This window comes from Camellia sinensis, chromosome 2 (genome assembly GCF_055761805.1).
Source record: "Camellia sinensis isolate YWXY chromosome 2, ASM5576180v1, whole genome shotgun sequence".
Classification (NCBI taxonomy): Eukaryota; Viridiplantae; Streptophyta; class Magnoliopsida; order Ericales; family Theaceae; genus Camellia; species Camellia sinensis.
In genome coordinates this window covers 92,710,584-92,782,672 of record NC_138962.1, presented here as the reverse complement: position 1 = coordinate 92,782,672, position 72,089 = coordinate 92,710,584, and the positions used below count along the sequence as shown (strand labels likewise).

The following is a 72,089-nucleotide window of genomic DNA, read 5'->3' as shown; positions in this document are numbered from 1 at the left end:
AATACCAGTTTGATACAACTATCAATTGCCTATGACAGCAGGATTGTACACACACATTATTCATATATATAAGTTTTATGTACCTTTTATAAGTAGGATAAGATAGAAAGAGTATATGATGCTTGTCTTTATGTTAGAAGCACACCCTGAAATGTGAGAAGTGCGCTTCTAAGATGGCACAAGAAGGTTATGAATATGGCACATGCTCAACAACCAACACATTGTTTGTTGGACAGAAGTTTATCTCCAAGTACTCATTCACAAACTTTAAGAGATGTTTATCAGCACATGAGCTAATAATTATAAGTACTTGTTACTAAATGTGCTTCAAATCGAATCACTAATTATAGTATCAACCAATGGACAAATATTAATTACCAAGAAAGGGCAGCCCAATGCACCAGACTCCCCTCATTGCCGGATCTAGGAACAGTCAGATGGGTGTGGCCTTACCCCCTTGCATGCGCAGAGACTATGTCCATAATTATCAAGGGAAAAAAAAAAAAAGGCATCCGCAAGTTTAACATTATAAAAAGTCATGCATTATGGTGTCACAAAGTTCTTACTAATAGTATCTTCCTAAGTGAAAAACCACCAACAGACACCACAAAACACATCAACAAATGGCCAAAGATATGTCGTATTTTCTTCATTTTAAATATTTTTGATATTCACCAATAAGAAGTTCACTGATTCCTTCCTTAGCATAAATAAACCAATCCCAAACAACATCCAGAAACAACACTATTAGGCTGTGTTTGGTTGGAAGATTTGATAAGGAAAATGGAAAGGGAAAGGGAAAGGGAAATAGAATGAAAAGGAGAAAGAATTGAAAGGATTCGAATTCCAAGCTATGTTTGGTTGAGTTGGGAATTGGAGAAAGAAGAGTGCCTAAGTAAACCCAAAAGACAAAAAATGACATTGCATTTCCTTCTCACTTTCTTTTTCTTTGTGTTTTCCATTATAACCAAACAACATCAAACCCTCCAACCAAACACAGCCTTTAAAAAACCAAAAAATAAAACAAAATAAACACAATCAAAGACCCGTCTGGTTGCTATTGGAGACATAATTGCTGGACAAAAAATGATCCACTCTCTAATTTGAGAATAATTAAGACAAAATTGCTATTGGTAACTTTGAGAAACCCAATCTTTGCTCAGAAAAGAAAGAAACCCTCTCACTCAACCAATAGGCCTGGCCTGTTTGGTTACTAGGAAATGTCTAGATAAAGCTGAATCACCACTTGAAAAAGAAAGAAAGGAAATTTTGCTAACAAATACAAATCCAACTAATTGACTTACTTGAATTAATTTTTTAAGTTTCCTAGAAACCAAAAAAAAAAAATCAATACTACCTTCTCTAGCAAATCAAAATACTTCCCAAAAATAATTTTCTAAGCAAGCAAACACAATTTCGAATACGTGGCAAAATTAACTCCACAAACAACCTACAATCTCAACTATCCAAATCAAAATCCGAACTCAACTACTATCAACTAAAACCACGCAATCAAACAATGATAACATCAAATTTAAAATTTTTATAAAAAAAAAAATCAATATTTAATTATTTCGATGAAATCGAGCAAAACCTGGTGTTTGTGGTGGTCGCTGGAAATAGAGCCGGCGACGGAAGCTCCGGCGGAGCGAACGTTGGAAGAGACAGTCTTCAAACAAGAGGAAAGAAACCTCACAGAATTGGGGATGAAGGTGTGCTTCGTCTTGTTGCTTTCTTGTGTTTTCTTCATAATCAAACACTTCTTCAAGTTTCACCGCTCACCGGGGACTTACCGGCAATGATAACTGTTCCGCCGCCGTCTCCTCCTCCCTCCGCCTCCGCCGCCGCCGACCGTTGCCGGAAACTGACGATCAGATAGAGCATTTAAAAATCGAGACCGCCGGAATCTGACACACACAGCAGGATCAAGAAGTCGCCGGCGAGAAAATGGTGTCTGTCGGTGTTTTTCGTGGTGTTGGGTTTGACCTTGGCTCAGACGGTTTCTCTCTCTCTCTCTCTACCTCTCTGTTGGGGAATTTTTTGCATGTTAATTTTGCGCTGTAAGCAACTTTTGTTGAATTTCAAAAACCCCCCTCCAATTTTTTTATAATTTCATTTTGCTCCACCAAATACTTTTTGGAATTGCATAATGAGCATAATAAAATGTTTTGATCTGTTTTGGAATTGGTTGTTTTACTTGATTTTCTTACTTTTTACGATAAAATATACAGAAAAATAGAGATAAAATTGAATTTTTTATCGTGATTTTTTGACTATTAAAACAAGTCGTAATAATACATATCATCTTTTTACCTGCACCTTCAACCTAACATTATGTTTGAATAATAAAAAAATAGGAATAGAAATTTGAATTTTGTTCTTAATTTGTTTCATTTCATTCAATAAAACTTCATTCTTACATCTCTATAAATATCTCACATTTTTTTAAAAATGTGATTGATTTAAGAATAATTAAATATACAAATCCACAATATATTAAAAAAATTATTTGCATAAAAAATTTACCCCCATCTAAACATCTAAATTATCTTGACATACAAATTTCAATATGAGTAACAGAAATTCCAATTATAACGGTATTTTTATTTATTTTATTTTATTTCTACCATGCAAACATAATTTAATGATCAAACACCAATAAAAAATGGACACTAACACTCTATTTGGATTGGAGGAGAGAAGAGATAAAAAGAAAAGAAATAATAAGCTTGTTTAGTTTTGGTTTTCAAAAAATATTTTTTAGAAAATTTTACTTTTTTATTTTTTATATTTTTTGTTTTCAATAATTTTTTTTTAATATTCTAAGTAATTTTTAAAATTTTTAGACACGCCTAACATAAATATACTTAAAAAGTTTAATATTTGTGAAAAAAATCTTTAAAAATTTTACTAAATATCAAAAATAAAAAAATTAGTACATTTTTTATATTTATTAATTTTTTAAAATATTTTTTTCACAAATATTTTACTATTTAGATACATCTAAGTAAGGTGTATTTAAAAAAATTAGAAAATTGCTTAAAATTTTAAAAATATCACTAAAAATAAAAAATAAAAACACGAAAAATAAAAAAACTCAATTTTTAGAAATTGAATTCAAAAAACTGAAACCAAACACACTGAATTATATTTTTATACTATCATGTTTGGATGGGTGAAAAGACAAAGTATATAATAGAGAAATATGAGTGAGGTTTCTTTTTATTTGCAGGTCAATTTTGGTATTATTGTTACTTTATAGCCAACCAATTTATTTGTCACTAAATCTCATCACTTTTGGTAAGAAATAAAATAGATTTAATGAAAAAAAGTTTTTTTTCTCACCAATTTTAATCATGAATTTATAAATAATAAAAAAATAAATTTGTTCCACACCTTATAATCTCAGTGATATTTTGACAAAACTCTTGAATGAGCAAGTTTGGATTCAATAGTAATAATGTACTAATGTCTTTATTTAATTCAATTTTTTTCCTTGAGTAGCAACGTTTTATTCGAAATTTCAATTAAAATTTTACTATTCAATTTAGGAATTAAAATCAAATAGGCATCATCATGAATGGATAAGTGTGAAAGAGGGGGGCTACTAATGTAAATTGAAATGTTTGGGGGGAGGTTGTTGATATTAATCATAAAGTACAGGAGAAGAATGGAAGATGAAGCAAAATAGTTTACGTCACGACATAGGAAGAGAATATCTTAAATCGGATGAGGAAGCAACGATTATTAATCATTAAAGGTACGGAAAAGTTTTTTTTTAGCAAAATCATAATTCCACTATCCATTTTGTCATTGTCCCAATAAAAAGAGTAAATGGCGTAAAATGATTTCACTTTATGAAAAGTGTGATCTTATTAGCACTCATAAATTATTAGGCAAATTATAAACACCCTTTTGAAGTTTAGTGGAAATATAAATTTTTTTTAAGGTTTGAAAAATTATATTTCGTTTTTTGAGGTTTATATTTTCATAATAAATTATTTCTTGAGATTTTTATTTTCATACAGATTCTCTTCTAATTTTTTCTAATTTATTATGAAAATTTGACCCTCATGAGGCAATTTGTAATTTCTCAAATCTCAGGGAGTGTTTGGTTGTATTTTCAAATTAACTTTCAACATGTGAATTCCCGCTTGACGTTTGGATAGGACACTGAAAATATGATTCCGCGTGTTAATTCAAATTACGGTTTGAAAATCCGTTTGGCATCTCGTAATTCATTTCTCCGCTTCCAACGTGTCTGTCTTCTTCCTCTTTTGCTCTGAAAAGCTTCTCATTCCTTCTCCATCGTCTCTGAAAATTTCCCATGACCCTCGTCTTTCTTTCTCTTTTGATCTGAAAAGCTTCCATGTCTTTCTCCATCGTATCTCAAAATTTCGCGTGAACCTCATATTTTTTCTATGTATCAAACATCATACATGGAAGCTTCGACTATCTGATAGGAAACTGAGTGGGAGGTATGAGATGGGATGGCCGGCCGGATGACCAGCCGGTTAACCTCCCGGTTGTCCCGGTCCGACTTCCTGCTCTTCAACTCTGAAGCTAAGGTTCAGAAGGTTCAAGTTGTTATTTTTTTATAGAAAGGTTGAGGTTCAGAAGGTTCAAGTTGTTTTTTGTTTTTTATTTTTACTTTTTATTTCTTATCTATTATTTTTTTATAATATTAATAATTTTTTAATAATATTACATCCGTATACTGAATTACTAAATTAATAACGTGTAATAAATGAGAAAAAAAATTGATAATGTTTTGTAAGGTTTAAGTTATGATTTGTATTTTAAAATATTACACTTAGTGTATTTATGTTAATTTTTATTAATATGTATTCTTAAAAGTTGTTGACTTTAACAAAATTTTTAAAAAATATATAAAACGTATTGTAGAAGATGTTTGTACAGGCATAAAAAATGAATTGATAGAAAATTTAATTGACACAAAATAATTGACATAGATTTATTTTAAAATGAAAAAAAAAATTGAAAAAAAAATTATTCAAAAAAAATTACTGAAAAAAAATTAATTGAAAAAAAAAAATCAATTTTTAATTTCAGTATTTTAAAAATAGTTTGGTTATTACTGTTGATAAAAAATACAGATATCGATATATGAGTTGTGTGTTTGATTATAAATTATTGATTGAATTAAGTTTTGAAAACTATTTCCAAAACACATCACTAAACAAATTTTCTTATTTCACATGGCACATCAAATTTTCAAAGCTTAATTCAAAATATATCTTCAAAACACATTTCAACACTCTATTTAAAAACCATAACCAAACAAATTTTCTACACTCAAATCATAATTCCACAACACACAAACTCAAAATACAACTCATACTCTCAAATCACATTTACAAAACTTTACCAAACGCTACCTGTATTTTCCCGAAACCTCGAGGGGGGTGTTTGTAATTTGCCCTAAATTATCTAGATCTTTATTTTTTTACCTTATTTGTAAATTTTAAAAAAAATTAATTTTTTTTTTCCTCTCAAATAATATTAAAATTATCCTTAAACATTTTACTTATTGAATGAGCACCCCCATACCTCCACACCCAAAAAAAAAAATCTCCCTTCTAAAAAATCTTAACAAAACCTACTAAGAAGAAGAATCTCATCCTTTTCAAAAACCAGGAAGAAGAAGAAGAAGAAGAAGAAGAATACTGTCTATATTCATATAAGTTACAACATGATATAACCTTTTGACTAACTACTACAGAGAGAGAGAGAGAGAGAGATCTTTATTTTTTGTTTTCAATCTCATTTGGACTATCTGATATGCTGACTTGTTAATCAACTGCTCTTGTTTAACATGGTATAGCCTTTTAATGTGCTCTCGTGTCTACCATAACATATCCATTTCTTCTCTCGATCTCTATCTTGGGACTGTGGCAGTGTGAGTGGATGTGTGTGTGGTGAGAATTGAAAGAGAGCTATAAACAAAATAGAGTTGTAGTGTACCCAAAAATGGCGAGTTTCTTTCATGTTCGAACTTATATTCCCGAACAAATAAGTTATGTTCGGAAATATGTTCCCGAACAAATAAATAATGTTCGGGCCTATATTCTTGAATTTAAAAAAATAAAATTTCTGATATGTTAACAAAACCTACTAAGAAGAAGAATCTCATCCTTTTCAAAACCCAAGAAGAAAAAGAAGAAGAAGAAAAAGAAAAATACTGTCTATATTCATATAAGTTACAACATGGTATAACCTTTTGACTAACTACTACAGAGAGAGAGAGAGAGATCCTTATTTTTTTGTTTTCAATCTCGTTTAGACTATCTGATATGCTGACTTGTTGATCAACTGCTCTTGTTTAACATGGTATAGCCTTTTAATGTGCTCCCGTGTCTACCATAACATATCCCTTTCTTCTCTCTATCTCTATCTTGGGACTGTAGCAGTGTGAGTGGATGTGTGTGTGGTGAGAATTGAAAGAGAGATATAAACAAATAGAGTTGTAGTGTACCCAAAAATGGCGAGTTTCTTTCATGTTCGAACTTATATTCCCGAACAAATAAGTTATGTTCGAAAATATGTTCCCGAACAAATAAATAATGTTCGGGCCTATATTCTTGAACTTGAAAAAATAAAATTTCTAGGAGTGTTAAGAATTTTAACTGTTAACTCGCCATCATCCTAAAATAAATAACAATACAAATTAAATTTCAAAATGTGATCAGCAAAACAGGTTCGAACCTATGAATAATGTCAGTTACTTATTTCCGAACAAATAAACAATGTTCGGGCCTGTTTTTCCAAATTTCGGTCATATGTTCAGGAATTCAGTTCTGAAAAAATAACGAGCATATTTTATTATTTTTGTCTTTTTTTTCAAGAAACTTACCTTTATAATGCCATTCTCCTCTAGGCTAAAAACAATATTAAAGTTATGAATCTCCTCTAAGTTGTTATTGTTATACTCCTCTCGTCTTATAAAATTGTGGTTGTAAGAAAAATTTTCACTCATTGTCATTACCGGAGAAGTGTAGGTAATTAAATGGTTGCCACTGTTATAGCCGGAATATTGCCTTCAAAGGCTTTTCAAGGTTTTGAAGGTGGGTAAGTTTTGAAGGTCGAATTTGGGGAAGACGGATGGGCAATATAGATGTGGGTGCTCTCATAAACCCTAATTCATGATGTAGTGGGTGTGTAGGTTTAATTAATTGTGAGATGGAGTATCCCAAAATTAATGATGTTCTTTGTAGTAATTTTATTTGAGACTATTATTGTAATTAAAAAAAAACTAAAAATTGGGGGTCTAAAATAATTTATAAGGTACTAATAGCAGCACCCTTATAAAAATTATATTCGAATAACTTATGTTTCATCTAATTTTATCAAAATTCTTATAATCTATTAAGTCCTTATATAAAATGAAAAAAATTGTCACTAATTACATAAATTGATATAATCAAAGAAAATAATGAATATTGAAATAGATTAGAAAATTCAAAAATTGTAAATGGAATAGAATTTAAATTTTTTTGATAATGTAATTGCCAATCTAATTTGCAACTTGATTGTAGGAGAAATTATGCTATCTGATTTAATTTATCTTTTACAATATCATTATCTTATTATATATATATATATATATATATATATATATAATCAAAATCTATATTTTTAGAAAAAATCATCATATCTAGAGAATAATGTGAATCTCTTTAGTGTAAATTTTTTAAGTTTAAAAATTGTAAATATGAATATTCATATTTTCAATAAATAAAATATCATGACTTTTTTCAATGTATAAAGAGTGTTAGTGCTACTATTGGCACTCCATGAATTATTTTGAACCCCTTAATTTTTGGTTTTTTTTTATTACAATAATTACCTCAAATTTTAGTGGAGTACTCTCATAAATCCTACTTCATGATGTAGTGAACTTTAGGATTTATAAGAGTACTTATCTCTATCACCACACATTCATCTTTCCTAAATCTCACCTTCAAAACTTGTCTACTCTCAAAACTTTGAAAACCCTTTGGCGGCAATATTCCAACGATAACAGTAGCAACCTTTTGATTACTCACATTTCTCCGGCAACGATAATGAGTGGAAATTTTTTTGGCAAACACAATTTAATGAGACGAGAAGAGTACAACAATAAAAGTTTAGAGAAAGTTCATAACTTTTATGGTGTTTTTAGCTCAGATGAGATTAGCCTTATAAGGGTAAGTTTCTTTAAAAAAATGGCAAAAATAATAAAATATATTTATCAGTTTTTCGAGACTGAACTCTGGAACATATAATCGAAATTTGGGAACACAGACTCGAACATTGTTTATTTGTTCGGGAACCGATAACCGAACATTTATTATTTGTTTGGGAACCAGTAACTGAACATTAATCACCAAAGAAAATGATGAGGCAACGCACACAGAGAGAGAGAGAGAAAGCAGAGAGAGCAAAGACAGCAATCACACTTGGCTCTTCTTCTTCTTCGTGGGTTTTATTAGGATTTTTGGAAGGGAGATTTTTTTGGAGTGTGGGGGTGTGCATTCAATTGAATAGGTGAAATGTTTTCACAAGAATAATTTTGGTATTATTTGGAGAGAAAAAATTTTAAGAATTTCAAAATTTATAAGTGAGGGTCCAAAAAAATAGAAGGTCCAAAATAATAAATGAAATGCTAATAGCACCACTCTGTATAAAAGTTGATGTGAATATTCCCATTTCTAAAAATATTTAGACTTTTTAAAAATTTATATTATTTTAATTCATTGTGAATATTCACACTTTTAAAAAAAGCACACTATTTTATATTTATAAAATAGTGTAAACATTAATATTTAAATAATATAAAATTTTTACTTTCACTTTACATAATTTTGTATTCAATGGTCTTGTTTAATAGGTATTGTCGAGTAGTTTTTAAAAATATAAATTTTTCCAAAAATCGATATATATTTTGAAAGTAATACAATTTTAAAATTTTGAAACATAAAAGAAAATAACTGCCATATCAACATGTTGACCAAAATAACGGTAAAAATAATGAAAAAATATCTAACTTCAAAATAAAGGATCTCTTAAAATATGGAAAATGTTTGAGGGCCATAATTTTTGTGGTCATAATAGTTTAAAATTGTCAAAACGAGTCGTTTTGGCAGTTTTGAGCCACAAAAATTGTGGTCCTCTAGCATTGTTGTTAGAATATAATTTCAAATATATAGCGATGACGATTTAGGGTAAATTATCGATAAATTCTAATAGTTAGACTTAATTTTCATTAAGCTTTGATAAAATTGTCGCTAAAAATAATTTTTTTGTAACAATTTTTTATATATATCGCTAAAAATTGATAATTTTTATAAATTATCGCTAAAACTTACAATTAGTTACTTTTTTATAACAAATTTTTTCCATAAGGCCTATTAAATTATAAATCTATTTATTAAAACCTACACGTAAGTACCCCTAGGATTTATTGGATCACGAGCATTTTCATAGAATCTATAATTAAACAATTCTCAAAAATAGAGTTTCCTTCCACCAATTTTTCCTATTGTTTTGATTTTAAAAAAAAAAATTATTTAACTTCTTAGAAAATATTTTCTATTAGTTTAAAAACAACTAAAGTATATTTGTTAGTTTAAAGAAATTAACTTTTTTATGATAAAACTATCCTTAGTCTAGTTTTATTAGGGGTGTAACTTGGGCGGACTCAACCCGAGCAATCCGAACCCAGCCCGAATTTTTTTAGGACTTGGACAAAATATTTTCAAATTTGGTACGGGTTTAAGCAAAATTTCAGAAGCCCGAATTAAATTTGGACGGGCTTGGGCAAAGACATCAAACAACCCGAGCAACCCGAAGCCCGAATTATAAATATATAGTTATATAAAAATATTAAATATATATATACATACAAATTATTAGCTATTACATGATATTAAAGTAATTTAGATTATTAAATCATGTTGAATATATATTATATATATAAATAACATAAAATCTTACTTTTTTATTTTTATTTTTATTTTCACTCATAAATTGTAAAGACTACTATAGCGGTATCTCTCTTACATTATATAAATTATTTGTTTTAATGGTATTAATGATTTTCTATATATATAAAAAAAATGTAAATAGAATTAAATTTTAATAATTTAATAATGTAGCTGTAAAAAAAAAAAAAAAAATCGGGCAATTCGGGTTTAACTCGGGTCGGACTTGATCCGGCAACCTTGGGTTACAATTCGGGTTTGGACGGGTCTGGGCAGATCTCAACACAATTTGAACTGGACTTTGACAACCTCCCAACCCGATCGAACCCGCCCAAGTTACATCCCTAAGTTTTATTATGCTATCACTTCCAATCAACACTACAATTGTCACTCCCCGCTACCACCTTTGGTGGTCAGTGACAACATTCCAGTGATTACCATCAATCTATTTTTTGGTGACTCTTCGCCAAAAAAATTTTTTACTCACTTAACGCAATAAAATTTCTTTGAGTGAAGTTTCATTTGCATATTGTTAATGTGTAATTTCGTCGTGACTTTAAAATTTCACAGCCACGATGAAATTTCATTGTGCATCAGCAAAATTGAACTACTTTAAATATAAAAGAAAAAAAAAAAAAGTAATAGAAGAAGAACAAGAAGAGAGAGACAGAATAAAATTAAATTGTGCAACAAACTTCACTATTATTATTCTTTAAACTAATAAACTAAGTGGAGTCGCTAATGGTGAGGTGATAAAGGTACAAACGACGGTTACAAAGGACGAACAAACTATAGTTGTGAACGACAATATGGACGGTGATTATGGGGTGTTTTGAAAAGTTGGTAAAAAGTTAACTTTTGACTTTTTACTAAGGTTAAGTTTGAAAACTTGGCAAAAAGTTAAAAAGTCAAAAAGTTACTTAAAAAGTTAAAAAGTTAATACTATTCATCAAAAGTCAACAATTACGGCTGCACAACTCCCAATTCGAATTTTTCTCTATAAATCAATTTTTACAATTTTTTATTACACATTTTTTCATAAAAAGTCAAAAAGTTAACCCAAACATCCATATTTTCAGCCTCAATTTTTTAGTCCAAAAAGACAAAAAGTATACTTATTTAGGACACCACAAACAACCCCTAAGTTTTTTGACTTTTTTGGAAGTGAATTGGGAAATTGATAAAAAACTGATTTTTTTTTATTTTTGATTTAATATTTTTTAAAAGTGTCACATCACTCTAAAATGACCAAAATATCCTTACATTTTTAATTAAATTTATAATTTTGCCCTTTTGCATATCAACTCTTTTTTAAATTAATTAATTACAATGTTTCATAAGGTAATTTGATAAATGACGGAGTTGCGCTTTTGGGTCTTCCCAAATGGTGTCTTCAGCGTTTTTACATAGCGCAACGTTTTTTCCCTAGCCTAAAAACACAATTTTTTGTCAAAGTTCCCAAAATGACACTATGAATAGCAGTGGTGGCAGATCTAGAAGAGACAATGATGAGAAGATGCAGTTTAGGCACCAATGAATGTATGCAATTAAAGCATCAGTGGTAGAGAGAGAGACATATAGAAAGAGAGGCCTAAAGAGAAAAATATAGAATTGTTGTAGTGTTTTTAGGGTTTCAGGGTAGTTTTCGTCATTTAAAATTTAAAATTGTAGAAACTTTAATTAGCATGCAAACTTTAAACGTGCTCGAACTCTTATAGAAATATGTAGAGGGATCTATCCTTAATTTTTTTTTTTTTGTTATTATTTCATCCCTAAATTATCAATTTCATCTATTTAATTCCTAAAATTTATGATTTCAATTTATATGATTCAATTATAGATAGTATGTCCAAATCAATGATTGTTAAAACTTAATCTAATGTGTAGAAGGGTAATTTTATAATCTAAGTCATACAAAATCATAAGTTTCATCCTTTTTTTAATCACAACACTATTGGGCGCTACCTAACCATTTCTCAAACTACCAAATAACTTCTAGTTAACATGATACTATTTCAAATGTCAAATCTATTTGAAATAAATTTACATATTTTTCATTTTAAAAAAAAGTAAAATAAAATCGTTTGGTAAAATAAAATTTGAAAATGAAATAATTTGATTTCAATTATAGCTAAAGTTTAGGCAACTTCGGCCATAAGTCCTATTAAAAACTTTTAGGTAATATGTCCAAACTTTGTTCTTTTGGGGCTAAAAGGACAATAATAATGGGAAACACTATATCCATATATACACCTTATAACTGAAGAAGAAAATTGCATAATTTCATATTTTTTGAGTCATAAAAAAAATTATCATAACTAAACTTAACATGAGGTATAACAAAAAAGCACATGAGTTACAACTAAAATAATGTTATAACTAAAGAATAAAATTGGTTATAACTAGTGAAGAAAATAGAATAACTAGGGGTAAATATGGTACATCCTTTTGAAGGGTGTGTACGTAAGAATTTTCCTAATAATTTGAAAAATCATATTATCTTATCTTGTCTATTTATCTACGTCACATATATGTCCACTTATTTGTTCACATATCATCTATTTATTCACCTATTTGTTCACATGTTACCAATTTGTCCACTTAAGCCATGTTTGTTTGGGCGGACTGGATTAGCATTCCCATGACTAATAGTCCTAGGACTACGAATCCGTTGGATTATGTATCCTATCTTAACTAATAATCAAGTTTAAAATAATTAGTCCGTACTTCAATTGTTTAACCAAATATCGGATTAATAATTTTATTGGACTATTAGTCCAATCCCAAGCTCATGTCCAACCAAACAAACATGGCCTTAATTTACCAATTTATCCATATTACTACCATTACTAATCGTTCCTGGCAGCACCACCTTCCACCTCGCTAGCCACCTCTAACCAACTTTTTTGGGCAATTTTTCCAATGCTAATGAATTTTTGAAGATTGGCCAACTGAGATGCAGTAGAGGTATAAATTTGGCTCGACCCAGCCCATGTCGAGCCGCGTAGGCTTCTGCCAAAATTTGGGTTGGGCCGGCCCACAAGCCAAGAAATTAGGCCCAGGCCCCTTAGGCAGGCCAGGCCTCGGGCCAACCAACCTAGGCCTAGCTCGAGCTTGGGCCGAACCTAGGCTAGTCTGAATATTTTTTTTTAATTTTTTTTCTATTTTTGCCATCAAAATTTTATTCTTTTCTACTAAAAATGACGCTGAGCCTTGGGTCGGGCCTTGAGTGGGCTTGAGTGGGGCTAGGCGGGTCAGGCTTCAAAATGATGGCCCAAGCTCAGGCCTAGGGTCTCGAGCTGGGTTCGGGCTCGAGCCTAACTAAGCCTAACCCGGCCGGGCCCACCCTAGGCCGCGGATGGGCTTTGGACACCTCAAGGGCCATAAGCCATTTTTACACCCCTACCTAGACGTAAAAAAAAAAAAAATTTCAAAACAATAATTTGTCTTTTTCACTGAACAATTTTGTTAATTATATTCTTATCACCAAAACAAAACAATCATTGAATTTAATGTCATACCCACCCAAAATTTTTTTTTGAATTTTTGACCAAATTTTCTTAAATTTATCAGATCAAGCAAATTCAAAGCCTCTCCCAAACATGGCCCATTTTTTGGCTACGTCTCAATCTATTTCACATGCCTATTGTCTAAGTGAGAGAGATGCCTCCCAAAGAAAAGGATGTGGTGCACGGGAGCTTCCATTTTGTACGGGAGAGAAATAAACCTTCTCGTATAATCTTGTTGATCAAGTCTGCGCTCCTCCGTACGTCGTCGCTTTACTCCCTGAAAACACAAACGTGAGCTAGCTGGCGGGTGTGTGCCGGATACCTCTCCGATGCCTAAGTCAGCAAAAATAGACAAATAGACAAAGCTTTGTGTATTCGAGAATCAAAGCTGTGTTACCTCTCCGTAGGTGATGTTGTGAGCTTTTATAGGTTCCGCGTGACACAATCCTAGTAGGACTCTTACTTCTCCATATAGAGTCCTTCTAGGAATCACATTCCTGAAAGATAATGCTTATCCTTTAACACCCCCCTCATTGCTTAAACCAAGTGAGATGGTTTTACCACGGTTGGATGTCAATACGACCGAGCTAACATGACCATGCTAAAGCTGCAGACTAGACCGAGCTCCAGCTAGCTTGGTTCTTCCTTTCACTGCGTGTACCTCGGTTTGACATACTCCAACTGTGGTGTTTACTTACTACCGTGCTAACCATAGTAAACCCCCAACCAAGCTAACAATAGCTAGGTCCACCGCAAGAAGCCCAAGTACCTTGGTTCTGAATACCATGACCGAGATAACTACCTTTACTCCGTCTGGCGATTTTAATCACACTTGGACCATGGTAACACTTGCCAATCCCTTTTCATACTTGGACCGAACTAACTATGGTGCGCTAAGACTGCGCTAACCAAAGCGAGGTCCACCATGAGAAGCCATCATACCTTGGCTCCAAATACTACGACCAAGCTAACTATGGCGCGCTACGACCGCGGTGATCGTTATTACACTTGAACCGAGCTAACTATCTCCACTCCGATCGTGGTGACCGTCATTACACTTGGACCGAGCTAACACTTGCGATCCACTTGCTAAGCTCGTTTTACCACGGCTGACACCTTTACCTCGGCTGACCCTTTACCTCGGCTGATATCTTTACCTCGGCTAACATTGCGGTCAACCAAGTTACTTCGGCTATTCTCTCCGTTTGACTACCTTGCTTGGTAGCTCGGCCATAGCGTTGACTGCCACTAGGAAGTAGCTAAGTCCAGTAGCTAGGTCCCGTGGCTAGGTCTCATAGCTAGGCCGCGTAGCTAGGTCCAATAACTTGGTCCCGTAGTTAGGTCTTGTAGCTTGGTCTCGTAGCTAGGTCCTGTAGCTAGGTCCAACAGCTTAGTTCTATAGCTAGGTCCGGTAGATAGGTCCTATAAACATCTTTGACCGCCACTCCAACCTAGCTCGGCCCAATTTGGCTACACAAATCACCTTCTCAATTGTCCCTTAATTCCATCTGCGTAGCATGATTTAGGATTACCTGTTAACAGCCGAGCTAAAAACTTCAGCCCTTTTACCGAGCAATAACTTGGGGCGGAACCAACTCCCTGACTCAGTCAAAAACCGAACTAAGAATGCCGCACCATAAGCTTCAACCGGGCTACGAATCCTTCGTTCCACTTAACCGAGAGAGGACTCCATTTATTTCGCCTTTGTTTCTTTTAGCACGGTCCAACGATCCGTGCTTAATATTTTTCCTTTTCACTTTGCAAATTGACTAGGTTAGCCAGGCACACCTTTGCATGCCCAACCGTGATACTATATCTTGCAATGTGAGGCTGCCAAAAACCTCTTCTTCAAGTGTGGGTGGAAAGCAGCTGTGGCACAACTCGATCATAGCCAAGAGACCGAGGTCTTCCTAAACCCTCCTCCATATTTTATATAGAGCTCCATGGTGAATTATGTAAATGCCATTCAGCAAAAATTTCTTCAAGCTGAGGAAGATAATGCATCCCAAGAGCCTGATAACAACGCCCAGCTCAGTCGCCAGTCCATCTCTCCAACTCCAGTGGTCTCCATCCCCTTTGCCTATTGTGTCTAATGCGGTGCCTTCAACCGAGCTCAACCAAAGTGTGCTTGCCATAACCGAGCTACCTTTAGGTGAAGCCAGGGTTAAATTGGACGCCGATTTAGATGACCTCTTTGCATGACCATGTACTTTCTTTTCTTTGGATGCTAACTTTGGAAGCTTTTGTAACCGGGCTATGACCCCTCCTTTTGTAATGCACTTTTGGAATGAAATCTTTAGTTTGGAATGAAATCATCCATTTTCTCATCTTTCTGTTCGGTTTATACCTGCATCCATTATTCAACTAAAACTTGTATGAAGTATAACAATTTCTTTCCGAGATACCTATCTCGATATCAACCTTGTAATCTACTTATACTTGCCAACCACTCTTTAGCCTAGATCCTTATCTCGGCTGAAGAGTACCAAAAGTTGGTTATTCCAGCCAACCACTCTTCAGCCTAGATCCTTATCTCGGCTTAGGAGAGCTAAATGTTGGTTATTCCGGCCAACATAGAGCTAAACATTTGGTTATTCCTGCCAAACTTCTTGATTGCCCCCCAAGTCGGGCAAAGACTTGTTGGTCAAACCTGCCAACTTCCTACAGCCTAGATATCCTTATCTCGGCTTAGGAGAGCTAAATGTTGGTTATTCCGGCTAACAAAGAGCTAAGTGTTTGGTTATTCCTACCAAACTTCTTGATTGCCCCCCAAGTCGGGCAAAGACTTGTTGGTCAAACCTGCCAACTTCCTACAGCCTAGATATCCTTATCTCGGCTTAGGAGAGCTAAATGTTGATTATTCCGGCCAACATAGAGCTAAGCGTTTAGTTATTCTTGCCAAACTTCTTGATTGCCCCCCAAGCCGGGCAAAGACTTGTTGGTCAAACCTGCCAACTTTCTGTAGCCTAGATATCCTTATCTCGGCTTAGGAGAGGTAAGTGTTGGTTTTTCCAGCCAACTCTGCTTTTAATGCCCCTAGCTCGCTAAAACAACTTTTACAAAAGAAAACAATCTATGCTGAAAAGGAAACTACTTGTTTTATTGAGGAAAAGAAAAATTACAAGTACTCTATAAGAAAGCTAAAAATAAAATAACTTGAGATTGTCAGTGTTTTGCGGCCTGGGGATAACCTTGCTATTTCCATCTTCCAAGTGGTATGCCCATTTTCCTGCTAATCAACCACTTCGTATGGTCCTTCCCATTTGGGCCCTAGTCTTGCCATCTCCGGGTGCCAAAGTTTTTCCATTACTTTGCGCAGCACCCAATCTCCAATCTTAAATTGCCTTTTATTCAGCTGCCTTGCCAACATCTGTGAACAGCTCCTTGCTCTCGAGTTCTTCCACCAGCTGTACATATCCTTTGGCAGCGCGGCTGCCATTTGCTGTGACGAAGCATTGTTTGGACATAATTTGGTCTCCAAAGACCTCTTCAATTACCCTGGCTTCATTGGGGAACCGCAATACTTGATGGTAGGTTGAAGCTACCGATCGCATGGTGTGCAACCATGTCCTTTCCAATATTATGTTGTAAAAGGAAGGGACTTTCAATACCCAGAATTCCACTTGTTTTGTCATGGTTCCTGCCTTGACTGGGAGGATTATCTTGTCCACTAGCCACTCTAGCATTGAGTTGAATTCGATCAGGGGAGATGTTGCAGGTGCCAAGTTTTTGTCCTCCAGTTTCAATTATTTGAAGGTTTCGTAATACATTATCTCACATGAGCTTCCTTGGTTGATCAAAATCCGTTTGGTGTCGAAATTCTTGACGCGTAGAGTGACGACCAGTGCATCATTGTGAGGACAGTATATCCTTGCTAAGTCTTTGTCTGAAAAAGATATGACATTTGTGGGTTCTGTTCTCCCCTTTTTGATGGTAGGTTGTGCACTTAGTACCTCCCTTAAGTGCTCGGCCTTTTTGATCATCCACCTGAGCTCACATACTCGCTCAGGTTCGAATACTCCATGTATTACGTTTATTACGCCTTGAGGTGGAGCGTTGACCAGCATCCCGTTTGGGTTGTTGTGGTTCTGGGGGGCTGGTTGTGTCCCTCCTTCTATGTATTGGTCCAAGTGCCTAGCTGCTACTAACTCCTCCAAATGTTGCCTTAATGGTGTGCAATTTTCAGTGCGATGCCCCTTTTCATCATGGAAGGTGCACCACGACCTCTCGTCATAGTCTCTTTGTGTTTCTCCCAGTTTAGCAGGCCATCGAACGAAAGGTTTATTGCAAATCTCGCTGAGAATCCGATAGATCGGTTTTTTGAACACCGTGGTAATGGAAATGCGGACTCTCAACCTCCTTTTGTCTTGGTCCTCCCCGTTGTCCTGCTTGCCTCACCCGTTTCTGCTTGGACGTTCTACCGCGTTGACTTTTGCCGTAGTCTTTTCATCTGGTATTGCGGTTGTGCCAGATTTTGCTTTAGCGCGGTTGCCATCTTTCTCTACGCGAATATGTTGGTATACTCTCTCCGTCAAGGCTTCCATCGTATGGGGTGGCGTCATGGTGATTGAGTCCTTCAACTTGTTTCCGACTGGAAGACCTCTTTTGTATGGTGCGATGGCGAGATTGGTGGGGCAATCCCCAATCTGGTTGAAGGTCTCCCAGTAGCGACTATTGTAGGATCTTAACGTCTCCTTGTCGCCCATGTCAATTGAGAGAAGCTGGTCGATCTCCACTGGCGTTTTGGTGTTTGTTCTGAACCTTGTTACGAACGCCTCTGCCAACTGTGCCCAGGAGGCGATGCTGCTTTCTGGTAGCCTTTCGAACCAGGTTAAACCTAGGTCGCCAAGGTTAGATGGGAATACGATGCACATTAAAGTTTCGTTTCGCCGGTATACAGCCATAACCTGGCGAAAGTGGCTCAAGCGTGAGTAGGGGTCCGTCTTCCTTTCATAAGTGGTGAATTTGGGCTGAAGGAAACCAGAAGGTAGGGGTGCGTTCTCAATTGCTGGAACGAACGGCGAGGTCTGCAGCCTCGCTAATGCTTTGTCTGTTGGTTCATAAGCAGGGCGCGGTATTGGCATTCCTACCTTTTGTCTCAAGATACAAACTAAATTATCAATTTTTTATTACAACAAATTTTTTTATTAAACATAAAATTTATTTAATACAAAAATAAATAAATAAATAAATAAATAAATAAATAAATTTCATACACCGACCCTCTCACCAATTCAATTCTCTCTTTCAGCACCACCTCACCTCTCTTCCCTCCCTATGTTTACCCAATTCTCCCACCACTTCCACCATTAGAACTTGGAAAAAAAAAATTATAATAAACAACAATCAACAACAATAAGTTTAAAAAAAGTTCACTGTTAAATATGTATAGATAATTGTGCAAAATTGTATACAAGATTTAGATATTTAAAATATTTAAGAATAATTTTGGACCATTTTAATATATATATATATATATATCTTAAGTTAAAAATGGTGGTAGATACGGCTTTGCGGTAGTGGTGCTTCATGGTGTTGGGATTTTGAGACTCATATCTATTTTAGGGAAAATCGGTCTAAGGTCCCTATTCAACTTTTAGTAATGGATTAGGTCCACAATCTGTTCTGTTGTAGTCTAAGGTCCCTCACCCCGTACCCTTATATTACACCTACCGCCTGCTTGGAAGAACTCAATCAAAGTAGTGACATTTTCGTGGCCCTGGGGAACGGAGTCGGCTTCGTTGGCGAGAGGTTTCTGAGTGGTTTATAAACAAAGTTGTCTCTTTATCTTCCTCCAACCTACTTTGGAACTCTGCAGATGAAAGTTTGCATCAATGAAGCTCTAAAATCTACACAAGAAGATAGATCGCCACCGCCGATGTCAGTCTCCTCCTTCCGCTTCCGATCTCACTTCTCTTTCCACTGTTACGCTATCTCTCACCAGGTCTTTCTCTCTCTCTTTCTCTCTCTCTTTGTTGTTGCTTATTCGAAATTTCTATTTTATATATATATATATATATATGATAGAGCCTTGATCTTAGATGCTTTTTTTCTTCTCTGTACCTTTTGGTTCAACTGGTGAGATCTAGAAGCCTTGGATGTAAGTTAAAGACCATCTAGAGAGAAATCCAGTCATGATACTATAGAGAATGTAAGTTATCAGTCATGTAAGTTAAAGACCATTTCTCCAGATGTAAGTTAAAGCCTTGGATGTAACTGTTGAGATCTAGAAGCCTTGGTATAAGAATTTCTCTGGAGAGAAATTCTGAAATCTAGAGAAATTTGGTTAAAACACAGACAGAGAATCCATTTTTCTGGAGAGAAATTCTCTGGATTGAATTTTCTCCATCAACCACTTCTCCAGTCAGTCAATGCATCAGAGAAATTCTAGGAATGATTGGGCCATTCAAAATTTCTCTAGACTCAGCCAATGCATTAGAGAAATGCTGAGAAATTCTATGAAGAGTTGGGCCAGAGAAATTCTGAGAATAATATCAAATTTCTCTGGACCAATTTTCTCTGGACTGAAATTTCTCCGGACCAATTTTCTCTGGATCAAAGTTGAGGGACCTTAGGCATTATGAAAATATTGTTGAGGGACCTTATACATTATGAAAATATTGAATGTCCTTTATGCTATACAACCTTAATATCAGGTACCTTAAAAAAAAAAACCCCTCTATTTTATGTCTTAAGTAAAAATCTGAAGTCAAAACTCATATCAATTTTATTTTTATGCAAATATAGTTTTTATTAAAAAAAATATATATATAGTATGTTTTACAAAAAGTATTTTTTAAAAATAGTGCGTCAAACAAACTTGTTAAAGGTTGGTTTGACTGTGCAAATTCAATTGTTCAATTTAAGTAAACTAATTGAACATATGTAAAATGTAAACTAATTGGAGCAAGTCCAATCGGTCACAACCCTAATTGGGAGGTTAATATTTATGAAAGACAAAACTTAATTATTTTTTCTCTTGTAAGTCTTTGATGTGTTTCTTATTTCTTTCCCATTATTGGGTTTTTCCACGTGCTATTTATTACATGTGCTGATTATTGGACTTCTAAGTATATGTTATTGGACTCTAATTATCCAGTTAGATTTAATTATTCATATATAATAATCAGTAATGATAGACACCCCCACAAAACACAACCCTCAAAATAATCTAAAACATTCATGTCACTGTCAGTGGTGATCTAGAGGCAATGGGATAAAAATGGAAAAATAATTCTTTTAAAACAATAATTTGTCATTCTCACTAAATAATTTTATTAATCATGTCCTTATCTCCATAAAAAGTTCTTCAACCAAATGCCATATTCCCTTACATAAATAGACTTATCACCAATTAACCTTAATAAGTAACTTCCTATTAACCAAACATAACAGTTAGCTTAGTGGTTTATATAGTTGTCTCTTGTGATAATGAGAAGGTCAAAGGTTTAGGATTCAAGTCGATGAAGTGACTACGACTCTTACATTGTAATCTAACTCATTAATCCCTTAACATCCTATTGGATGCCCCCCCCCCCCCCCAAAAAAAAACCTCCTTTTGATTAACAAAATAAACAAATAAAAAGTAAATGGGTTAATTTAAAATTTGTGTAGGAGTTAAATTGAACACAATTTGAATCTTCCGATTTTAGATAACGTAATTTTATATTTTAAAATGAATAAAAAATTTAAATTAATTTCATGAAGAAAGTAAGCTAATTGATTTTTGAGTTGTTCAATTTTATAGCCACATACATCAAATTATCTAATCCAACCTTGCATAAAGACTATTTGATGGTTTATTTTCAATAAGAATGCAATAATGACACAGAACTTAGAAGAGCATGAGCGTTGGCAGCAAGTCAACAACCATAGTTAGAAGTTACACGGTTGCTTCAACTGCCATTGACATTAATCACTAAACAATACATGGTCGAAATTGTACGATAGTATGCCACATCCTACCATATAATATTATATAATATATAGAAGGCATGGCCGGTTAGATGGTCAAAGTCTGAGGATTAAGGTAAGAAAGTTTCAGGTTTGAAAATCTTATCCCGATTTTAGTGACGGTGGAATTGATCCTTTGTGGATGATGGAATTAGTCTTTTAGATTAGCCAATTTAATGGGTTGGATATTGAATTATCAAAAAATACCATATCATATAGTACATAAGTATAATAGAATATTTTTTTAAGAATTTCTAATAAACTACCACATGTCTCTTCTAACCTCTTTAAATTTTACCAAGTGCTCTAATCAAAATTTAAAAAAATATTTCTAAATTATATATCTTTAGGTCTTTAACTCTTTCTTTTGCATTTTGTTTCTTCTCTCATCTCTTTCTTTTTTCCTTTTATTCCTCTATGACCTTTCTTGTTTTCTCCATAAATACAGTATTTTGAATTTATGTTTTTAAATTATTTTATTTTGTATATTTATGATCATTATTTTTAATAGCATATAGAAGAAAATTATGATTGCGAAAATACTTTTACAGAAGTGTGATAAACAAATGTAAAGGTCATTATGAAAGGGAAAAAAAATCTAAAAGAGAAAAATTAAATAAAAAAAAGGGACAAAAAAGAAAAAAAAGAAGGGAAAAATATTTGACAGTTTACTTACTAGAATATATGAACAAGCCTAACTAGCGAATGACGTAAATATAATCTTTAGTTTAAATTGACATGTAGATTAAATTACAAAAGTGTTTTTTTTTTTCTTCCATGACGTCTCTTTTGAAAAAAAAAAAAACCGTTAGTGTACATATACACTCATTTTGTTTGTTATTAAATATTTTCATTAACAATATATTTTTATATTTTTTGATATTTGACCACATAAAAGTTAGTAAATTAATTTTGAATAATTCATTTTACATTGAATCACATAAAATTGCTTAAAAATTATAGTTGATAAATCATTTTATGAGCCACTATGACAAATTTCGACTCATTTGAAAATATTAATTTTCATGTTAGTGCTTATCTCATTCTACTAAAATAATCACATAGTCGAGACAAGCTTATTGGATCAACATTATTGAAATTTTATCTCATTTGTAGTCTTTAAATGCATGAACTGTTTTTATCCCGTCTAGAAAGTTCTATATTGAAAAATACATTACAATGATAGGTCCAGACCTGAGACAAGGTTAGCAAGGCCTCTACCTTAGGCACCCAAAATTTCTCTAAAAAAAGGCCCTTAAATATTCCAGCCCTATAGTATAACTTAGGTCTAGGGCCCTCAAATATTCCAGCCTTAGATTATTACTTAGGCCCAGAGATAAGGACCCCATGTAATATCCTCAATTTCATAAAATCTAACTTTTCAAATTTAAAACATATTCACTATTCATTTTCATTAACTGATTGAATTATCCAAGTAGAAATTGATAATGATCATGAAGACAACTAATCTCTGATGGAGTTATCTCTCTAGACTATGTAAAGTTTAAGGATAACATTGCAGATTTGCTAACCAAAGTATTAACTCGAGAGTTAGTAGAAACGTCGTCACGAGGAATGGGGTTAAGGCCTTTAGTAATATTATCAGGATGCAAACCCAACCTAGTTGACTGGAGTTCCTAAAATCTAGATTCAAAGGGACAACCTAATTTTGTGAAATGCGTAAGTCACTAAAAAGGTAAATCTTCTTACCCATTCCTTTGTACAGTGATAGCCTATAGGGGTGGAAGGTTAAGCTAATACTTTTAATGACCTAAGTGATATGAATAATCAACCATGGTATAATGAGATATCTTATATAGGTCATCTATGTGAGTACGAAGTGGGACCACTTCTTTAAGAATTGGTAAGGCTGAATTCTTTAAAAGCACTCACTAAATCAGGTCAGTGTTCTAAGGCCATACTGGACACACCAGTGAGAACAAGAACAATGGTTGGACTAAATCCAGTGTGAGGTCTATTGTCTCGGTTTACACAAACGGCAGAAAGTTTAAGACATCACGTTCACTGGTCAGCCAGTAAATCCAATAGACTTTTATTGCGAAAGGTTTGAGGCCAACAGCTACCTTTTTTAATGCGGGTTAGTCTGTATACTCTCTCTCCGAGTCTTTGTTGTAAAAGTTGTCCGTTTTTTTTATTCGGTCAATTTTTATTCATGTCGGGATTGTTGGAAAAAATGAATTTTTTGGTACCTTTAATGTGAAATTAAAGTAGGTCCCAACCATTGGTTGAGGTGAGATTAAATGAGTTTAGATTCTTTATAATAAGGTCTTTACACCACAAAAAGAATGACAAAAAATCATTAAGAATTGAATGAGAAATTGTCTCATAAAGATGGCCTTATGAATGAGGTATTGGAAATTGTATATAACTATCAATTTCACATTGATTGTAGAGGAAAGTTTTGATGGGTATTTAAACTTCAATATTTGATAAGAGCATGAGCCTTTTGGAGCATCCAAATTTTTCGAAGGAAGGGAGTTATGAATGCTTCAAGGATGGGCTTGGGCCAAAACTATAGTCCAAGTTGGTTACGAAAAAATTGCCACACGCGCCCCCCGTCCTCCCAGACCGGGCCGGGTCCGGGATCTATGACTCGTGGATCTTGAGGCTTGAGGAATGGATTAGGTTTGGGTTAGGCCGGATTGGTGGTCCACCAATCTAAACTTTTTGGGCCAAGTCTATTGCAGATATACACTATAACGCCCCGAATAAAATACAACAACTCATCCACAATAGTGATTAAAAGACGACATATGAAGAGATAAGTTCCATTAATTTAGATTTCTTATACAAAAGAGCAACACATGCAACTATATATTCATAAGCCTAGCCCTGAATTTATAGCATGTGTTACATGGTGAGGAACAAAACGAAAGGTAAACAAATAAGAGAATGTCCTAAAGGCTTACAACTTTCCAAATTAGCACTTGGTTACAACAAAAATGGATTTAAATTCCAATACATATAAAAGCCCTTGGCTTATACAAAACATATACACAATTAAACAAAATGAAACTCTTGCTCTATATCCTCCCAAGCTATTGCCTTAGCGGAGGCATATCATCTGCACCTGAAATGTTTTTCCAACATATGGTGAGCCAAAGCCTAGTAGAAATAATCCAATACAACATATAAATCTTAAGAAAACTATAAGGGTAAAATGCACATGCAATGTTCATGACAAAACATTTTATATCTCTTTCAAATCATGCCATGCCAGGTTTATATTACCATTCATGAATCAATTTCCTTTTTATGGGAAAACAGTTTGTGAATACAACTTTGTGAATCTCTAGGTACGTGTCTGCTAGCAGGTTATACAAGCACTACTCTTTTGTCATTTTTACCAATATTAATCGGAAGGCTTGACACATATCCGCGCGGGTTTCCAGTCTTTCACCAAGGATACACAGGCCAACTTATTATAGTAACCACACCCCTTAGCTAGATTCACCAAGTGTTCACCATTTTTTCAAAACAATGTAATTATTACAAATGTGTGAATGTATGACAGTGCTCGATGCAATGGATGAGAAATATTTTTCATTCTCCTAGTCCTCATGCAATTTCTACAACAATCATGGCTATTCTCCACCTATAGCCCAAAATATCTCTAAAACAAATAAAATAATTTTCACAAAGATAAACTTTCCAAATTTCGAGATACGAGTGATAATACATACTCAACTCCACCATCTTAATCAATAACAATTAAATTCCATATTTCCAACATCTATATCATTATTTATACAAAATCAACATTTTGGGCAAAACCCCTCTTCCAAAATCACTTCCAAAATTCAAAACCAACCATGCTGTCACCTCTACACCTCATTTCCCAACCCCACAATCATTTCCATAAAACCATTTGAAAACCTCTCTTTTTAGTTTCGAACCCAAAATCCAAGATTTGTTCAAAAGTCCATTTCTTTCGCAAGGTGATTTTATAAAAATAAATAGCTAAGTTAAAACTCATAAAGAGGTGCGAAAAATCCCTACCTCAAGCTTGGAAGGGTGAAAGAGAAGAACTTGGAAAAACTCGACGTTAATGAAATCACGAACTACTTCGATCGAAGGAAAGCTCTTGACGCGATCTACACTTCGTCTCAAAGGATCAAGGTGACAAGACACCTTTAGATGAGTAGATCTAAGGATTTTAAGTAGGAAAAAGTGAATGTTGTGTGTGTGTGTGAGTGTGTGAGAGAGAGAGAGAGAGAGAGAGAGAGAGAGAGAGTTACGGGTGAGAGAGGGAAAAAAAAGAAAAAAATTATGAGAAAAAAAGACTTTGGGTCTATATATAGTGGTTAGGTATTAGTGGAATTGTAGTTCCAGGTCAAATGAAATAATAAATCAAAAATCCCCAAAAAGTAGGGCCCAAGCTGAACAAAATCTGGAAAAAGAGTTACAAGGGTCGACCCCTACAACAGTGGTGTCAACCCTCAAGAAGAAAAGCTGAGATACTTGTGTTAGGCAGCAGGCAAAGTGTCGACCCTTGGACCCAAGGTGTCGACACTAAATTTCAGTAAGCAAACTCTAGATTCTACAATAAACAAGGGTCGACCCTTCCCAAATTGGTGTCGACCCTTGAGGCTAACAAAAAGCAGCAATTGTCGACACCACCAAGGTTGGTGTCAACCCTAAATTTCAGTAGCGACCCAAGGACGCAACAGCAAGAAGGTGTTGACACCTCCCAGACTGGTGTCGACCCTTGGAACAGAACAAGGCAAGGAAAAAGAAGATGGTGTCGACACCAACAAGGGTGGTGTCAACCCCTGAAGCCAAAGCCAATATGAGGAGAAAGGAATGACCACAACGAATATGGTTTTCCGGATTCAAAAGTAATAAATGGGTCAGGACTAAATCAAGATCGCTATATACATACTTGTGTATAAAGAATATATATCTCAGATATTATTATCCCATCAGTTTTGGTCCATTACTCCAGTAGTTTTGCAGGAGTAATGAGTATTGGTTACTAGCGTTCATGCCTGGAGGCTCCTTCTCTCTCCCCCATGGTGTATGAAATGAGACCTATCTCCCTTGGTTTTGGTAAAGATTTTTTGCTTCCAGAATATATATAGTCAATTTGCTTCTGTCTATAATTTTTCTTCCTGTGTGAGAGAGTGCTGCCATTGTCAGTTCGCCAAAGCTATCAGAAAGTGCTTCTAAGTCAGCTGGTTTAAATTGCCGTACCTTGTAAGACAAAAGCCAACGTACCTCCAACACCCACGGTGAGGCAGCTAATCTGTTTCAAGGAGATTGTGGTACCACAAGTTTCAATTTGCTTTCTTTACTATTTTATTGTATTGTGTATTTCTGTACAATATGATTGTAAATTCCAGCATGTTTTCTTTTTTTGTAATGTAATTGGATTAATCATGAATCTATTTATTTAGTTAATTACACAATTTTTACAACAATCTTAAAACAATCATAATTCTAAAGTCTAAATATATAGCATGTCATATACGGAATATAAAACTGAACAATATTCAAAACAAATGCTCTAAGGGCTTACACATTTTTAAGGAGCCTTGCCCTATTACAATTACAAAAGGGTTTCAACCCGAATACAAATTACGCCTATGCTTCACAAAAAATAAACAAAACATGAGTCTTAGCTTCCAAAATCTCCCATAGCCTTCATCTCGGCGAAGGCACGCCGCCGTCAACACCTGAAAATATTTTTTCACATAGGGATGGGCATATAACCAAACATAGATAATCTTAACAAAGTGCATGAATTTTAACATAACCATGATTATGAGATTTTTGCACTAAAATAATCATGAGTTTTGTGTTCTAGGTTGTTGCAACCCTTGTCTATAACGGAGTGAAAGTGAGAATATGTCACTATGGACTTTGTTGTGGAACTTCCTAGAACTCAATGGGATAATGATGCCATTTGGATAATTGTCAACTATTTGACCAAATCCACTCATTTCATTCCTATGCACACAGAGTTAAGATTATCTCTATTACCTAACAGAGATAATCTTAGTTTAGTATGCGCAGGTTGACCTAAGATGCCCTACATATCAAACCCTCTCCCCTCCCCCCCCCCCAACAAAAAAAAAAAGAAAAAAAACATTAGATGCGATCATGCCAACACTAATGTATCGAATCTCATTAGAACTCTGTAGTCAAACATACTTGGGTGAGAGTAGTACTATGATGAGTGACTCCCTAAAAAGTCTTATGTTGCACCCTTTTTGCTCGTTTTTCATCTTTTTTATTTTTTTATTTTTTTATTTTTTTTTCTTTTCTTCCCAAGGTTATCATCAACCTTTCTACAAGAAATTTCATCCTCTTGTTTACCTTTTTGTCATCAGAAATACCACGATAACATTTGGATCTTACAGTTGAATCAAATGGGGGTGTCTACAGACAGAGGAATCCCAAACCCCACCCATGTGTTATTATTTTGGATTTGTTCTTTGTAGTGGAGAAGAAAAGTGAAAGAGAAAGTGTATAAATATATATATATACTTTTCCTGTTCTATTTCTTTCTCTCTCTTTTCTCTGCAAATTCTCCTGCAAGTCCATGATCCAAACACATTTATATTAGGTTTGTGAGGATGGCAAAGTGCTTCTTGTGAACTACAGACTATAATGTTGCCTGGCTCAGGTTGCACGTTTGTTCAATGTCATGCAATGCCATAGGTGCGCACAATGGCCTATGGCGAATGATAGCTCGTGTGTGCCCATGGATTATTATGTGAGCATGTCAGTGACCTTTGGTGTCATGCACTGAAATTCACATTTGAGACCTGAAATGCTGTATTAGAGTTTGTCTTGTTGGAGGGCTTTGCCAGCATATGGTTGGACAACTTGGGTTGTGGCACTGTTTGTCAGTGATGCTATGACATGCTTGGGATGTTCAGTGGTGGGCGGGCCAATACTTGATATTAGCATAGTTGTAATAGGCTCTGTGGCATCCGGGATCCAGTGTTTCTTCAGTGCAAATTGCTTATGTGGTACATCAATGTCAATGTTATATATAGCATCAAGTATTGATTGCAATCTGGGCAAGATTTCACTGCTGGCTGCAGTCACTAGATTTCATTTTACAGGTATATCTCATCAGATAAATCAACCAAAAGAATCAATATTCAGAAATGCATCACCGGAGAAATAACTCAACATTCAAATTTACCAGTCCAGAGATTAAGTCTACATGTAATGGAAAACTATAGTCCCTTAAAAAACTGATGCAATCAAACTTGGCTAGAACTAGGGATTGCTCAAAAGTGTACACTAAATTTACAACAAAGCTAATAGTAGACACCTTACAATGCTTTTCAATCTCAGCTTTTAAACACACACACACACAAATCTTAGCTTAAAGAGAATAAAACTGCGAATATAGATACTCCCTAATCTTATAATACTCCTCGGATAAGGGGCCTTCAATAATGATCTGCTGAATACCAGCACAGCCGCCCTGCACAACATTTTCCGTAGTCAAGTTTTATTCATATGTCTAGCAATGGTCAGCCCTCATGTGCTTATAGTTCATGGACAACAATAAAAGTCAAATTATTCTTGTTAATTTGCAAAATAGAGAGAAGAAATGTCACCAGAAATTGCTCACCTTTTGGCTTGCATCACCAACCTTCCGTAGAGTCACGTACTCCCCACATCGTAGAGCCCCACCAGCAAATTCAACCTGAAAAAGTATATTGTTAGGTTTTCCATTGTTGATCACTGTTATATTCACTTATAACTCCAGTGCTCAAGATCCGAGTATTAAGATCATTTAGCTGATGGTATTTCAGTTAATAAATGAAGATTATTCAGATACAAGAAACACCGTATACTGATACAGTAGTGCACAATAAGGTTAGGTTAAATGAAAATAAATTATTGAGAGAACTATTTAAAGCAAGAGACCAAAAAAGGAATACCTGCACTCCTTTGCTTGCAAGAAACTGCTTGAAATCTGCCATTTTTATATCACCAACAAAGACCGACTTATGTGGCGGAGCTGGTGTAGAGAGAGGAAGCAGAGAGAGCATGTCACTCTCTGTCTTCCCTACTTCAGCATCAACCCAAGCTATTTCATAATCTCCAAGCTGTAATAACAATCATATGAGAGAGAGAGAGAGAGAGAGAGAGAGAGAGTTTTTTCTTGCTTTAATCACTTCATATTCTCAAGCAAATATTAAAAGGTTTAGTTAACCATGAAATTACATCATCCCACATTGCGAAAAAACCAGTATGCTTGTTGCTATGTTTATAATGCTTTTAGTCAACAAGGTAGCTGAAGACCTCAATCCTCCAATTAGACAAACCAAAGTGAAGCATTCAACAAAACCTGCAGCAATTCAACTAAACGACCACAAAATATGCAAAAGATGACAGACACTACATGAACAAAGACTGCAACCTCAATGGGACCTGCAATTCCACAAGTCCACCATCTGCTACAACAAAAAAATCCTCTATGCTAAAGAAATCTCCATTTTATTCATTGTTCAATCTCTTTCTTTAATTATTTTTTACCCTTTACAGAATTAAAGAAATAAATCACGCTAATATAACAGTACTTTGTGATGTATTAATCTTAGAAATGCTGAGATGTGTACCTTCTTGAGGAGCACGTTACTCATCAGCTTTTCAGAAAGTTGCACCTACATTTCATGTGAGGAAAGAAATAAATCCCGATTTCCAAATTGCTCATTGACAAATATGTTTAGTTCAACTCAATTTATACCTTATAAGCACACAAATCTGAGGTGACATCAATTGTTTCTTCAATTTGGGGAGCATATACATGGGGGCAAACATGTTTTAAACAATGTAGCTTCAAATGCTCAGTGGCCTCTGCTGATCCATGTACCAAGACCTCAAAAAGAGAAAATGGCATACAATAAGATTAACTTGCAATGGCTTAAATCTTTCTTGGTTCAAGAAGATAAATGATAAAGTAGCTATCAGATTATCCAATGTAACTTTTTCTTTTTAGGACAAAATTCATTTTACCCTCTTATGGTTTGAGGGTAGAGCACCTCCCTATGGTTCAAATATAACCAAAAAAACCCCATGTGGTTTTGGACTGAAGAAAGGGAAGAAAAGTTGTTATTTCATTCTCAATGACTTAGCTAGAGTACAATACATTTATATACAGGTGTAAGTATCTAACGTCCAACTAACTCAAACAATACCGACTCCAGTTCAATTACTAACTGAATTGGTTATTGTCTATGTTACAGCACCACTGTATGGTGTTGAATGCTGGTGCAGCTGAGCTCCAGTCATCAGCTGTTGATGCTGAGGCTGTGACTTCTGAGATGGAGACCTTATATTCATCATCGACCAAAGTGCAACTATTAACTAATAGATGTGAAATGACTATAATACGCTCAAACCCTATACCTTTTTTGCTTTTTGTTTTTTTCTCTCTCCTCTTTCATACACATAATTTATAACATTAATTCAATTAAATCACATAAATTCTTAATTATTTATTGTAATTCCTAACCTTTAATCTAATTTTAAGTTTGGAGAAGATGGGGTTGAAATTGTCTTTTTGTTGTGTTAATTTCACTTTTATTTTTTAGAAAACCAAGCCCACTCTTTAAAACGGTGTGCGTGATACACTTTCTGTTAGTTTGGATGAAAAAACTAATGGTTATACTTTAGTCCAAAACCAAAAGGGGGCTCTCTAGCTATATTTGAACCATAAGGGGACAAAGTGCTCCAACCCTCAAACCGCGAGGGGATAAAATGAATTTTTCCCTTCTTTTTATTATTGATAGTAGCATTTCGTACCCTGATTGGTTTGGTCACTCATTGCTTTTGTGTATCTGAACATAATTAATGCAAAATAAAGTGATAGAATGGCAGGTTCAAGACAATGTTGACCTCAATGTATGTGAAAGACAGATTGGATTTGAGATATGTTACTTGGACTTGGTACTAGTATGGGGTGTGGATCTCTCTGCCCAGGCGTCAGATCTCTCTATACCCTAAATCTTAGGTTATGAGGATTATATATCCAAAAGTCGGGTATGGGACATAGGGGTGTGCATAATACCGCCGAAACCGTCGGAACCGCCAAAACCGCACCGAACCGCACCGCCAAGGCAAATTCATTATTATTTGCCAATCGAACCGCCGGTTTTTTGTAATAAAAATGGCAAATTCTAATGACACTTTTATCAATCCGCCGGTTTCTATTTTTCTTCCAAACCGCACCGACCCGCACCGCTATTAAATCATGTTTTATAAGATTCTAAAAATTCTTTTTTACTTAAGATTGCTTGTTGTTCTATACCTTAGAATATAGTATTACATTACTGCTTGAGGGAATTCAAGATGTCAGTAATCCAAAATAAAGTTGGATTCCAATTCACCTTTCAATCTTTTTTTTTTTTTTGGCCATGTTGCAAACTTGCATCAGCTCACTTTTCAATTTAAATACTTTTCAACAGTAAACATTTTCAATATATTATAAACCCTGAATGATATTAATTTTATGTATTGTATTTGATCATTGTAACTTCCATAGATGCTTGTAATGAACTGATGGCATAGCCGTTGATATTATCATGTTGTTGCTACACTTGCTGCATCAGAAGAAAGTTTTGCAAGATGCTTAACATCATGTTATCTCTCGTCTTTTTTTTTACTCTTTGATTTAAGTTTTGTAATTTGAATTATATTTTTTATAAACCGCCAATCCGCCCGAACCGCCAAAGCAAATCCGCCATTATTTGTCAACCGAACCGCCGGTTTTTGATAAGGAAAATGGCAAATTCTAGTAACACTTTTATCAATCCGCCACCCGCCATACGGTTTCTATTTTTCTCTCAAACCGCACCGACCCGCACCGCGCACACCCATTCACACATCTTGGACATTTAAATATAATATATTGTATGCTAATTTGACATAATAAAATGTAACTCATTTAAGAATGTTGTTAAAATCCACCTACTCTCCACCTACTTCACCCACTTAAACCTACTCCACTAAACCTAACCCACTACACCACTACCACCTCACCTACTCCACTAAACCTAACCCACTACACCACTACCACCTCCACTTCACCTACTCCTTACCTACTACACACTCACCCTCTTCTATATATAGGAATCATGAATCATTGTAACATAGATCAATAACATCAATCAATAATACATACAATTTATTCTCTCTCTATTTCTCTTTATACATTAAATTTTACATGGTATCAGAGCAAGGTTAACAACCTAGTCATTTTGCTTCACCGGCGGGCGGCAGTCTCGCCTTGGCCGCCCGCCGGACCTCAACACATACCTCCTCTCCTTTCACCTTGGTCTCACCTTTCCGATGCTCTAGTCTATACCATTGAGCTGCCAAAGGGCTATCTGGTGGAACCCTTGTAGGCACTTCATTCATGTCGAAAGTCACTTTCGCTATAATATCATCACCACCTTCATCGGCGTCATCCAAGTCGGCAACGGCAGCTTCGAAAGCGTCCTCTTCACAATCATCCCTCTCTACTACCCTTTACTGGGTACACTCTGGGCACAGTACCATGCCTGACCGGTTCAGGCCCTTGACCAAGGAAGCCCCAAGCCCACTTGTTAGGTGGCCTTGGTTCATAGCTCTTGCTTTCCTTTTGTATGCCTGGAGAACAGTCTTGTGGGAGTTGTCCAACTGGAAAAAGGTTTTATCAAGTATTACCCAGTTCGTGGGATACCTCTTAAAACTTGCACTGGCCCTTATTTTCCATTTCATTGGTGATCCAGTAACTTCTCTGATCAGAGGAATAGAAACTACACTTTACACCATTCGAGCTTTCTACTCAGCAGTGATAGCATATACTCCTATTCCAGAGCTGACTCTGATCATCGTGCTGGTGTCTTCCGTAATTGCCATTGCTGAAGCTTCTGTTCCAGACTCTGTAGACAGCCAACCATACCTTCTTACAGTAGCTGGCTTAATCGGTTTTGCAGCCGTGAGAGACTTCATCTCCGAGCTGTCTTTCTGGACGCTCCTATTGGGATTGTTTGGTTTTGCTCGGTTTGTTAAGAAGAGGGATTATGTTTCTCCTGTGACAGCTACTCCGAATCCAGATGTTCTCATCTGTACACTGATGTTTTCCATCGCTGAAACAAAGTTTGGGACGTAGATTTTGCTGTACCACTTGGCATATACTACTCCACTTCCTTTTCCTCTCATCTTCTCCGATGCTCAGATTCTCCAACCCATATTTTTTTCTTTTTTCTTTCCACACACTCCTGTTCCCCACTCAACTTTCTTTTTCTTTTTTTTTTTATTATTTTACTCCATCTTTTGAAAAGAAAACGAAACACAAATTGATTCTTTTTCTTATATATATATATATATTTCTTTTTCTTCTTTCCACCGCCCAACTTTTCCTTGAACCTCAATTTTTTATCTTTTCTTTAAAAAAAAAATATATATATATATATATATATTCATTCCCTCTCATTTTTTCTGCTGAGTCTTGTAGCTTCCAGCCATTCGAATTTGCACAATACACCCATATTTTATTCATCTCAAGGATCAACCCCGATCACAATTTTACACACACACACAAAAAAAAAAAAAAAAAAAAAAAAAAAAAAAAAAAAAACAAAACAAAACAAAACAAAACAAACAAACAAACAAACACCCACCCACAGTGGGATTTTTCTTCTCTACTCTGCCGCCGGTCTTTTCTTCTTGCCTCCGTCCTGGGCGGCCCTTGCCGGTGTTGCCTCCGTATTTCCCACTCCACTGGGCATGATCACTACTCCTTGCTCCTCCACTGCAGCATATGGCGGACCTCCAAAACGGAACATCACGGTGGCCTTCCGCTTCAGCTCCTTATTTCCGCCTTTAGCACACTTATCTCTGCTCGCGCATCCTTATACATGCGTTGGAGCAGAGCCAGCTGGGAGTTTAACTGCTGCACCTCATTTGCCCTACTCTGCAGCCGGTTCGACAAATTTGTAACCGCAGTCATGGTTTCCACACATGACTTCAATGTATACTGATTGGCCTCCACATCCGACTGCACTGCCATTCTTTGCTCCACAGACCGCATAGGAAAGTTCAACGGAGCAAACTCCGGGGCGCTTGGTTGAGGTTCCAGTGCCACCGCACCAGTTATCTCTCTTGTTGACTCGTTGAGGTCGGGAAAGAGAGTTAGCAGACCACGGGAAGATGAGGCCATGTTCTGGGTAGCTGAACGGGAAGAAGAGGCCATGTTTTTTGGGTTGCTGAGTGTTTCCGAGAAGGGTTGGATACAGAGTATTTACAGATTGTTTCAGAATGACAAGTTCAGAGGTTTCAGTCTGGTTTGGTTTCCACCGCCTCCGCATTGGTTTATATCGACACTGACGACGCGGCCGACACGCCACTCTGTCGCTCACGTGCCTCGCCGCGTCTCCGGCTCACCTTTTGATGGCTCGACGCTTTCTGTCGGGCACGCCTTTTGATGAAGTGGGCGCGCCTTTTGAAGGCTCACTATATATATCCATATATATATATATTTGGGCAGCCTATATACACCATCATACAGTGTATTTTTTATGGGTCCGATAAGACTCTGTAAACTGTCCCGACATTAATTCCGGTTAGCTCCTTTATGGGTCCGACAAGACTCTGTAAACTGTCCCGACATTGATTCCGGTTAGCTCCTTTATGGGTCCGACAAGACTCTGTAAACTGTCCCGACATTGATTCCGGTTAGTTTCTACAAGGGTCCAGCAAGACTCTGTAAACTGTCACAACATTGTCTGCTACAACGGTCCGACATGACCCCGTAAACTGTCTTCTACATCGGTCCGACATGACCCCATAAACTGTCTTCTACATCGGTCTGACACGACCACACAGTGTCTGCTACAACGGTCCGACATGACCCCATAAACTGTCTTCTACATCGGTCTGACACCGCCATCCAGTGTCCTCTACACCGTTATGACACCACCATACAGTGTCCTCTACATGGTTATGACACCCCATACAGTGTCCTCTACAACGTTATGACACCACCATCCAGTGTCTTCACCAATGGTCTGACACGACCATACAGTGTCTCTTATCCTCTTTTATTTTTATGTATTTTCTTGTTTTGTTACTCTCTCCAAACTCAAGTTGGTTAGTTCCTATCCCCCTTGAGTTTGCGGGGGGCTGTTAAAATCCACCTACTCTCCACCTACTTCACCCACTTAAACCTACTCCACTAAACCTAACCCACTACACCACTACCACCTCACCTACTCCACTAAACCTAACCCACTACACCACTACCACCTCCACTTCACCTACTCCTTACCTACTACACACTCACCCTCTTCTATATATAGGAATCATGAATCATTGTAACATAGATCAATAACATCAATCAATAATACATACAATTTATTCTCTCTCTATTTCTCTTTATACATTAAATTTTACAAATGTGCTTGAAATTAGATGTTTTTTTAGGAGAAAAGGGGATTTCTATCTCTTGTCCACGTGAGAGGCCAGAAATTTTGGGTATGGGGTCTAGACACATTCCATATCCTTACTCTTCTTGTTGAATAGATATGAGTACACTAGGTGGGTAGGAGAGTTCATGTAACACTAGCTTTGAGAAACAACAGGCATCGCTTGTGGACACGCGACATGACATGTTGACACGTCGATTTTCAAAAAAATGCCGAGCACAACATGCTTGGGACATGTCAAAATTTTATATTTTTACAAATTTATCATGTCATATATATGAATAATTTTTGTAACAACAAGGAAAAATATGTAACACAAAAGCTATATATTTCATAACTTAAATATCAATATATCATTCACATAGCAATTGCATTCTAAAGAATGCAACACAATTATAAGACATTGCAATATACATGATGAATTCATCTAATAAATTTTTCAGAACATATTTAAAGTGCATAAGTTGTGTATGGAAGAATGCAGAACATAGTTCATATGAAGGGATTCATCATATAAGGCCTGTTAGGAGGGTTCAAGAAGTGTTGCCCAAGTGTCTGAAGCGTGTCCATGTTGAACACGACACAACATACTTCCTCTACAACAGTGATCATGCTTGTTAGATCCTACAGCTCTCTCGCAACAGTGTCAGAAATCAACTTTGAACTCAAAGTCAAAAATAATTTCACTCTTGCAAAACCTTTTATAGTTTACATAAAATAAAACTGTGTTGTCATACATGCATGGAAACTTCAATTGATGCCAGCAGTCTCATTTTCCGCATAATCACGTCCTAGATAGCACCAACAATTTTCATGTACTGCATGTTTATATGACAATGATGGCATAAAACCCTAAGAGGTGTCATGCCATGTATTACAACAACAAAGAGCCTTCTTCCAAGAACTATTCATTGACGTCTCTAATCTATCTGACATACAATAATCAGTTATTAATATTCCTAATAATAATTTCACAAGAGAGAAGAAGATCCATACAAGCTTTAAAGGAGCCACATGGGCCAGAATTGATTTAATTGATCGACCATCAGAACGGCCCTCAAAATCCATGTAAACCAATGAACACTTCACTTGCACCTAATATAGAAAGAACATTAGCCAATGTAAAATGCAATTTCAGCTAGTAAAAATGTCATGACACTGCAGGTGTAAATTGCAATAACCTATATGAGAAGTACCAAAAAAAAAAAGAAAAAAACATTACCTAAGATAATGTCAATGCTGACCATTGTTAAATCGTAGGAACTGCAAGGGAGCAAGTACAAAATTGAAGTATTTAAAAGCACTAATTGATGTTTTGTTTATGCTTTGTAATTTTATATTTATGCTTTGTTATTATTATTATTGATAGTTAATTAGGATTTTAATATATTTAGTTATTTTATTAGAGATTAAGTTTTCAAATAATGTTACGATTTAGTTTCCTATTTTAAATTAGGGTTTCTAGCCTATAAATATTAGGTTTTGCTTTGTAATAGTTAGCTTTGAATTATTGATACTGAATAGAAGGTTGTGGCCGTTTTGTGAGATTAGGGTTTTGACCCTTGCGTTCTTCTCCCTTCTCTCTTCTTCTTAAATCTTTTGATCTTTTTTTCTTTAGATCAATTCCCCATAAGTTTTGGTTTTGAGATCATTCAAATAGTTAAACTGATTTGTTAGTAGCCGTTCTGCATCAATTGGTATTAGAGCCCAACTTCGATCTGCCTTTCTCTGTTCAATTGGTGTAGTTGCCTTCTTCATCCAACTTCGTTGATTTGAACCAAAATCTTTATTTTAAATAAAAAATTTATCTTTTTTGCCATTAGCCATGTTCACGAATGCAAAGTTAAAACTCCAAATTTAAGACCCTATCTCAAGAACACCAGCAGATGAAGAAAGATGTGCAAGAGACGAAGAAATAAGTGACTTGAATGAAAGCAACATTGAACAAATTGTTAGTCCCTGCTTTTGGAGAAACTTCAAAAATTCCACAAGGAGATTGTGACGACCATGTGGAAGTTGTTGATCTAGCAACTCCAAAGTATGAGGGACCTAATATTATTTTGGAAGAACTTTCAGAAGTCCAAGAAGCCGAAGTGGAAAGGCAAGAAAATTCTACACAGAAAGTAAGGCTAAGTTTGGGAAGTCCCAAATAAGTCAAAAAGTCAAAAAGTTACTCAAAAAGCTAAAAAGTTAACACTATTCACCAAAAGTCAACAATTACGGCTGCACAACTCCCAATTCAAATTTTTCTCTACAAATCAATTTTTACAATTTTTTATTACACATTTTTCAATAAAAAGTCAAAAAGTTAACCCAAACATCCATATTTTCAACCTCAATTTTTTAGTCCAAAAAGACAAAAAGTGCACTTTTTTAGTCTTCCCAAACTTGGCCTAAGTTCACCAAAAACAGAGCTGCTTATTGATCTGCCACCAACCTATTCCCTGATCAAGTTCAACATGGCTGACTATATTGGCATTGAAGATTTTTTTTGCCTGCGTTTGGTTGTGTTTTGTAATTATGATTTGAGAGTATGAGTTGTATTTTGAGTTTGTGGGGTTTGGAATTATGATTTGAGTGTAGAAAATTTGTTTGGTAAAGAGTTTTGAAAATAGTTTTGAAAAGAATTTTGATTTGAGCGGGGAATTGTTGATGTGACATTTGATATTTGATACAAAAATTTACAACTCATAACTAAACATACAACTCAAAATTATTTTAAAGCACATAAAAAATTTTAAAAATTTCAGAAAATATTTTTTTCGATTATATAAAAATTAACATATCAATTGCAAAAAAAAAAAAAATCACTATTCCGGTCAATCGGCCGGACATCCCGTTAGGCAAAATTTTCAAAAACAAATTCTGAAAAGCGCGGTTGAGAAAGCGGCTGAGACGGAGTTCTCTGCAGAGCTTTCGAAACGTGATTCTAAACACTAAACAAACATCATATTCAAACTCTGGTGTAGAAAACTAGTTTGAAAACATAAACAAACAGAGCCTTTGTGTTTTCAACCCATGTTTGGCGGATTTCATTGACAGTATGAACATGTCGATTAGTTGGCAAAGGAAGAAAATCAAAGAATTCACTTCTTTGAAGTATTTGATTCTATGGCATGGATGATTTCAATATTTACAAGAAAACTCGAGGATGAGCTCTTTTTCTCAATTCCAGAGAATGATAGGAAATGTGACATGGAAATTTTATTTATTTTGTTATTTTTTATTTATGCTTATTTATTTTTTTATTGATAGTTTAATTAGGATTTTAGTATATTTAGTTACTTATTTTATTAGAGATTAAGTTTCTAAATAATGTTATGATTTAGTTTTCTATTTTAAATTAGGGTTTATAGCCTATAAATATTAGGTTTTGCTTTGTAATAGTTAGCTTTGAATTATTGATATTGAATAGAAGGTTGTGGCCGTTTTGTGAGATTAGGATTTTGACCCTTATGTTTTTCTTCTCTATTCATCTTAAATATTTTGAAGTTTTTTTTGGGATCAATTCTCCACAAGTTCTGGTTTTGAGATTATCCAAATAGTTGAACATATTTCTTAATAGCTGTTCGGCATCACTGATCTAAAGAATTTGGAGACCACTGACTGCCAGGATAAAGAAATTGGGATAGTCAACAGGGTGCAGCTAATCCTGTCAAACAATTCATGCTTTGTGCAAAGAATGAAAGGCAAATGATATTGTTTTTGTTTCCCCACCAGTTTTAGAAATGGTAAAAATTTTAAACAGACAAAAAAAAATCCAGAAAACCAAACTTCAGTGGTTATAAAATAAAATTAAAAAGAAAAAATTGACGTGGAAAAATCAAAGGTAGTAAAAAAATTTAAAAATGCTTTAAACTACAAATAACTGTTGAGATTCCAAGGTTCCAGGAGATAAAATCATTGATTGTGAAAGATGATATTTTTGAGAAACACACAATCTTGCACATTTCCTGAGTCTACTAAACTGAAAAGTAATATTTAGTTATCCATTAGAAAAGACCAACAAGTTTTGCTCTAGTCTGTAAAAACGAAGAGGAATAAGTTTCTAGCTGTAGAACCACTATAATGAGGAGTAGCAAACAGATGTACATTTGAACAAACCTCCATAACAAAACAATTTCATGCATTATCCGCATTGCAATTAGAATTAAAGTGATACACAAGATAACAATGAATCAACAATATCACTTAATAGTTTCTAAATTTAAGCTACTTATTTTGTCACTTGAGTTTACCCATATATTTTCTAAATTTTAAGCTACTTATTGTCACTTGAATTTACCCATAGTTTGGGGTAAAATACCTTAAGCAACTAAAAGCTGAAGTTTGACTTACTGTCAATTCGTTAGAGACAACTTTCGAAGGTGTTGTATCAAGTATCAAACTAGCTGACCCTTCATCAAGTTTTCCATTCAGATCTCCGCCAACCTATGCAGAAGACAAACGGTGAAATACATATATACCCCCATCCACAAAGCTGATTTCTTTAAAAAAGGTAAAAAATTATGTTCATCCACTAAATTTCTTTCGCAGTTAAGTTGACCAAAAAGAAAATAAAAGAACAGGTTATAGAATAAACAAGTACCTGAGTGTAAACTGTTAACATATAGAATCAAACAACAAGTAAAAACAGTAACCGTAAACATAAACCTCACACTAGGTTCAAAACTTCACTGAGGCTTCATACAGTACCCTTACTGAAGTAATAAAGAAACTAAAAACAAATGGTACCGACAGACTCTTTCTTTTGACAATTCTTCCCTAAAATTTATAAAAAATACAGATTCACACAACGCTAAAGCACTTTCTCCATGTTTGATTTGAATTCTTACATATCATCATCTTGGCCCCTTCACATCCTTTCACTTCTCTGCAAAACAATCCAGACATTCCTTCCCTTGCTTGATGACTACCCGTAACTTGAAGTTCAAAAAGAAAATAGCTATAAATTCTAAAATCAATGCAACTGTGAACCATCTAATAACAATTTATCACAACGGCTTCATTGCTATTAGTAGGTTTGATAACAGCTCTTGATATAAATCTACTATCTATTATTCCTTGACTGTCTGCTTCAACGTAATCGCCTGCTAGATACTTGGGCCATGCTTGTTTCATGGACAGAAAAAAAGGCGGCCCAAGGATATTTGAAGTCTCACACAGAACATTAAAATTAGGTTTATCTTATAAGTCATTTTAGATAATTGGGGCCTTTAGCAATACGAATTTTTTTGAGATTTTTTAATGGGCCTGGCCTTGGGCAATAGGCTAAGTGGCAATAAGAATTTTTTTAACAAGCCCGAGGCAATGGGCTATGTGGCCTAATGGTTAAGCCACCTATTGATTAATCAATAACATGGGATAAGAAGAGGGATAAGTAGTACCGATGGGTAGGATTTATATGTACCAAATATTAGTTGAATTATGTTTTGTTGGGGAGGGACGAGGAGGATGATTTTTTTTAACCAAAGGATAGACAACATAAGATAATTCGAAGGGGATTGATTAATAAATCTCAAGAGAAGGGGGGGATTAGTTATCCCCCCATTTAGTCCCAAATATAAGGCCACAATCCTCAAATTGAAAATTTGTAGCTAAAATTACATTGGGGAATGAGAAGGAGACATGTGGGAGCCACGTGTCTTTTAGTCCCAATCAATCCCCCCTAATCTCGCAAACAAGCAACCCTTGCAGTATCAAAAATAAAAGAAATATAATATATTAATTTTTAGTTTCATTTTATTATAATTTGTCAATCCAACGATTAAGCTTTTCCATGTCAATAAAGTAGTCCATGTACATAAAAATATCAGTAGACATCAGCATAACCTAATATTTGAGCAATGACACTTGAGGACACTGGCTTGGATAATGTGTAGCCCCGTTCCAATATTGTCATCTCCTTTCTACTAAAATGTATATTTACATTTTGTTTATTTCATTTTTTATCAACCATCGGCGTTACTTTCGGTCACATTAGCCATACTAAAAAGGGAGGTTAATGTAATTATGTCAAACTTGTGAGGCATATTGTATTTTTTCCAAACCTTAGGGAAGGTGATTGTAATTTACCCTAATAATAATTTTTAAAAAAATCATCCTTCAATACGGACTCCCTTTCTTTGAACCCGATTGCAGAAGACAAAAAGCAAAACAGCCTAGTTAAAGAGCTTAAACTTAGAACTAAAGCAAGCCAATTAAATATTGCACTCGGAGCAAACAGAATATTTCAGGCACTAACTTGCATGGCTCCTTGGTCCATATCTTCTTCCGCAATTATATAATCATCAGGATTGATGACTTCACCAAAGTCATCCCATTCAAAAGAGTTTTCATAGAAGGGAAACATTGGGGCAACACTGGAGGAAGGGGGAACAAATCCATCAATTAACATGTCCCGGTAAGTACCACTCTGCTGGCCGGCAACTGCAACAGAGAATAAGAATCAAATTTACTATGACAGCAAGTAAAACATAGAAATTTATTGCACTTGGTGGTCTGAAACGAATTAGCATGTGCCAGATTCTTTATGCATATGTAAAAAGATGCACCATTATTATACGGTATAGGTAGAGTATCCAAATCAATGTACTCTATTATGAAAAGCAGAGAAGTTTGTGAATTTTAGGTCTACCCGGTCATCCTCCCGGATGTGCCCCCGGACGTCCGGCCGGTTGACCAAAACAGTGTAATTGTTTTTTTTTTTGTTTTATTTATTTATTTGTTTGCAATTGTCAATCGCCACCTGTTATTTGAAAAAAAAATTTATATTTGTTTTTGATATTTTTTAAACATACAAAATATTTTTTTTAGACCAAAATGATAAATTATTTTTTGAATTGAATTTTTGGATGGCGTTTGGTTATGAATTTTGAATAGAATTTTCAATAGAGTTTTCAATAGAGTTTTGAGTTGTATGTTTGGTTATGAGTTACAAGTTTTTGAATTAAATTTTGAAAACTCTTTTCAAAACTCATAACCAAACAAATTTTTTTATTTCATAAGTCACATCAAAGATTCAAAACTCAATTTAAAAATCTTTTCAAAACTCATAATCAAACAATTTTTTTCATTTCATATGTCACATCAAAAATTCAAAACTCAATTTAAAAATCTTTTCAAAACTCATAACCAAACAAAATTTCTCTTTTCAAATCATAATTCCAAAACTCACAAACTCAAAATACAAGTCTATTCTCAAATTATAATTCCAAAGCTCTACCAAACGCAACCATGCCTTCTTTAGATAGCATTCAAGTGAAAGTTTTAAATTAGAATGTCTATAAAGACTCCCTTTAAGAAAAATGCTACAAACCAGAATATGTACCCAAAAAGTTACCTGAAAGTGAAGTGTATAGTGTATAGTGTAGGTTAAAAGTCGGTGTGATGTGGGCTGCACCCACAATGATCGTGATCCATTAATGTACTTGTTTGGCCACTTTTTTGGATATTTACCATTGTTGCCCTATTAACCCTCTTCATTTTTTAGTAAAATTTTTTTAAAGGACTCATAAAATAAGGCTGCATATTGCCCCGAGGACTCCAATTTGTTTGGCAAAATAAATCGTTGAATTCCGAATATAGAGATTTTGTTCAAAAATAAAGCTGAATTTCCCAAGATCTATTTCAGCAGTTAATAATGAAACATTTGATGACAATTTTTCAAACGGAACATGCTGTTTCAAAACAGAATTCATGCTTTGAAGCTTATAGAAATCCTAGCAATTTTAGCTCCAGAAAAGAAAATTAAATTGTTGGTTTCATTTGTATATTGTGAAAATAATGAGAAATACCATTTGATAAAGCATGAGTACTGCTAGCATCAATGACCATTGGATCACCCACATTAGGATCAGATCCATGGGATGGTTTTGATTCCTCCTCTTTGATAAGGGTAGCTTTTATGGCTTCCTCCTTCTTTATTCGGTTTCGCTCTTCTTCATAAGCAGCTAACTCATCCCCAACCAAAGGAACCCTCTTGGACATTGTAACTTTAACAGCTTTAGGTGGTGGATCTGCCTGAAGCATGCGGGCTAATGTACCAAACTATAATACAGTTGGGGAGTAAGCCATACATATTGCAAAGAATAAGATGAAAATATAAGATGCAAGTAATCAGTCATCATGAAGACTGTTTCAGAGACGCACATATATCTACATTATCAAGAATTTTAAAAATTTTGAACTGTTCAGCCAAAAATATCCAAAATGTGTGGTAGACCATTGCAATCAGGGAAAAGTTGAATTCTTCCACATATGTTCACAAAAAGGTGCAAAGATAAGTCCAATCTGTATCACGTTTCAGCTTTTCAGGTATAGACAAAAATCCAATGTCCTTAATAATGAATGTTCTGCAGCAAATGGGCAGGGACAAACGGTTCTTACAGTAGAATGTACATTAAACTCATGCCAAAACATTTACAGCGGTTTCTGAAACAATAAAAATTTCACTTTTCTTTTGAACTGTGATTGATCAAACTTCACTTTTGAACTAGCAGGCAAAGCATGAGACGGTAATTATGAGATTCAACTTGAGGATGGTACAACCACTTCTCATGCAGTTAAATCGTTATTGACACCAGGAATAGAAAGGCATAAAGTTTAAAGCTTCAAATTCCTAGAGATGGATTAATAAATAGGTGATGCATATACCTGGCCTCTTTCTGTAAAAAGCACAAGATTCTTGACATCGGGAGCCCACTCAACGAATATATCATGTGAGAAAGCTGCTTCTAAACTGGCCATGGATGCTAGAACAATCTAGATAAGAAATCTTAGACAATGCCATCAGAAGTGAAAAAAAACTTGAACACATAAGATAATCTCATCTTCAAAGTAGTCTAACCTTTGGACCATCTGGAATGTTCTCCAGTTCATTATTGTTGATTAGAAGAGTGGTATGCCTGCAAGAGAGTGCAAACAGCATTGTAAGGAAATGTTCCCTTAAACAATAAAAACTCCATACAAGAAATGTAAAATTGCAAGAGACATAATATCATGATTCAGGCATCGCAAAATAAAACGCAAGCTCTGCAACAATCGATGGCATAAGAGTAAGACAAAGAAAAATGGATACAGATTACAGAACGTTCTCTGAAAACACATTACAAAATTGGAAATATATATATATATATATAAAAGCCTCTTACTTCAGAAGAAAAGCATTGTCACGAGTGTGCTCAAATGACTTTGCTATTGAATCACTCATAAACTCAAGGAAACTCTTGACGTAATCAATTGTGCTTGATGCAACATAGGTGAGGAAGAAGATAGGATAGGTCAAGTGATGCTGTGCCCAATACTGCAAATTTTGGCAAGAACCAATCTTCAGATTTATTCAACAATAACATAAAACAGAAAAATTCCTGCATATTCGCAGATTGACCTGCTCCAGTATTAAAATTAGCTCCAACACACGACCAGCAGTATCAACAGGTAGCAATACATTGCCATCTGCTCTGAGAGTCTTCAGTATAGCATCTACAATATGAGCAGAAAGTTGGAATGAGGAAAAGGAAGAAATTATAAACATCAAACAAAAGCAGCTTCTATTGACTAAGTGCATGACTATATCTGGAAATACATGTGTAAACATTTTTGCAACAGGCAAAAAGAGAAAAAGTAGGAGGGAGAAGCATAGATTATATTATGGCCCCATTATATTCAAATGAAGAAGAAACGTGAATTACCTAGAAATTCTTGGTCCCTTTGACGTCTGGAGGGCTGATTATTTAAAGCATTGTAGGCGTCTGTTATTAGAACAGCAGGTCGAACAAAGGATTCTAAAACAGTTCCATTCAAATGCCTGGTAAAAAATCAGGCCAGTAAGTTTCTTGTTTCCACAGATAAATGTCAAATATGTACACACAAGTAACTTTAATTTGAATGGAACTATTTGTTTGGAGACCTCTCTTTGCGATGGTTGAAGTCAACAGCATATATAACATCTTCCCCATCTTTTGTTATCTTCCAAAGAGTACCACCCAATAGATGCCCAGCAACATGAGGAGCAATAACTATTCCTTCTCCTTTCCCTAAAATGATTTACTAGGTTTTTAAAAGCCAGTGTAAGGAACAATGGATAAGGAAAAAAACAAAATACATTAAAAAGGCTTGTTGTGATGCAATACATTACAAAAAAAAAAAAAAGAAAATGTCGGATCTTTCCTGCAGTAAAAAATGGTTCGCAAGATCTATAACTTTGATAATCTTTATTCTTTAAGAACACTGGAGATGATTGATGGGCTCAAGCCCAGTCATGCAAAATATCAAGCCAAAATTCAATTGGATCAAAACATATAAATCAAACAAGGAAAATGATAGCCTGAAATTTCTGCTATATAATGACCATTTCTGAAAATTGAAAAATAATCAATCAGAAAAACTGAAGTCAATTTGATACTCAAATAATCTTCTTACCTCACATGTATGTTTAAAACTGCAAGAATGGATGGTACTACTATTCTGGATCTCAAACCCCCCACCCCGCCACCACCACCAGCAAAAGAAAAGAAAAGAAAAAAATAGAAAAAAGTGGATGGGCCGAAGAAAGCTGTCATGCTGTGTCTGATAAAGAGAGCAATACGAGATGCATACCAGAGAGATGATGATTCTGAGAGTAGGTTAGTCTTGTTACATTTTGAAAAGCAGAATCAACATCATCCAATGTAAACAAATCAAACTCTGATACTTGCTGCAAAAACAGATATGCAATTAGGAAGAAATGCCATCATATGATAGCATTAATCATTATTTTCAGAGGCGTAGTTGTTTTTAATTTTTGATGATGAGAGCACAAGGATTTCACAAGAACATAAAATAATTATGCTGCTCAAAATTCTATAACATAACTAATAATAACGACTCAAATTTCCAGGATAAAGACTTCACCTTTCGTGAGAGATAGTGATCATACATAGTCAGTAGGCCTAATCTGTGCACAGGTTCTGTTGAATAAATGGGAGCAGAGAGTCCAAGTTGTTTCATAGCATATGGTAAAGCACCAAGGTGAAGTGTATCCGGATGTGATAGCAAGACAGCATCTATAGTTGAAGCCACCCTGAACACCAATTCAAGCTTTCTCAATGCAGAAGCCCCAACAAATAACAACCTTTATTGACTTGAAATTAAAATTTTCTATGATGCAAATGAAACTTATCTATAACATCTTAAAATACTCTAAGTAGAAAACACAATAAAAAATAATAAAGTAAATTAATTTGGAACAAGGGATGGATTAGAATCCCTGACTTACTCTTAAGCACCATTTATAAAGTAAGTATATTTTGGCATGCAAGTGTGATGCAGTTTAGCTAGGAAATGACTAACTGCCAGACTGAGACTCAGATCACACACCAAAATGAGAGTGAAGCAGAAGCAATGGTTCTGCTTCCTGTCTGCTGGGTTTTGAGATTTCAAACACCTTGTTTGGTTCTAATTTTTGAAGTTAATTTTCAGGATTTGTTTTTGAAAATTGTTTTTCAGAAAGCGACAACCGTTTGGTTGTTGGAGTTTTTGCAATCTACAATTTCAATTTGGGTACAGTTTTCAAACTCAAAAGTTTCCCTCCTTTGGGGTTCTCACTGCCTGTTGTTATTGTTGGCAAATGGACTTGTATTGGAATATGGGTCAAAGCAACGAACATTTAAAAAAACAAAAATATATATATGTATTTAGAACAAGTCACACCAACTTACTCATCTCTTATATCTATCTATGGCCTCATTTGGGAACTTGGCTATTTTAGTTGGCTTTTTGGTTTTTTAGCTATTTTATATGATGAAAAAAAGTTGTGTTTGTGATAATTTGTGGATTTTTTTATAGCTGAATAAAAGGTTGTGAGAGAAAAAATAATTGATTGATGTGTAGGATGTGACATTTTGTCTAATTGGCTATTTTGATATTTTTTTTGTCTTTATTGGCTATTTTAGTAAAAAACTCTTCCCAAACAGGATATCTATATATATATCCAATGTTATTAAAGGCGATAGGTGCACTAAGGTGCCAAGGTCTCCTGGGGCCTAGGCTTAAGGCGCAAGGTGAGGTGCAGGCTTCACTGAAGTGAGGTGCACCTTGTACGGAAAAAAATTTGTAATTTAATATAAGTAAATAATTTATAATTCAACATAAACAAAATGAAATGTTAAACATTTAGTGTTCTTCGGAGATTAAGAATTAGGGCTAATTTTTTTTCTATCATTGATTTAGGATTGAATGCCCAATGTATTGGCATCTGTAATAAGAGTGGAGATCTTCTGTAACATCACCATATTAAATCAATGGTCAAATTTCAAACAAAACCAATTAAAGTAACAATAAAAAAAAACCCTCAACACACAAACCTTGGGCCTTATTGTGCCTTGGATCAGTCAAGCGCCTTATCGATATTGCCTAGCCTGGAACACTATAAGATGCAAACCTTGGGCCTGGATGGGACTTAGGCCTAGGTGCACGCCTAGGCACGCCTTTTATAACATTGTATATATCTATCTAGAACAAGTCAAACATCCTATCACAAGACATAAGAATTTTTTTTTTTTTTTTGATTGGCACTGGATTGTCCAGATCATAGCTCGACTAATCCCTAGAGGTGCACATGCGTTAGGCCAGGAGTTTTCCACAAGTGCACCACGATTAATTTAAGGGTTTTTCCAGTCTCATGGCCCTAAGGAATTGTTAGCACCTAAAAATTTTTTATTCTTCAACCTTGGAGGAAGCACACCTTCAAAACCCAAGACCTTGCCACCAGGCAGCCCCTTGGGGCTAGGAATCTTTTCTTTGTCCCAACATTTGATTTCGGAAATTGAGTTTTTGGACTAAACCAAAAAAAGGAAGGGGGGTGGGAGGGGGGGGGGGGGGGGGGGTTTAAAATTGGCACCAAACAAGGTGTTTGAGTTTTCAAAAATAATTTTTGATGTTTTCGATTTTCGTGTTTTCTTGTCTAAGTGAACTTTTTTATCTTTTAAACAAGTTTTTTTATTTTTTATTTTAGATACCCCTAATCTTCTAAATGTACTAAAAAAGTAAAATATTTGCAAGGAAATTAAAGGAATTAAAATGTACAAAAAAAAAATTATTTTTAATTTTTTTGTATTTAGTAATTTTTCTAAAAATATTTTAACACTATCATCTAAGTAAAGCATTTTAATTAAAATATTAAAAAAATACGGATTAAAAACTCGAAAATTGTTCTTTTACATCTTCAAAACCAGATATGTGTTTATATACACACATCTATACTATTATATATGTGAGCATACAACTTAGGCCTTGTTTGGTTTGTTTTTCAGAAAAATTTTTGAAAAAAATTCTCTATAAATAAATTTTCGAGAGTAATCAAACAAAACAAATTTTTTCAAAAAAAATCACAAAATTTTGTTTGGTTACCTACTTTCCAAAATCACTCTCTCTCATACACATCAAATCAATCACTTTTTTTAAAACTCTCTCTCCCAAAACAATTTTCCAAAACCATTTCTAAAAAAAGACAAACCAAACAAGTTTTCGTACTTTTTATCTCAAAAACTATTCTACAAACACAAACCATAGTGTCTAATAGTGTGGTAGCTTCTTATTCTGTCACGTGGCAAATTTTTCTATCCTAAAGTAAAAAACTATTTTTCAAAGGCATGAGCAAAATTTGAACTCAATACTTGGGTTTCATTAAGAACATTCTTGCCATTTAGACAACATACATATTATGATATTAATTTCCTTATTATTTATTTTTATTCTTACTTATTTGCACACGCATTGCGTGGCCACTAGTGCATATATATACATCAGTAAATGTAAATAGTAGTAATACATTCTTACATCTATCAGCATACAAACACAAACACACAAGATAGTTTAATTTCAAAGAAAAATGTATGATGAAGGGGAAAAAAGTGAAACAAGTTCACATTTTTTTATTCTTTCACCATCTGAAACTTGAGAAACCTAAAATTCAAACCCTTTCTTAATTGAATTATTCAATTCAAAAAAAAAAAAAAAAAGCATAGCTTTCTTTCCCCTTCATATTTCCCCCCATACCAAATATGCAACTGTTTAGAAGACAAAAATCTTGATTCCAAATCTCAATGCCAATTGGTACAAATAATTTGATGAAGAAAGTCGAAAGAGAGAGACCTGGAGAGGGGTTGAAGGAGAGAGGGGTCGAAGTGGTCATTCCATCCACAGTCGATGAGGAAGTTGAAGCCGTCAACAGAGACAAGGTAAGAAAGTGGGTTCTCGCTGTATACTCCACACAGTGGCTTCACCTGAACTGATGTTCCCATCTCTCTCTCTCTCTCTCTCTCTGTCTCTCCTTTCGTATTTCTCGGCGTTTCTTTCTAGTTATACATTTCTCGGCCCAGCAGCTACAAGCTTGTAGGGTTTTAACATAACCGGACAAAACGACTGCGTTTAGATGTTTTTCCTTCTTTATTTTCATGTTAAATTCCGAAAATTGATTATTTTAATTAATTTTTAATTTTTTATAAAAAAAATATATTTAAAAAAATAGAAAAAATTACTTGATTAGTGTTTCAAATTTTTTGCTATTTTAACTCGAAAGCCTTACCCCAAATGGGTCCGTTTGCTAAATCATATGATCTATATAATGACATAATATAGGGTCATGTTTTGCTAAATCTTATGTTTTAGCGTTTTATTCTATTTAACATTTTTTTTTTTGGTATTTCATTAGATCCTATTTAATATAATATCACTAAATCATCATTATATTTTTTTTGTACATTTTTCTATTTTAAAATTAATATATAATAAAAAATAGTTTCTCATTCCATAGAAAAAATCTCTCATTCATTTTAAGAATAAAATCTCACCCTTATTCTATGGAGAAAATTTCTCCCTCATGAATAAGGAGCAAATCTCTTTCTCATTTTAAAGAAAAAATCACTCACATCCCCAAAATCCTAAATCATCTACTTTTTGAAAATCTCTGGTTAAATGTTGATGCGAACTTTCACATTACAAATGAATGTTGACAAAATAACTTCTTCTCATAAAACCATACATACATTCAATATTGCATTAGTATGTGAACGTTAGCATTGGGTGCGACACCTATTTATATTACAAAATTAATTTGAACATTCACATCTCTATGTACACACTATGTTTGTGACCAAAATAACATATTGTTGTTTATACTAGTATGACTATTCTTAAATGTGGATATTAACATTGATTCATGATGTGCTGATCACAACATCAGTTGCAATACATTACAACGTGATAATCCACAAGTAATGACTTCACACAATATGAACATTCATACCACTTAATAATCATACAAAAATCATGCAAACGCATACACTAATCAATGATATGTGAACATTTACATTATATAATAATCATACAATCACCAGTCTACAATGCACATCATGCAACCATCACATGCTTTTGATGTTAAAGTTCACATCACTAAATACAAAACATTAAAATATAATAATCTACAACAATAATAGCTCTACTAGATGTGAAAGTTCACATTGACTTAAATACCCAACCAATAAACATACACACACTAATACGTAATACCATATCAATCTATCTCGAAAAAAAGAAGAAGGTCGAATCCGACTTTGATCAATTAATGAACAATTCTAAACATACATCCCTTCCAAGCATTACTAAACATGAATCCATACAAAATGCAAACCTCTATGTAGTTGCAAAATAAAAATGGTGCTAACCTTCGTCAAATAATTCTAAACTTGTAATGGATATGAAAAATCATCCATACGATCTCTCCTGGAAGAAAATAGAGCTTCAAAATAACAATGATGGAAGAAAATTGAGCTTCAAAACTGCAACAATGAAATAAAATAGAGTTTTAAACTATAACAATAGAAGAATACAGAGTTTCGAACCGCAACAATGGAAGAACACCAAGCTTCGAACATAGAGTTTCAAACCACAACAATGGAAGAATACAAAGCTTCGAACAATGTCAATGGAAGAACTCAATATTCTCTCACCACCAACTTCTAAAACAAAGTTTCGAAACCCTACCAAAATGTATAAAAACACTTATCCCACTAATTTCTCCAAAATCAATGATCACCAAAACTGCCAAAATAGAAAAAGAAAAACGTAAAGATTACAATTATGTGTAATATGTACTATAAAAAATAGAACAAAGGGTATAATAGTCCAATAAATATTATAAATAAGGAAAAAGAACCTCTTGCAATACGAGTCTAAATATATGAGATTAGGTGGAACACAAAAAAAAACTTTATGGACAATAAGTCCTTTAAATGGGATTTATAAATAAATTTCTCAATAATATAATACTAATAAATAGAATAAAAAGGTTTTTAAAAATGTCAAATATAATTGGTTAGAATAGCTAAAATTAATTTTGGTTGTGATCCAACAATGTAGATGATTTATTGAGCTTAAATAAAATTTATCCTAATGATTGCGGCCTCTTTTGGCATGTAGGTTAAAGCGTAGCTTATTGATTTTTTTTTTAGCTTTTTTAGGTCATATCACCTCTCTATTTTTTTGTATGTTTTTTAAAAAAAAAAGGCTAAAAAATCAACTTTTAATCTACTTCCCAAAATAAGCCGACAAAAAACTACATTTAAAATTGCAATTATTAACAAATATTCATAGAACATGATATCTAATATTGTCAACAATTTTTGAGTGTACTAAGTTAAAAATATGATGTAGGCATGTTCTATTATATTATGATCATATTTTTGCAATTTATTTAGTACATGGAATAAAAACATTTAATGATATAGTTTTATAATATTTTTTGATAAAAATTAATATTATATTCACACGTTTGTTACAAAAGTTTTAGTTATTTATTCACTCCTCTCAATGTTAAAATTCTATAGCGATCCCGGTTTCCTTTTCTTTAACTGTTGTACCCGGACTTAGGTTCCGTGGAATTGGTTGTTGTATATGTCTTGTTTACATCCTTTACTCCTTGCATTCGAGTCTTAGGTTGTGTTGGGCGAGATTGAAACAGGTTGGTTGGACTTAGAAACCAAGAGTAGTTGCCCAGATTTTGTCCTTCACGCTCGAGCGAGGATTTTGACGCTCGAGCGGGCCCTTCGTTGTTGTCTGTCCGCTCGAGCAGGGTTTCCGACGCTCGAGCGTAGATTTCCATCTTCCAGTCTCTCCTCTGCAGTGTTGTGCGCTCGAGCGGGATGTTGTGTGTAATGCTCGAGCGGGGAGGTTTGACGCTCGAGCGGAGACCTGGTTTTGTAAAAGTTCTGGGAGTGTGTATCCGCCGCTCGAGCGGGATTGTTGACGCTCGAGCGGGAGTCTGTGAGTGACGCTCGAGCGGGGAGTTTGACGCTCGAGCGGGGCGACTTTTATATAAGTCCGAAATCCGACTTTTGGATCACTTTTTCAACTCCTTTTCTCTCTCTTACTTTTCAAAATCTCCATTTGAGAGCTCCTCTCACTAGAACCTCAACTTCTCTCTAGGTATTGATCTAGCTAGGGTGTATTCCTCACCTTTGGTCTTTACAAAAGTTGAGTTAATCGTCGAGGGCTTTGCATTGATCTAAAAATTTCGAGTTTTGGAGCACGTTGAGTTTCGTCACCTTCTTCCCTTGAGCTCCGAATTTGAGGTAGGGATATCCTACTCCTCTTTATGAGTTTTGTCTTTAAATTTTGGCATTTCGATATGTTGGGAGTTGTTGGGTAATTTTGAGGAAGTTCGGGCCTTTGTGTAATTTTACAAAAGTTGGGGTTTTAATCATATAAAACCTAAATGCATGTTTGGCATGGAAAAGTGAATTTAATGTTAAAACATTAATGAAAATGGAACCTAAGGATTGTGATGTTAATTATGGAATATGCCCTAATTACATTGGTTAATTAATTTGTATAATTAATTGTTGGAAATGAGGAATTGAATTGAGAATGTTGAAATCGGGAATGTATGGGACTAAAGAGTGTGGTTGGATCATTTATTGCTCACCTAATTGAAATGTCGATTTAATATCCATTTTGTGCATTTATTTTCTATTTAGAAATAACTGCTTTGGGCTATCGGTGGAGGATAGTCTTGATTGTTGTAGACAATGCATGATGATTAGGCAAACTAAAACTAATTGAGTGAATGTGTCATAGAGTATGACGGTGAATTGAATACATTAATTCTATGTATTGATTGATTGTGTATAGAACCCTTGTGTTTATATGCATTGTGTGTAGAGGAGGAGATGGGGGATGTACTCCGCGGTTTAGGGGAAGATAGGGGATGTACCTCTAAACCGGATAGGATTGGAGGAGATGGGAGATGAACTACATAGACACAGCTCATATGCTTGTCTAGTGAAGTGTAGATACAGCTCATATGCTTGTCTAGTGAAGTGTAGATACAGCTCATATGCTTGTCTAGTAAAGTGTAGATACAGCTCATATGCTTGTCTAGTGAAGTGTGGATACAACTTATATGCTTATCTGTTGATGCGTAAGATGTTTATCTGTTGATGTGTTGATATAGCTAATATGCTTATCTATTAAATAAGGATGGAAAATGGAAAGTGACATAGACTCGTATGTTATGAAATTGTGACGTGATATATGCGGATGTATCGGTGTTGGCCATCTATCAATTGCTAATCTTTTAGTCATTGCTCATAGTTGGTTTAGTATATCTCTGCTGGGTTGTGGCTCACCCTATATGGGAACATCATTTTCAGGTACAGGTAGCATGTCACCTCCAAGGACGTAGCTTGGGAGGCTAGAGGCGGGCAGACTTTTGTTGTCTTTTCCCTTTTGATGTATTACATGTATATTCAAGCCAAGGGCTTAATGTGTAAATGAGTTAGTACTCTTTTGTTGTAACCAAGTGTTAGCTTGGAAAGCTGTAAGCCTTTAGGACATTTGCTTTTGTTGTTAACATGTAATACTTTTTGTAATGAAACTCTGTTGAATAGAAGAATGTGGAACTTTTATATATATCAATGTACGTCTATATTGATGGGTTTAATGTTATTATTTTGAGGGTGTTACAACTTGGTATCAGAGCGTACCGGGTTCGAATACTTTGGGTACGCGGGAAGTGATTAGTATCACAATGGGTTTGTCTCGCTTGATAGAGACTTTGGAATAGTGTTGCATGCTATGTGTTTAATTGATAACATGCTTATGTGACTATGTGGGTATGGGATTTAGTTTCTAGGATGTTGATTGGATCCTTGGGTTTCTGTGAGTCTTGTTGGAAAGGCACTTGATCAATGCTGTTTCTAACCGGAACTCTAGTAACGCCTCGGGACTATCATTATCTGGAAATGAAATTCGTAAGTGCTTATGTGTTTATATGCTTACGTGGAATGAATTACAGTTGTCCATGCATTAGGACGCGAGTGTTATACCTTCGGCACATTTGTGAATGTGCTAATAGTCTTGGTTACCTTTATTAGGATGTCAGGACGAGGAAGAGGTGCTAGGCGTGGTAGGCCTGCGAGGCAGGAAGTACCTTTACCGGATGATATTCCGGCAGTGCAGGAGGGAGTTGGTCAGGCCAACGTGGCCGAGCCAGCGGGTCAGCAGGCTATGGGCGCCTTGGCCCGAGAGATAGCGGGAGCTTTGGGTATTCTCAGAGCTGAAAATCAAGTTACTGAGGCTGGACCTTCTTTCTTGAAGAGAGAGTTCTTCCGGTCTAACCCGGACGAATTTGTTGGGGATCCAAAGGAGCCACTTAAGGCTGACGAGTGGTTGGAACAAATGAAGAAGATGTTCGAGATGCTTGGTATCGAGGACGGGGCTCTTAAGGTGACCTTGGGCAGTGTTGGTGGTGCATGGGAGGCATTTGTGAATGCTTTTCAGGGGAAGTTTTTATCTTCAGCTGCAAGGGAGAAGCTGAGGGAGCAGTTTTGCCAGCTTAAGCAGCAGAGCTTGTCAGTAGTCGAGTTTGAGGCTACTTTTACTAGTCTATCCAGGTTTGCACCTGAACTAGTGGCGTCCGAGGAACGCCGTTGCTTTGAGTTTGAGCGGAAGCTGAGGTGAGGCCTCAAGATGAGGGTTGGTGGATCTTTCATCCGAGAGTATAGACGGTTGGTGGATGCTGCAGCTCATATGGAGCTCTTGATGCAGGAGGAGGACGAGGGGCAGAGAGGCTCCAAGAGGAGCCAAGATGGTCAGGGCGATGGTAGGAGACAGAGGGGTCCCAACCCTCAGCAGTCTCAGGGTGGTCTGGCTAGGTCGACCTTTCTAGTGCTGAGTGCAGGCTCCGGGAGAGGTAGTCAGGGGGATTTCACCTGTTACAAGTGTGGCCAGCTGGGTCACAAGGTTTCGGTTTGCCCGCAGAAGGGAGGGGGTCAGCGAGCTGTTTCTTCTTTAGCTAGACCTCAGGGCCAGAGTCAGGGCAGGGGCTAGTCCTTGTCTTGTTATCAGTGTGGTCAGCCTGGGCACCTGAAGAGGTTTTGCCCACAGGTATAGTTACTATTATGAACATTAGCCCTGGAGATTTACCCATTTTATTTATTATCGTTTTGGTTTTGAAAATGATGTTTTCAAATGATTTAGCAATGTATTTCCTGTTGTTTAGCGATGTAATCTTATTTGGTTTAGTAATGCATTTGTTCGTTGGTATTGTGATATACCGAACTTGTTTTGGAAATGAGTTTTGTCAAATAAATATTTTGATTTCAGAAAACGCTTTGAACAAACGAAAAGGATTTTGGTGATTGGAAAGAAAGGATTTTTATGTTGAGAATCAGAAGGATTTTGAAAACATATTTGGGCATATTGTATATATGTATTGCATCATGATCATTTATGCTAGTAGAGCATATTTTGTTTTGAAATACTCTCTACTGGGTTTTATGCTCACCCTATGTGGCTGAAAATATTTTGTAGGTGTATGGCGTTGTTTGTGGATATGGATGTCAGCCGTTGGGTATGTGTTAGAGTTGAGTGTGAGTGCTCCCTTATCTATAGGCCTTGGGCCATTTGTTTAATTTATTGGGTCGTGTGCCATTCTTGTAAGGGTTACACCCTTTGTATTTGATATAAGCCTTTGGGCATTTCAATGTGATATATAACATCTTTGTATGTTTTAGTTAAAAATCATCCATTCCACATAGATGTGAATATAGGGTGTATGAAATCAGATAAACAAATGTAATGTGTGACCTTATTGTATCTATTTGCATGAGAGATATTGTTTTATCCTATTTGATTGTCGTTTTTTACTTATCAGTTTTGGGTTTATTCACATGGGTTGGACTCTATAAATCCGGGGTGTGACAATTTGGTATCAGAGCTAACCGGGTTTGAAAACCTTGGACTTGCGGGAAGTGGTTAGCCATAATGGAATTATCATGCTCGGTAAGGAAATTTGTATATTGTGTGCTAAGTAATAACATAATTATGTATTGCATCTTAAGTGGGCATGGTGTTGAGAATAAGATATTATTTGATATCTAGTTGACTAACTTGGAGGTTTTATTGGAAACGCGCTTGATCAATGTTGTTTCTATTGCATTTCAATGAGCTCCGAAAACACATTTATAGTGTAGATTTAAATTTTTTATACCATTTACCCAAAAAAAAAAAAATTATACCTAAAAAGAGGGGTTTGAGAGCTTCTCTCTATTTCTTACATAGAGTGTTCAATTTTCAACATTCACAATAATTCCCTCTTCTCTTACTCGTACTTTACTATTGTGGGTGATTTTTTTTTCAACTTGGGCTTCCAACGATGACCGAAGACAGCTGCAGCGACAGTAGTAGCATTGGGCAATGGCGCCGATGGCAGCGGGTTTGGGCTATTTTTTAATTCAAATCTAGTTTAAATCAGATCTTGTTTTTCCAAACCACATCAATGAAAAAAATTGATGGTTTTTTTTGAACCGCGACTGATTTTTTAATGACTTTTATATTTTGTTGTAGTTTGTGTTAGGTTTCTTGTTTATTTATTTGGGACCTTATTATTATTTTCTTTCATGTATATTGTTTATTTTATTTTAAGATAACTGCGTTTAACTTTTCTAAAAGAAAAAACAATTATACATTATTTATCACACTTACTTTCATGCAAGATTTACAACACTTCTAAATTTCTTAAAATGTTCCCAAGGCTACACATTAACCAAATTTACAATCAAAACAACAACCATAATAAGTCATAATTAAATATCATGATTTAACTAAGGCATATGGTACACCCTGGTTTAGAGTGTGTTATAGAATTTAAAATTATCATGATCCATATAAATGAGATTAATGTCAAGAAGGTATAAATGCCAAAACACTCATTCATACTGCCATATTGTTTTTTGAAGCAATAAAGCACTTTTGCTTGAAACTTTTTAGAATGTGGTTTTGAAATCAACCAATGGTCCTTCTCCTCCCTTCCTAAGAGTGACCTAGTCGTTTAGAACTCCACAAATAAGAGTGCGCTATGGAAATCCCAACTAAATTTCAAATTTTCAGTCAAAAACTGAAGCAATTGATAAGAGTAGAACAACTAACCTAGAAACAAATAAATAAGCAAACTGAAACATTTTCGTGAAATTGAAAAATAAAAAAGTGAATCAAATACCTTCACACAAATCTAAAACCCAAAGACAACCGAAAAATCAAATTTATCATTTTACTCAAGAAAAGGAGTAAAAGTTCAAAAGATTTGTCTCTAACTCTGGGTTGTCATTTGAACATGTTTATGTTCATTTTTCTAAGGGACGAACCAACACGCTATCAAGAAAATCCCTTTTCGTACGCATTCCTTAAATCTTGTTAGGCATTTTTTTTGGTACATGTTATGTATTTTTGTAGTAAATATCACGTAATCTTCCGATAGATATATGACAATTTGTGGCTAACAATTTTAAATGCCTAACATTATCATAAAATATATAATATGTGTTGTGGGAATTGAACAATAATTATTCTATTTAATATAACAAAAGCAGTGAGTATCGCTTTCCCCCATAAGCTTTCTGGTAAACCAGAAATAATAAGCATTGCATTTATCATATCAATTATGAAATCCCCTAGATATTGATTTTTGATTATGTACAAATTTTAAGCAGTAAATAACAATCGCAATCAAACAATCAAGACAAATCGACACAACGATTTTACGTGGAAAAATCACAATTGGAACTCCTCCAATTGTCATAAAAAAAACCACGGATAAAAGTCACAAAACAATCTACTAAAAAGACATAAAGGAATTATACAAGTATACTCTCAATTATCTAGCGAATCCATGCCCGAATCGACTCGACCCCTATGTGCCTCTTCTAGCCCTGTCTTCACCTCAGAATTGTCCTGCCCAATGTTGAATCACAGAACGCCGATGTCGAATCTACGACGATGAACTACTCCGGAATCCACCAAAGTTTTAAGCTCAAGTTCCACGGAATCCACCGCAGAACAACTCTCTCTTTTGTGAATAAAACAAACTAAACAAACCCTTTGATATAATCCACTCAATTCATGATTAAACTCTCATAGATATCAAAGGAAATAAGCAAAGAAGCTCCAGATGAAAACCCTAATACCCAAGAAGAAGATCTGGAAGTCGTACCCTAAAATTGGACTAAAACACATATTTATAAAAAATAGATCCGCGATCTCCGCTCGAGTGGATTTATGCTCGAGCACAGGAATGGCCGCTTGAGTGGAAAAAAAATAACTCTCGGTACTTTTGTAGGCGAGTGAAACTTCTGAAAGGTTATGATCTCTACTCGAGCACAGGAATGGCCACTCGAGCGAACAAACAACTTCGACTACAATTTTGCTTTTTGCTTCAGGAGCGCTGCCCCTCGACCCTGCCTGGGCGCTGCCCCAAACCCACTAAGGGGCGCTGCCCCCTGGACCCCCTCGAGCTGACCGCGCAGCTTGATCCCCAACATAGTCAGCGAAGTGGTAAACATGATAGTATAAGATCACAAACTCCTTTGCATCGACACAATTCGAGTTGAATTCGCATCTAAAACTCATAGCTTCACTGAAATAAAAGAACGAATAAAATTACAACTGAAATGAGTTTTTTCAAACGGGATTGCCAAGAATAAAAACCTTACACATTAGAGTTCTATTTTTCCTTTCAGCTATTCCATTAGATTGTAGAAAATAAGGTGGGGTTATATTATGAATAATTCCATGTTCTACACAAAAGGTACCAACGATACTTATATTATATATGTCTCCTCTATCAGATCTAAGTTTCTTAATCTTCCTTTCTAATTGATTTTCTACTTCAGCTTTATAAATTTTAAATTTACTAAACACTTCATCTTTGATTTTAATTAAATATAAATAACAAAACCTAGAACAATCATCTATAAATGTTACAAAATACTTATTTCCTACTCTAGTTGGTGGCCTATTAGAATCACAAACGTCACTATGTATAAGGTTTAGGAGTTGTGAATTTCTTTCTACAGATTTATAAGGTTTCTTAGGTTGTTTTGCTTGCACACATATTTCACATTTGCGTTTGACATCAATAGGTGATTTAAGTATTCATTCTAAATCCATTATTTTCCTAATTTTCCTTAAATTCACATGTCCAAGTCTTCCATGCCACAAATCACAAACTTCAAGATTCAAAATATTATGAAAGATATTATTAACTTCAAAAGATACATTTAATTTAAATAAACCATAAAATACAAAACCTTTTCCAATAAAACTATCATTTTTACTTATTACAACTTTATTTGATTCCTTTACAACTTTGTAACCTAATTATATTAAACACGATCCACTAATAAGATTTCTTTTATCTTTAGGAACATATCACACATCTTTCAAAGTTAAGATCTTTCCAGAAGTCATCTACAAATCTAGATCTCCAATGCCAAGTATCGGTGCGACTGATCCATTCCCCAAAGTTACACTTTCTCCACTTGATTTCTGAAAAGTTTTAAAATAACCATAATCAAAACACACATGTATATTAGCTCCATAATCTAACCACCAATTTTGATTTTTAACAGTATAATTAATTTCAGGATTATACCTAAAAAATGGTCTAACAATTTCTTCTTTCTCCAAATCATATTCACTTGAGCATTATGACCTTGATTTCGTTGCTTGTTATTGAACCTTGGTCTATACTCCTCAGTCTTCTTAAAAAAAAACAATCCTTGGCATAGTGATTGGCTCTTCTACACACACAGCACAAACTTTTGCCACTCCTTTGTCCCTTTCTCTTCTACTTTTCTTAGTTGTCCTTAAAATTCATGTATTTGGTCTCCTTCAAGTTTGTCATCTTTCATTTTATATCCATTAAAATTAGAGACAGTGAACCTATCAATACCAGCATCTATAGTTCCATATTCGGCCTCTAAGGTTTCCATAGTTCTTTGGTAGTCGAGGTGGTTGATTAATACACATTATACAAATGGTCAGACAAAACACTAAGCATTCTGTTATAATAATGAAATTCAATTTATTCAGGTGACAACCTAGATCTAACAAAATCCTGATCTTCTATAGCAAATATGGCGATCTTGGTTTAAACCTAACCTGTTCATTGTTTTGGATTTAGGATTTCTTGTCTTGATAGTTGTTCATGTCTTCTTATTCCTTGTTAAGATTAGTTGTTAGAGTGTCTTGGTTGTGTTTGAACAGGTAGGGAGTTAGTTTTTTCAAAACTATTGCTGCTTAGATTTTGGCTTGTTCGCTCGAGCGGACTTTGAGTGTCACACCTCGAATTTTTATTACACGAAAACATTACCAAAGCCTGTAAATTTAGGTCCACATATATATATATATTTTCTACATATACAAATATCTGTTACACTTGAGTAACAGAAATACGATAATACATGTTCTCTCTCTCAATGAATACAACAACAATAATACATGCCAATGCTTCTGCCGCGAAGCTACAAATAAATGAATACAAATACAAATCCACTTCTTTTACAACTACCATGAAGTTATACAAATGACTCAAGAACTCCGTACATCTTCAATCAAATAATCCAAACATTCTTCCTGTAAAAAAGATACAACAACAACGGGGTGAGCACTAATGCCCAGTAGGAATCTCACAGTTCTAAATCAATAACTAACACACAGATAAAAATGATCGTGCATGCTGGGTGATACCATATAGTAGGGTGACATTTCATAATCTCAAAATATCATAAGTAAGGTATCTTTTTCTCAAAAATAATTTAAACACTTGTAAGAAAAACCTTCAGCCATTAAAAATCATCCCTTAACTTTAGAAAAACCATAGATCCTTGTGAAACAACTGTATTTAAGAAACAACATCATTTAAAGGTTAATAATCCATTTCCCAAAATATTTCTCACTTAACTTCCATTTTTAATGTTCCTCTTTTCCTTTCATTTTACTCTTTTACTTTTCATTTTTAACTTAAAACCCCATAACTTCAAGTTCAAATTCCTTTTTGATTTGCCAACAATTCTCCTATACTCAATTCACCCCGTTAATTACACCCGCAAAGTTTCATTTCAAGATAACACAATGTTAATAAACCCTTCCAAGCCAATCCTTTATTTAATTAAGGAACAACTCTCACAATTTACTTTTATTAACACAACTACTTCGTTAAGTTTATCATCATAATCTATAATCCTCATATCTATTTTTTTTGGTTCCCATTATTTACAAATAATGCCCATGCACATTTCCTCTTTAAACCAAATTATACATCAATATGAAATTTCACAAATTCATCACAAGCAACAAAAAAACATCATCAACTCAACTTACCTCTCAACACATAGCTCAACATAACCCACCTTTTGCCAGCTTACTACGGCGGGATGTGAACTCCCAAAAACCATTTTCGAAAACCAACCATTCTTTTAAAATAAATTTCCAAGTTCTGTAGAGTATTCTCACAAAGTATGTACATAGTTATGCTTTTTTCTCAACACAAAAGTAAATGTAAATGCAATGCTATGCCAAGATAAATCAATGAGGAAAAACATCCGTTCCAATGCATTGTTTCAAAATCACCATGTTCTCAATGTTATCATATGATCTCATCAATTTCAAACTTCCATCATTACATTAAAAGGGGCGGTAAATACGACACTGGTAATCCTTAAGCTGGTGTCTGCAAGTAGGCTCAACAAGCACTACCAAACTGTCATTTTTATCGGTGCTAACCGGAAGGCTCGACACCTATCCGCGCGGCTTTCGGGTCTTTCACCCTGGACACTCATGGTCAACTTATCAAATCAACTACACCCCCTATCCGGACTTACCACGTATTTACCCCATTCACATTTCCATATTTCTTATCCAAATCATTTTCTATCATGAATGCAAATCTCTTGGATTTAAAACCACAATGCACAATGATAAATGATATGATATGCAAATGCAAAAATCTCCATGATTCATAACATTCCTTCTCAAATCAACCGTATACTATCGACTTTCACATTTCACAAGTCAAAGCAACATGGTCCCACCAAGGACTACACATGAAGTTTTCAAAACCATTTCTCCAACTCAATAAATTTAAAAGATTACCAATCTTACAAAACACATTATGGAATTTACACCCATTCATCTTCTATTCAAAGAAAGAAAGAAGTTTTATGAACATTTCCATGTTCCCCAAAAATCTCTAATTTTCTAGTGTTTTCACCAAAAACCAAACATTTCCATCCCCATAAAGAACCCATTAAATCAACCTCTTGATTTTCAAAATAACTAAGCAAACCCACTAGGAATTTAATAAATTGATTTGAGATTAAATCCATTTTGGAAACTCTACATTTTAGATCACAAAACTAAAATCAACATGATTCAACTCAATACCATTAAATATAATTCAACATAATTTCGAGAGGAACTCTCAAATCCCCTTTCAACATTCCATAATCAAGTTTAAGTCATTTATATCATTAACAAATCATTTCCCCCAGTTTCCTTTCTCATTATAACATGATTTACAATGTTCATAGCAAAGTTCATTCGCAAATTTTAAGCATAATTTTCAAGTATAACCAAATTCCAATTAAACTTGTACATATATAATTCAACCTACCAATTTCATGATTCAACTTTCAATTTGGGCCAAATCATTGACTATCATCATAAATCAACCTAGGGTTTCAAGAAAAATCTAGAAATTTCAAGAAAAATCCAAATTTCTTAACCCATTACTTTTTGTTCCAATCTTTCCATTTATTATACGCCCTAGGTCCATAATCCATAAACCATAATCTAAACCCCATAATAGAACCCCAACATTTCAAACCCTAACCCCAAAATTTCATGATTTATACTATATGCCCAAAATATAGATTTTGCATTTATATATTCCAAAATACCACAAATCTATCTATCAATGTAAGCATTAAAGGAGAACTAGGACCCCTACCTCAAGATTCAAGCAAGAAAAGCAAGCTTTGAGAAGAATCCTCCACAAATTCGAATTTCAATCGGTTGAAAAATGTTGATACTCTCTTGTTCTCCATCCTTGATGCAAGATCCATGGTGGATTTGTTGATAAAAGTGGAGGAAATCATGGTTTTGGGAGCTAGGGTTTCGGACATGGAGTTTTTGAGCTATTGTCCCGCACAGCCCGCACGTGCGCCGCTTTTCCGCACGTGCGGTCCTGCTTCCATCACAGATATGAAAACTTCAAACATGCGTAACTCTCTCATCCAGACTCCGTTTTAGGTCGTTATTGTGTCCAAATCGAAGCCCCAGAAATAAGCTTTCTAATGGTTCTAACCTCACATTCAAATTCAAAGTATGGAAGGAGAAAAGGGCAAAAGAGTGACGATTGATCGTAGGCGAATTATTCGAATTAAAGTTTTTGGTCCAATCTTACTTTACCATCATATTACCACCTCAATCAATACCCCAAAATAAAATAAGGAGGTTCCAAATACACTAATAAAAATGCCAAAAACGAATCCACGTGCCTCAGAAATTCAAACTCAACTAGGCGATCCGCTCGAGCGTCTAACCTTGCGGTCGAGCGCTCAGACCAACAAAGCCGTCCGCTCGAGCGTCAACTCCCCCGCTCGAGTGGAGATTCACTACTCCCAGAATCTCGGGCCGTCTGCAAAAATGCTGGGAACCCCACAAGTCCGTTCGAGCGTTAACTCTCCCGCTCGAGCAGAAGGAAAAATTTCTAGATCGTTACATTGAGAACTTCCAATACTTTTGCAGGTTTGCAAAACTATTGGGAGTATGTCATTCTTCGCTTGACTAGTATTTCTTGCACTCGAGCGGTCCTTCTTGTGCTCGAGCGGTCTTTTGAAACTCTCAGTACTTTTGCAGGTCTGCAAAAGTACTAGGAGGGTGGTGTTCTTCGCTCGAGCGACACTTTGTTCGCTCGAGCGATCTCTTTTTTTGTGTTTGGTCGCTCGAATGATCTGAGCGTATATCAATCTGTAAAAGTCTCTTTTTGAGTCACTTTTTCATATCTCTTTCTCTCTAAACATTTCAAAACCCTAAATCTAGACATTCTCTCTCTAAAACTCATATTCAACCTCTAAATTCTCTCAATCTATTGATCTATAAATCCTAGTCCCTTTGATAAAAAGGTAGAGCTCACCTAGAGCTTCATTCTAATAGGAGCAAAGTTAGTTTTCGGCTTCGTCGATGTTTTTCCACTCTCTTTCTCTCGTTTTCTAGCTTTGAGGTAGGGATTTTTCCACATTTCAGTATGATTTTTAACTTGGTTATTTGTCTTTTTAAAAAAATCTTGATATTGATCTAGGGTTTTGGTGTGAAATCAAAAAGGGGGGGTTTTCAAATGGGTTCTTCAAATGGTTCTGAAATTATAAATGTGGTTGAGTTGTACTAAAATGGTGTATTTTTATCCTTGGAATTGATTTATAAAGAAAAGGTGATTTTGCCCTAAAATGTGAATATTTGATTTTGTAAAGAAGAAATGGAAATTATGTAGGTTTTATGAAATTGGAATGATGATGATGATGGTGGTGGAGTTGGATATGTATTATTACTTCCATCTTGAGATTTTGGAAAGTGTATCTTTATTGGAAATTATCTATTTGTTTAGAGATATCTATTTTGGGCTATCGATGGAGAATAGCTATGATTGTTGTAGAAATTGCATGAGAATTAGGTGAATTGAAACTAATTTCTCATTCATTTGCATAGAGCATTGTAACATATTTAACACATTGAAAATGTTTATTGTTTTAAGAAAAATTGGTGAATACCTTGGTGAATCTGGGTAGGAGTGTAGTTATTGTATTTTGTTGGCCTGTGTGTCCTTGGTGAAAGTCTAGAAACCCGTGCGGATATGTGCTGAGCCTTCCAGTTAATATCGGTAAAAATGGTAATTGATAGTACTTGTAACTTACTTATACACGTCTTAGAGATTCCCAATGTTATATTCACTGCCCTGTTTTCTATTGTAAATGAAATGGTTTCATGAATTATGATATAAACCTAACATTGCATGGTTTTTAAAAAAAGATATAAAATGTTTTAGCACGGACGTTATATATGCATTCACCTTATAGCATTGTTAAGATTTATATGCTGTGATAGAGTTTCTTTACTGAGTTTTGGCTCACCCTATGTGGAAACCATTTTCAGGTGCTAATGATATGCCTTTGCCAAGGGTGTAGCTTGGGAAGACTTGGAGCCAAGAGCTTCTTCTGTTATTATTGTAATTATTTATGTACAAGCCAAGGGCTTTATTTGAACTAAGTTTCAAACACACTTTTGTTGTAACTACGCATAGACTTGGAAAGTTGTAGCCATTAAGGTATTCATTTATATGTTTAACTCTTGTTTCATATCTTTTACTTATGACGCATGCTATAGATTCAGGGTTAGAACTTATGAATGTATAGTTGCATGTGCCATCTTTTGTACAACTGGATCATATAGATGTAAAGATATCATATTTTGAAATGCATTGCTAATTGGAAAATATTGTGAGATGGTTTTACTGTTATATTTTTTGGGGACATTACAACTTAGTATCAGAGCTACCAGGTTTGAATACTTTGAGATTGTGAGAAGTGGCTATTACCACAATGGATTCTCTTGCTAGATGATATTAGGAATAACCTGGTATTCTATGTGATAACATGCTTATGTGACTAAGTGGGTATGAAATTTAATTTCTAAGATATTGATTGGTTCTACGAGTTTCTAGAAATCTTGTTAGAAAAGCACTTGATCACTGCTATTTCAAATTGAAAATCTGGCAATGTCGTGGGATGATCATTATCTAGAAAGGAAATTCATGTGAGTGAATTAATTGTTGTCCATCGCATTAGGAAGCGAGTGAGTTGGCTAATGCCTTATTAGATGTCACAAATTGCTCTTCAATAGCCTTCATGAACACCTTAACTTTGTTGCACTTAGGGATTGAACCCCTAATGCCCTTACTGATGTAGGACTTAATGAGCATCAAACTTAAGCGATTAGACCGCTCTCACCGCTCAGAAGAAGCCTCTCAGTCAACATACTTGAGTCTGTGGGGATATGTGGTTTATCCACACGAAGCGCCAAATCAAGGTCCATGAACCCCAAAGTCAAAAGAATCTTATCTTTCAAGTAAGAAAAATTTTCACCACTTAAAAATGGAATATGAGATGATTCAGAACTCAATAATGTAATAGGAATAACTGCAATAACCAAGAGCAAATCATGCCATAAAATAATAAAATATAGTAAATTCTAACCTCATTGTGGGTAAAGATTGCAATATGCATTAAATCTACTTAATTGTATCAATGACTAGTAAATATCTCTGACCAAAATAAAAAATTCCATTATTTGTGGGTGTAGGAAATTTCTATTTTGATATTTATCTTACTATCTTATTCCAAATAAATTAATAAAAATAATTATCTCCCTGTGGCTAAAATATTAATTCTACTAATTTAAATGTAAGTAATAAGATGCCATCTAATATAATTATTTTCTGAATGTGATTACAACACACATAATAACAATTTAAGATGCTGTGGCTGTTCTCAAATTACTATATTCAACTACCTTATAAATTAGGCATCAAATAACTTTAATGGGACAAAAAAAAAATTACAAATCCATATATAATGGTCCCAAGATATTTGATTTCTGTAAATAATTCATTTTGCATTACAAAATAAATTTTTAGAAGAAATTGTTCACAAAATAAAGTTCCACAACTATTTATGAAACCTTTTTTTTTTTTTTTTTGGTTTGAATCCATTCGAAAAATACTTTATGAATGGGAAATTCACAATAAAAGACATCAATTATCAATGTAAATACACAGATAACAAAATATGTATTTTCTGTAAAAATAAAAAAGAAATTCTATTGATATCGTTGAAATTTCTTTAAATAGGTAATTCATTAAAAAAACTAAATAGTGCATATAAAGTAATTGCATATACCAAGACAACTCATGTGTTCCTTATATAAGCAAGCAGCCTTATATATATATACATATATATATATATATATATTAACTTAATAAATCAATCACATAGGTTCCTCTGACTATAGTAAATAATTTAGAATTCAAACAAATTGTTATAAAATTCAATTCCAGATAATCCCAATCATGGTTAGATACAAAACAATCAAGCAATTTCAAAATGGGACTGACAAAATTATTTATATGAAAGTCACATGTTATATATATATGTTTATATACAAATCTGTATACTAATAACATGGACTTAGAGGTAATCTTTGATACCACAATGTAAGAAAAAAACACACATTTATACTATATATATATATATAATATATAATATATATATAACCAAATGTGGTGCTGTTTCAAAAGCTTTCAAAATGCCATTCTCGAATCCTCATAATTTTGAAAAATACGTGGCAACTCTCTTTTTAGTGTATAGCTCTTTTCCTCTCCTCTCAAAGACTTTCAGAATAATAAAAAGCTGTCAAACAAATAAATAAAAGGAAAAAAAAACAAAAACAAAACTCCTATCCTCCCACGTTTCTCTCCCACATCTAACAAACAAACAAATAAAAACAATCCCACTCTTCCACGTTACTCTCCCACTATCCACAACTTCTACAACAGATAGATATCCATAAAAAGCTATCAAAAAAAAAAAAAAAAGAACTTTCACTCTACCACGTTACTCTGCCACCTCAAACAAACAAACAAATAAATAAAAATAGTCCTACTCTCCTATGTTCAACTCCTACAATAGATAGATATTAAAATAAAAAATAAAAAAAATCCACCCATCTATCTATATCCCCTTAAACCATTATTTCCAGCAATCAAAATAAAAAAATAAAAAAAACTTTCACTCTCCCACGTTACTCTGCCACCTCAAACAAACAAACAAATAAATAAAAATAGTCCTACTCTCCTACGTTCAACCGCTACAATAGATAGATATTAAAAATAAATAAAAAAAAAAATCCACCCATCTATCTATATTCCCTTAAACCATTATTTCCAGCAATCCACTACTACAAATATCTATACATATACTTCATCAACAGTGAACACTAGTAGTCCCTGACTACAGCAGTCCCCTACTACAAATATCATTTATCAGTGGTGACCACCACCCCGTCTCTCGATCGAATGCATGTCTTGGTTTTCCTTTTTCTTTTGCTTTAATAATTTATTTTTTGTTCCAAGCATTTGTGATTTTATATTTTGGACTATAAAGATTGCAGAAAATTATAGTGTGCATGTCTTTGTTTTTCTTTTTCTTTTGCTCTAACAATTCATTTTTTGTTCCAAGCATTTGTGATTTTGTATTTTGATTATAAAAATTGCAGGAGATTGTAGTGTACATGTCTCGATTTTTTTTTCCTTTTGCTTTAATAATTTATTTTTTGCTCTCGAATTATCAGTCAAAACACATCGAATACATGTCACGATTTTTCTTTTTCTTTTGCTTTAATAATTTAATTTTTGTTCCAAGCATTTGTGATTTTGTATTTTGATGATAAAGATTGCAGAAGATTGTAGTGTTGTTTCAAAAGCCTTCAAAATCCTATTCTCAAATTCTGATAATTTTGTAAAATACACGAAAATTCTCTTTTTAGTGTATAGCTTTTCTCATTCCCTCTCATGGGCTGTCAAAAAAATAAATAAAAAAAATAGAAAAAAAAAACTCCCACCCGTTAGACTTCTACTCTCCCACGTTCCCATGTTCATCCTCTCACACGTTTTACACTTTGGATATTTGTCCACGTTATTTTTTAAAAAAATCTAAAATTATTAGATAAATTAATAAACAAAATATAAAATATAAAAATTACAAATATCCAATGTCCATCATGTTATTTAAAAAAAAAAATAGCTCAAATATTTGTAACTTAAAAAAATTAAAAACATATATACAAATTATAAATATTCAATGTCTATCACGTTATTTTAAAAAAAAAGAAAAGAAACCCACAAGTTTTTTTCCTACAATTTACTCATGCGTATCCATCACCCACAATTCACTAAATCAGACATCTATCACATAAAATTCAGTAATATCTATCCATCACCCACAATTCGCTGAATCTGACGTCTATCACATAAAATTCAGTAATATCTATAACTTAAATAAATTAAATAAATCCCACTCTCAATTAAATAAATTAATAAAAAAATACACATCCACAAAAAGACACCACTTTGTGTTTATTTTGTAATTTAAAAAATCTTTAAAAAAATCTAAAAATAAATCAAGATAAATCCTCTTTTTCCTTTGTGCTTTCTTTTTTCATGTATAACAATAATTTGATTGCGTTATCTGTGCTTACTTTAAAACTATTGTGCTATAATTTTCTTTACAAAAAGTTATATTAGCTCCGCAGTAGATGCATGTTGTATAATAGTTTTTTAAATTTTTTTATATACTTACAATAAATAATGATACTTACTGAGATTTTTTATTCTTTATCTTTTGTATTCCAGTTTGAATTCTATTGAAGAATAAGATAAGCAAACTTGAAGTATCACTGCCAAAATGTATCAGCACTAATTGGATAACCATTTGATATTTCCAGATTTGAAGTTGAATTACAAATTCTTAGATCTTTGGTTACATACTATTTTTATGAATTCTATAGAAAATGTTATCATGTAGGAGTTGATGATTTCAATGTGCAAAATCAACTACAAACAATTATAGACTACCATGTTTGTGGGTTTTTTAGCAGATTTTAGTATGACTAGAAACAATTAGTGACTATCATATCTATATATATAATAAATATATAACCTGCATGATTTTAGATCTTTGATACATTCTATTTATATGGATTCTACAGCAGATGTTATCATGCAGGAGTTAATCATTTCAATGTGCAAAATTAACTACAAACAATTATAGATTATCATGTTTTTTATATGAAAGTCATATGTTACACATCCTTAAGTCATTATCTATACTATAAACTAATAGCATGAGTTATATAATCTTCAACTTAATACTTTCTTCAGGATGGATACAATTTTTAATCAAGAAATTAATCAAACACGACTTAAGTCCATGATGGCTCCGTTGGTAGCCAAAAGAAGACTGCTTTTGATACGGCATTCTGATCGTAATGATCCAACATTCAAGATTCGTCTTCTCAATATAGAAAAGGAGGATCAACGTTTGAGAACCATCGTTTTGTGTTTGAAAAGATTACGAAGTGGTGCCTGTCATAGTGGTAGTCTATTGACTTCTACACAATAATGTTACATTTCAATTTTTCTTACAATCTTATTAGTGAGACCTTCACATTTTCAATAATCTTTTAAGAATCACAATAATAATAATATGATCTTCTATTATATATTAGGTGTTGATAAAGAATATGAAAACCGATATCGAAAATATCTTTACTCCAAGTTGGCACGACTGATGGCAAGAAGAAGATTATTTTTAACACGATACGATCATAATGATCCTACATTAAAGGATCACCTTCGAAAAATAGGAAAGGAGAATCGACATTTGAGGATCACAGTCTTGTAACTCAAAAGAATGCAACGTGGTGCTTTCAGACAAACATGCAGTCACAATAATGACAATGCTTCTGATGTTAGTGACATTGGAATTCAGATTCCTATAACTAACGAATTAGACACAAATGAATTAGAAGTGCGAGCTCCTAATATTGTACCACCAACTTCAAATAGAGCACATCCACCTGGTAATAAACATTTAGTCAACTATGTACTCTATACAAATTTTTTTTACAGACACTAGAAATTCATAATTATAATCTAAATCTAAATAATTTAAAGTAGTACATTTACCACATGTTCTAGA

At 34.4% G+C, this 72,089-nt stretch overlaps 3 protein-coding genes across 5 annotated transcripts in view; 1 reads left to right on the top strand and 2 right to left on the bottom strand.

The window, feature by feature from the left end:
- Positions 1-2,046, bottom strand: part of LOC114270074 (autophagy-related protein 18h) — a 19,221-nt gene extending 17,175 nt beyond the window's left edge. For both annotated transcript variants that reach the window (XM_082915084.1, XM_082915083.1), the window contains exon 1: positions 1,595-2,046. Coding sequence is in view for 1 of the 2 variants with exons in the window: in XM_082915083.1 (XP_082771209.1) it covers positions 1,595-1,750 (156 nt within the window). In the remaining variant the exon portion in view is untranslated. The remainder of the gene's footprint in view (positions 1-1,594) is intronic.
- A 26,531-nt stretch (positions 2,047-28,577) lies between these two features.
- CPSF100 (cleavage and polyadenylation specificity factor 100) lies at positions 28,578-50,270 on the bottom strand. 2 transcript variants are annotated; one of them, XR_014361347.1, is made up of 18 exons: positions 50,038-50,266; positions 46,798-46,966; positions 46,504-46,600; positions 45,815-45,941; positions 45,597-45,712; positions 45,293-45,387; positions 45,057-45,208; positions 44,753-44,810; positions 44,560-44,667; positions 43,701-43,953; positions 42,149-42,333; positions 40,243-40,335; positions 36,901-36,999; positions 30,183-30,314; positions 29,660-30,099; positions 29,374-29,541; positions 29,061-29,135; positions 28,578-28,910 (listed from the first exon to the last, which is right to left on the bottom strand). XR_014361347.1 is itself a non-coding variant. In XM_028211473.2 (18 exons), exons 1-18 carry the CDS (start codon positions 50,184-50,186, stop codon positions 28,809-28,811), a joined length of 2,223 nt encoding a protein of 740 aa, XP_028067274.2. In that variant the 5' UTR covers positions 50,187-50,270; the 3' UTR covers positions 28,578-28,808. The 2 variants fall into 2 exon arrangements, 1 of the variants encoding a protein (XP_028067274.2); XM_028211473.2 differs by having other exon boundaries at positions 30,055-30,099; positions 50,038-50,270.
- Positions 32,792-33,601, top strand: LOC145820190 (uncharacterized). The gene has a single exon (XM_082915082.1). It carries the CDS (start codon positions 32,853-32,855, stop codon positions 33,588-33,590), a length of 738 nt encoding a protein of 245 aa, XP_082771208.1. The 5' UTR covers positions 32,792-32,852; the 3' UTR covers positions 33,591-33,601.
- Positions 50,271-72,089: the final 21,819 nt, after the last annotated feature.

What these genes read in the sequence shown, in the direction of transcription:
- LOC145820190 (XM_082915082.1), top strand. Translation starts at nt 32,853, where the DNA reads ATGTCGAAAGTCACTTTCGCTATAATATCATCACCACCTTCATCGGCG.
- CPSF100 (XM_028211473.2), bottom strand. Translation starts at nt 50,186, where the DNA reads ATGGGAACATCAGTTCAGGTGAAGCCACTGTGTGGAGTATACAGCGAG. An exon ending in ACATTCCAGATGGTCCAAAG is followed by an intron (nt 44,668 to 44,752) that starts GTTAGACTACTT and finishes TTTCTTATCTAG; the next exon opens with ATTGTTCTAGCATCCATGGC. An exon ending in CAGATTTGTGTGCTTATAAG is followed by an intron (nt 30,100 to 30,182) that starts GTATAAATTGAG and finishes CATGAAATGTAG; the next exon opens with GTGCAACTTTCTGAAAAGCT.